This window comes from Silurus aristotelis (genome assembly GCF_946808225.1).
Source record: "Silurus aristotelis genome assembly, chromosome: 13".
NCBI classification, from domain to species: Eukaryota; Metazoa; Chordata; class Actinopteri; order Siluriformes; family Siluridae; genus Silurus; species Silurus aristotelis.
The window spans coordinates 22,738,079-22,810,167 of record NC_139586.1 but is presented as its reverse complement, the minus strand read 5'-3'; the positions used below and the strand labels follow the sequence as shown (position 1 = coordinate 22,810,167).

The 72,089-nt window shown below is 38.5% G+C and overlaps 2 protein-coding genes across 5 annotated transcripts; both read left to right on the top strand.

Annotated features, from left to right (window-relative positions):
• The first annotated feature begins 9,233 nt into the window (after nt 1–9,233).
• nppc (natriuretic peptide C) lies at nt 9,234–11,496 on the top strand. Its single transcript, XM_083558265.1, has 3 exons — nt 9,234–9,452; nt 10,005–10,285; nt 11,036–11,496. Coding segments are annotated over exons 1-3 (375 nt in total). The 5' UTR covers nt 9,234–9,359; the 3' UTR covers nt 11,037–11,496.
• A 6,907-nt stretch (nt 11,497–18,403) lies between these two features.
• On the top strand, nt 18,404–69,973 carry LOC310735889 (arf-GAP with coiled-coil, ANK repeat and PH domain-containing protein 2-like). 4 transcript variants are annotated; one of them, XM_083559151.1, is made up of 23 exons: nt 18,404–18,795; nt 28,409–28,466; nt 32,373–32,492; nt 32,967–33,020; nt 37,409–37,467; nt 37,563–37,746; nt 41,909–41,953; nt 42,061–42,156; nt 44,980–45,054; nt 53,313–53,425; nt 54,048–54,099; nt 54,280–54,380; nt 55,315–55,417; nt 57,050–57,252; nt 58,208–58,277; nt 58,758–58,852; nt 59,705–59,904; nt 61,773–61,850; nt 62,112–62,323; nt 63,068–63,177; nt 64,872–64,982; nt 65,121–65,185; nt 69,762–69,973. In XM_083559151.1, the coding sequence occupies exons 1-23, from the start codon at nt 18,743–18,745 to the stop codon at nt 69,839–69,841; spliced, it is 2,337 nt and encodes a 778-aa protein (XP_083415277.1). In that variant the 5' UTR covers nt 18,404–18,742; the 3' UTR covers nt 69,842–69,973. The 4 variants fall into 4 exon arrangements, with proteins under 4 accessions (XP_083415277.1, XP_083415276.1, XP_083415278.1 ...); XM_083559150.1 differs by lacking the exon at nt 69,762–69,973 and having other exon boundaries at nt 65,121–69,493; XM_083559152.1 differs by lacking the exons at nt 18,404–18,795; nt 28,409–28,466; nt 32,373–32,492; nt 32,967–33,020; nt 69,762–69,973 and adding exons at nt 33,098–35,484; nt 36,322–36,465 and having other exon boundaries at nt 65,121–69,493.
• The last annotated feature ends 2,116 nt before the right edge of the window (nt 69,974–72,089 follow it).

Here is a 72,089-nt window from a genome sequence, read left to right as displayed (position 1 = left end):
TCATTACTGTTATTATGAACTCCTGAACGCAGACCGCCACCAAATTGCATCCAGACTGCACCCCATATCCTCTGAAACTGCGTCCATGTTCATCCTGGAATAGAGGATGACCTAAGAGTGGGTTTTAATCCTGTTCTTGACATAGCTCTCAGACTGAAGTGACACCTCATTAAAACACACACTGAACATTAAGGTTCATAACACCAGGGACAAATTCATCACTGATCATGAAGCAGTTTCAGGCCAGGATTTAAAGATGAATGTCCTGGTTCACTGTGCAGCACCCGTTTACTAAGTAAGTAATAAACACCTTTAGCTCACAGTGATAATGTAGTGTGTCATAACATTGCTCACAGCAACCAATAGCTGATCACAATCATTCAGTTGTAGAAGTTATGGAAAAAGAAAATTGAGGGAGGTCATTATTTTTTTGATACAACACGATTTTTATAAACATAGCCATATTAGCAAATTTAGGAAATGCATGGCACTGTACATTTGTGTGGATTTGGTGGACGCTCTTATCCATAGTGACTTACAATTATATAATTCATACAAATTAGCAGCTATAGGTTCAAAAGCCTTCCTCAGGGGCCCAGAAATGGCAAATAGGTGTGGCTGTGATTTGAACTGAGATTTTACAAATGCCTATCCAAAGTCCAACGCCTTAACCACAATTATACGACCTCATACATTACAGTGATGTTCTTTCACATATCACAGCTTGTTAGGAAGCTTGAGCGTAGGGTCAGCCATAATGCAAAATTCAGGGGGGACCTGAGTGTGAGAAAGACAGGGTGAGAAACATGGATTTACTTAAAAAATGATGTATATGAGGTTTAAGTCGAGCGTGGAGTGTATATCTGCATGGATATTAGCAGACCATAAACAGATAGGCATATAACTGGAAGTGGTTTAGTCTATACAAGACAGGGACAATGTGTTCTGTTTTGGAGGAGAGAATGGAGGGTAGAGGAAATATCGGTGTCCTTGTTGCCCCCATGTGTTTTATGTTATATGCACACACATACACAAAGAGAGAGAGAAGGATGGCATCGGTGCACCATACAGCTCCACATGGGAAAGCTTTTTAGAGCAGAGACGTGTGAAAGGCATTACAATCCCAGGCCTAATAAACCGGTTATTTATAGGACTGTAACGGGTTTGTAGTTTGTCTTGAACTAACCCCCAAAAAAAAAAGAACAGAGACACTCAATCCGTGGTGAAGCACTTAACACAGAGAGAAACTCTCCAGAACACACAACACCTCTCCGGGTGTCTCACGGCACCGCTCACCATCCCCAACATGCCATTCTACAGTCCTCTCCACCACATAAAAGACAGTAGGCTTATTAAAAATTTGACACAAAAAATTAGAGTTTGCGGTCGAAGGCTTAAAAAAGACAAGGAGAAAATTCTCGCAAATATGCTTTCTGATGTCATTGGAAAAAATTGACAGCATCCTCAAATCCGTGACACTCGAGATGGCAGACAAATGTTTCACTTGCTTGTTAAATATTGAAATAAAAAAATAAATAAATAAATGACAAGGGGAAAATGTGAGTCTCACAATGTAACTTTATAGATTTGTAAATATAATTATCTATTACACAGTTTATTTATTGTTTAAATAATAGGATAAGATTTGATATTTCCATTCGACATTCTGTTCCACTAGATTTTGGAGTGTGCTGGTGGAGATTTGTCTTATTCCACCACAAGGCTGTTGGTAAAGTCAGGTGCTGCTGTAGGTGAGGTGAGAAGGCCTGTGGTACAGTCAGCATTCCAATTCATTTCAAAGGTTCTTAACAGGGTTGAGTTTAGAGCTCTGTAGCAGCCACTCAAGATCTTCCTCTGCAACCCATGTAAACTGTATCTTCAGAGTGCTGGCATTGTGCACTGGGGCATTGTCATGCTGGAACAGGTTTGGATCTTCTAGTTCAAATAAAGGGAAAATTAACATCCTGTGTAATTGTCTGTCTCCAACTTTGTGGTAACAGTTGTAATCACATATGGGTGGAAAAGCCAGGTGTCCCTTTTGTCGAGGCAAATTTGGATGCGTCAGTTGCTTCCGAATTAAAATGTTAACATAAACATCCAACTTTAATCAGTCTCATCTTTTCAAAACACCATGTTTTTCATGTTTGTTTGTGCCAACAGTCTGACTGTCTAAGTTTGCTTCATGAAGAACCCTAAACACTTGTCTCTGTCATCATGGCTTGTACACCATTTGCTAAACAGAATTTAATGTGTGGTATCTGTTTAACTATGTAGGGAAGCATCAATAATGATTATGCTATCAAGTATGGGTCTGATGCTGAGCTCATTTACTCATAAACATAGCCAATACAATATCCAGTACCAGATGATATAAGTTTATGCTAGTCTTGCTAACAACACGAAATGACAGCAATCTGGACCGAAAAAAATGTCTACAACGCTAGTGGATGAAAATAACAGCTTTTCTGTTCCAGTGTGTTGTTTTTGGCGATCAGACGGTACAATTCATCAACGGTAAAAGATTCTGCTACAATGGAAGCAAAACGGTAGTTGTAATGTACAGCTGTACAGAAATGCTTTACTGAAATAAAACAAAACCCACTCTTGTACGTAACTACCTAATATTAAGCTAGTGGGTACACTTAATTTTTTTTATTAAAAACATCTCGCTAACTTTATAAAGGGCAAGACAATATAAACCATGGAAACAATACCAGACTCAATGACTCAATGTAACAAAACCGAACTTGTGCTCAGAATGGACTGGAGAGGAATACAAGTGAAATAATTAATACAGAATAAAACTAATACTAAATACCTAAACTAAACTAAAAACAAATTAATAAAGATATTGACTTGCAAGGAAATATCAAATCCTTGTATATTGTTTTATGGAAAAAGGGCAAAATTTGGTGTTTTTTCTAGATAAATGTGCAGTGCATAGGTTTTCGCACTCTTAAATATTTCATGTTTTGTAGGACTTCTTTGGGATTTTGTCATAATACTTCTAAAAAATATTTCAAGATGGTAAACTAATAAGAATTTTAGACCAAATTTGAGCATTTCTGGCTCAACAGGACTTGCCACCCTAAGAAAACCATCTTCACAGTGTGAATTTGGTGGACAGATTGCATAAAAGACTAGCATTGTTTTAGACAATATCACCAAAGCACATATTCATTTTAATTTCACAAACTGTCTAACTGAACAATTCAAGGTTTGTTGGAGGATTTTGTAAAGAAATCCAATACCTGAGCTACAATTTCCCCATTGTAATGAAGCTTAAATAATACAATGTTCCTGTTTTCCTATTATGAAATCGAAATTGCTAAACCCTTCGCTGGATACGCGACAATTCTTACGTATGTACAATCAGTAGTGTGTTCCTCTCGTATAATAGAACACATATCATGATCCGTAGGATTATTCTCATTAAAAATAAATCTGTCAAAAGCATTGTGGAGAATCTTATACTATGTGAAAGTAATGGGTTTTTCCAAAGGATTAATCATTTTATGAAGAGACTTTGTCATAGATTACAGAAAAAAAAAAAAAAACGCTATACTCTTCACATCGACCTCACATCTGCTTGTATAAAAAGATAAGTTTGACCTCTCGTTCACCATGATACGAAAAATAGTCACTTTATGTGTGTGCTGGGGCGCTCATGCTCATTTCAGATGCAAAATGCTAGAGAATGGCTGAAGATGCCGGCTGACAGCTCAGCACAGGCGATGTATTCAGTATGAGCCAAAGCTCCTTCTGCCTGGTGATCATTACGTTTTTTTAACCCACATTTATGCCCACACTGATCAATACCACATTTCAACCTGTCAGGTCTCATTCAGTGCAGGAGAATGTGCTTTATATTAACCTCAAACATCTTCGGGTGCATTAACAAGAACTTTTTACAAACCCTATTGACAAATGACCCCTCACGGGCCAAATCCTGTTTGCTAATCTTTTTTTTTTTTTTGTCTCCGTAATTCGTGCCATTTTCATCTTCTTGTTTGAACCCAACAGCATGTGAAGCTGGAGCTAATTTACCCCCACGTTCCTTCATTTATATGTAGAACTCAAGACCTCAGGCTCTAATCCACAGCTATTTCTTTTTCCCCGTACTGAAAGAACGATGCGTGTCAGAGTCCCTTCATCACTGCAGTTCTGTTCGGAAGAAAACCAAAGCTACGTTCAGCATCATTTGTTTCCATCATCCTGATCTGCTGCTCAGTGCTCATTTTTAATGCAGTTTCCTATAATCCAGAATACAAGTTCGCTTTCCAGCTCAGCTTGTGTAACTAACAGAAGAGAGTGGAATAAAATATAAAATAGATAATGCATCTAAAATAAAAATGTGGACCGAAAATGTAAAAGACTTAAGATGCATTGTATTCTAAAACTAAAGGAAAAAAAATTGCTGGCTCATGATTATTCACCAACTTGAAATTTTCGGTTCGGAACTTAACTGGGAAGTCAAATAGACTGAATTGTTATTTGATGTTTTAAATTCACACAAAAAAATTCTAAATCTTTGCCCAAACATGTATGATTTTACCCTGAAAACAACAGTGTGTGCACAGTGGTGATAGCATACTGTGAGTATTGTCGTTAGTGTATTGATTGTTTTTCGGACTAATTTGACTTAACTTGCACTTAACTGATTTACCTTTTTTAAATAATGGATTTAGTGTTGCTATATCTTATGCGATATATTTTTTTATAAGCCAACCCTAAATTATATTTTTTACTTCATCATCAAGATGTTTATATTAACCCAACCATTAGGGTTGCACAAGCAAGTGTACTCTTAGTGCAGGTCCCAAGCCCGGATAAATGTGGAGGGTTGCGTTAGGAAGGGATCCAGCATAAAACATGTTTCAAATCAAATATTTGGATCACGAATCAGAAATTCATACCGGATCCGATGCCCGGGTTACCAAGGACCGCTATGGGTATTGTTAGCCAACATTGTACTGGTGAAAATTGGACTACTGTTCGCCAAAGGAGAAGTAAAGAAGGAAAACATTTACAGAGACAGCAGGGAAAGAAGATGTGTAGGAGAGTGGAGGTTTGGAGTAAAGGAGTTTTGCAGCGAAAGGAGTTGTGGTATTGGATGAGGAAGTCAGGTGTGTTAGAGAAGTATGTGAAGGTGGTGCATGAGGACTGTGTGACAGCAGTGAAGTGTGCAGTAGGATCAACAAACAGGTTTAAGGTGGAGGTTGGACTGCATAAAGGACTTTTCCTGTTTGCAGTGGTGATAGACAGGTTGACGGATTTGTTGATGATATTGCAGTTTGTGGTGAGAGTAAGGAGCAAGAGCCTGGAGAGGTGGAGGTACAAGCTGAAGAGAAGGGGAATGAAAGTCAGTAGGAGTAAGACAGAGTTCATGTGTGTGAATGAGAGGGAGGGCAGTGGAGTGGTACAGAAGGTGGAGGAGTTCAGGTACAGTACCTGGGGTCAACAGTGCAAAGTAATGAGAGTGCAGGCAGGATGGAGTGGGAGGAGAAGGGTGGTAGGAGTGATTTGTGATAGAAGGGTATCTGCAAGAGTGAAAGGGAAAGTTTATAGGACTGTGGTGAGACCTGCGATGTTGTATGGTTTAGAGACAGTGGCATTGACTAAAATACAGGAGGTGGAGCTGGAGGTGGAAAAGGAAGAAGAAGAAAAATCAAGATGTTTATATATGTTTTTAACAAACTCTTGGTGCTTCAGAAACAGTAGTAATTATAACACTTGAATTGTTCACAGGTTGAGTTAATTTTATGAGTTATATCACTTTTGGTAGAAACTAATTTAGAACTCAAAGTAATCAAAGATTCTCATGCTTTTACCACTACCACCATCTTTTAAGTTTATGTTCTTTATTATACACAACACTGCATAATAGTGCACTCTTAAAAAAACTGTGAACCTTTATACTGCTTCTCTTTTCCCTCTAAGTGTTCCCTCTGAGGGAGGGGTTCAGGGATTTCTATAAAATTAGAAACCTTATTAAATGCCAAGAACCCTTAATTAATAATGGTCTTCTAAAACATAAACCTTCACAGACCCCACCATTGAATTTATTTATGTAGGCACATTATTTAGTAGCCAGATGTTTTCATTTGTTTTTTAAACGTATTTATTCCATTAATTTCTTGTTCACGATTAAAATAGTAGGGTGTAGTTTCCAAATCCATTTTCCAATTTCAACCAAATAACAACAATCCCAGCTGTGCTTTACAGACCCCTCTTTGAGATCCATTGTCATTAGGAATCCTTGGAGAACTGGAGTAGCAGGAAGAAACCCAAGAGATGTTTGCAGAGAAGTTTTAAATTCATGCCTTTCAAAGCTTTCTAGCCCAGGCAGATAACTTTGGAGCAGTAGCAGCAAACTTTCCAGATAGTTTGCAATAGTTCTTTCTTTTATATTTTTTTTTATTCTACACAGAACACGTAGCTGTGCACTTTAGGAGCACGATTGTTGTCCTTTTATCTTTGGCTTTTGATTTGAGCAGAAGTATGTGTGGACTATGAGACAGCGGAAAACTGAGGTTGAGGTGTAGGCCACACTTTCATCAGGATGTCTGTGTCTATGATGCCTGATCATCATCATCATCATCATCATCATCATTTGCACTAATAAAAATTTCTCACTTTCTTATTTTTTTTTGTCTTATTTTGCGTAAAAGTGAATGCATTTTAGCCATAAAACGTGTTTCTTTAGGCACTGTGCTTGGGCATCATTAACAGTGATGGGGATTTTCCCTCCTGAAAGAATTTCGTGAACATTTCGTTGAACTCTTTCAGCGTGGTTGGCTTTAGAGCTACAATTTCATTTTTATCTATAATTTTTTTTCGTGAGTAATGAAACACCTTTAGTAGTCTTTTCTCAGATATTTTTCTTTGGTTGAACTTTGGCAATAATTCAGAAAAAGATAAAGATAAACTGAAAATTCTAACTAACCTACTAACTATTTAACTTCAAGCAAAGACCAGTGCTTTAAATATGATGAAAATATCCAAACTGAAAAAACACCCACTTGATTCTCTTTTCTAACTCATAATATAGTATCTTGTGTAATATAAGAACCTGAAACTGAAATGTAGGATTAACTAGTGGCTTTATGACATAAATCTGCACAAAATAACCCATGATACAAGAACATGGTGGGAAAAAAAAATATGTGGGAAATGATTTACATGTAAAAAGTAAAAATGTATAAATATTTATAGTATATTATTTAAGCTTTAAAAGCATCAGAAGTCACATCGTTTTTTTTGTCCCTAATTTGATTTTCACCCACCCATCATAGGACAGCCATCACCCTGAGATATTTTGAAGTGCTTCCCCTGAGACTCATGAAGCCAGAAATGCTGCTCAAGCTGCATCAGAGGGCACTACAGCGTAAGGCCTAGGATTGGTGAACATTCCTGTAATTGGCACTAGAAAAGAATGTAGAAAGAAAGGGCCACACAGAAAATATGGCAATTTATGTTTTTGCCATCACAGGGGTGTGATAACTATTTTCTTTTGCGACATTATGGAGCCTGGAAGTCACGTAATTAGTTAAAGAGGGTTGAGTAATAAAATTGATATAGTGATGTGAGGTTCAGGATCGGGTCAGATCTGTATACAGACTCATTTAGGTCAAAACTGAGGGCTGACTCACAACCATGAGCTGTTTTCATCCTTTTGTTTTGTAGATGGGGGCAACCTCATTACTCACTCTCTCACACTGAATTTCAGTAAGGGCTTTATTCTGGATAGGGTGGTGCTGGAACTGGAGTCTATCCCGGGAACATTGGGCATCAGGTGGGAATACACTATGGGTGGCACGTCAGTTCATCACATACACGAACACTTCATATTTGGATGATTGCATTTTGGCAGTCCTGCTACTATTGTGTTTGTTGGAGATGTCAAGAAACCAGTAAACCCAGAGGAAACCTACAAATGCTGTAGCACTTGCACAATAAACATGCTTCCAAGGAAACTTAATATTTCCTAAAACAATTTCAGTCATTGTCAAGCAAAGTGGAACAAATCCTGGACAAATACTGGAGTCGTTTTCTGATCCCGTTCTCTGGGAAGAGCCAGTTCAACTAAGTAACTATGTGGCAGTAACCTTTCCGCCTATTTTTCATGAAAGAACTTTAACCTTGTTCTCCTCGATACTCTAACCTGTGGCCTGTGTTACACCTGAGATGACCACCTAAAACATTAGATATAAAGTGAATGCAAACTGCCCCCTAGTGGTTAGAATGTCTGCCATATAAAGTCACCCCACACACACACACACACACACACACACACACACACGCACACACACGCACACACACACACACACACACACACACACACACACACACACACACACACACACACACACACACACTTGTTTAACTATTCTTTTTATTGTAGGTTTTTTTTGTGTGTGTCTAGAAATAAATAAAAATTAATAAATAATTATTTTTGTGGACCATTGACAATATTACTGACAAAATGTTACTGACAAAACGTCCTGTTAATGATGGCTTTTTATTTTTATTTTTATTGTTATTATTATTATTATTATTATTATTATTATTATTTATTAATTTTTATTACATAATTACATTTTTTATTTCAATACCATATATATATATATATATATAAAACTTGGAAAACCAAAAAGTACAACTTATACAACTTTACAAATCCAATCACTTATCCTGTTGTTTCTATATAAAATAATTTAGTATATAAAAATCTTTAAAAAAAACCCTGTATTTTAAGTAATGTATGTAAGGAAAAAAATCACAGCGTGAGCATCTTTTCCAGCAATAAATCTCAGAACTGGTGCATAGACTTAACATTGTACTAAACATTTGCACATAATGTTGAGGATTTTATTTAAAATACTCTGCAGCAATAGGAGCCACTGAATTCTCCTAAAAAGTGAATTGAATTTATTTAAATTAATCTTTAGGATGTTCAGAAATCCATTCTTGGGGTTTTCTTGCATTTTCTTTTTATTAATGGACTTTATTGAAACACTCCACTCACGTTACGTCTCAAGACTCAGCCTTTGATCAGTCAGAGAAGAGGAAATTGGTCAGAGGGAGTGATTGATACGATGGTCTTATGGAAGGAATAGGGGAGGGAGGGAAAGATGGAGGGAAGGAAGCAGGGAGGGAGGAGAGGGAGAGCATTACGCAGGTTGCAATGACATCACCCTCATTAGACTATAAAACTGTGAGGAGAGCAGCAAGGGGGTTTAGAGTAGAGCTGGAGCTCTTTGAGGAACACACAGTGAGATCTTTTCTTGTGTTTGTTTTGGTTTGGTGTGGTTTTTGTTTGTAAAAAAAAAAAAAAAGAGAATCAATTAGAAGTCAGGATGAATGTCTTGCAGCTGGTGGCTTGTGGACTAATGCTGAGTCTTGTGTTGGTCAGATCAGAGGCGAGACCCACAACACCGAGCCAGCACAAGGTGAGACTTTTGGGGTCTGTTTTGTTTTCGAGAAAAGTTCAGTTTAGAAATCTCGAGGGTGTTTCATTCATCCTAGAAATTTTCGTTCATCCGAAGAGTTGTTTTTAGTCCTCCGAATTGGTTTAGATCCTGCAGTACACTTTTTATTTGCAATACTGCAGTAATTTTGTAATGTAATTCTATAAAAATTGCTTCATGTAATATTTCATGCAATGACAAATGAAAGGAAGTGAAGAACCTGCAATGCTGAGAGATGCTCTGGATCTGTGCAGAACATTTCCCCACTTTCAGCACTTTTTATAAATCCTTAGTGAAGAATTGATTCTAATATTCAGACTTGAAAGCGCAGGGAACTCTATCGTTTTGCACTCATTTCTTATTAAACAGCACTTTCACATACAGTAGATCAATCTGCTGGAGAACATTGCAGGACTTACAGTATACGTTTAGCTTTAATCATGATCATGAATTCAGTATCATTGCTTACTTCTGCATTAATAGGACCCTTTACTAAATCCCTTTGGTGCATGTGTGTGTGTTTGTGTGTTTCAGGCTCTGGAAGCTCTGTTTGGAGAAGAGCTGGCGGATATTCTGGCTTCAGGTGAACGCAGGATGCGACTGCTAAGGGAACTCCGCACGGACACTCGCGCCAAGGGCATGTGGGCACGCTTCGTTAATGACCAGAACGGCTCAAGGAGGCAAAAATCTGGAAATAAGAAAGGAGGAAGCACCACCAGAAGCGGCTGCTTCGGACACAAGATGGACAGAATAGGCACCATCAGTGGGATGGGCTGCCAACCAGCATATTACCCGCCCACAAATAACCTCTCCTGGTACGTCTGGATTCAGTCAGTGAACACGAAATTGGGTGTAGGTCAATATTAGGGGACATACTGAGTTACATCCTTTTGATTTTCAATCGTATTTAGAACTTGTTCATGAAAAACAAAAAGAAATGTTTTCTTTTTTCTTCTCCAACAAAATCTTAACAATATTTATTACTTATTTTACATTATTATTATGATTTTGTTCATTAATATTTTATACACAATGTATACATCGTACACATTGGTTTTATATTTATATCACATTTATCATTTTAGTTTTTATTTAATTACGCTTAGAAATCTAAAGTACTAAAAAATAGTGATGCCAAATTTACTGATAAGACCAAGCAGTCATCATGCTGTTATTTTGTGTTTCACAAGTTTGATATCCAACATTTAAAGTTGACAGATCTTCAGTATGTAATCGAAACAGGCAAAAAAATATATAAGTCAATGCAAGACATCATCATAAAAGTAAAAACTCAGCTCTGCTGAGATGTTTCCACTGGTCAGGAAATCCGCACTTCACTCACAGAAATGCTAAACATGAAAGAGTAGAAGGTGAACAATTATGACATCATTGCACAGGCTTGCTATTTTTTCCCCAACGTTCACTGCGTGTTTAAACACAGATTCGAATAAAGACTCACACAAGATGCATCATGTGTAAAAAAAAACGTGACTGACAGCATGTATTACGCAATATTTACATGCCTTAACAATAATCATGCTTGTCTTTTTTTTTCCCTCTTTCAGAGTATTTGCCAAGACGAGGAGTTTTCGGACATTGGTGACTTTACCCTTTTTGAGGAAAAGCCTTTGAAAAAATGAACGAAAAAAAGAGCCGGATTGTCGGTACGGAAAGCTGCAAAGATCGAGCGCTTTGTGGAAAATAATGTAATCGTCATAAATGTAAAAAAAAAAATAAAAATCCCATCATCACAGTGACATCACAAGATGGCGGAGGACGGTGTAAAAAAAATGTGCGAAGCTGTATATTGTCGCTGCTGCTGTACATTCATGTACTTCATTCCTGCATAAAATGTATTTATGTTAAAAAAAAAAAACTATTTATATGTTTATAAAAAAGAGATATTTATAATTGAATTTTATTTATGTAACATTTTCACATGAATGCAAACTGCAGGCCAATTCTGTTTGTAACTTTTGTTTTGTCTTGAATAGTTGAAAATGATTAAAAAATCATGCATAACTCATTCGTCTGAAGGATTTATGACATTTATATATCTTTTTGTATATATTATATTATATTATATTATATTATATTATATTATATTATATTATATTATATTATATTATACACCACACTGGATTTCTTTTTTTGGCTTTTACAGTACAGTAAAAGTCTCTACTGAATGACTGACTTGCTAAAAAAAGCATTTATCAATTAAAGGGTTTTAAAGGACAGTGACAAGTAAAACTAAAAAATTCAAAAACTGACAAGATTTTAGCAACAAAATGCAGAAAATAGTGACTCTGACACTAAATGCTTAACCATATCAAGTAAAGCTTAAATAAAAATACATTCTCAAATACATTCAAACACTATTACTGATGAAATAATGGTGAAATTCATGCTTAATAAGGTTAATGATTTCAGAACATGCTGTTCAAGGAGAAATTTGGTTTCATCTTATACCCCAGAAATTTGACATTAATATATTTCTTATTGTTAATATATCATTTATTTATTATTACATAATAACTGAAGAATGATGTTCAATTTATTTATAAAAATCTTTTTCTTTAGAACACATGATCATTCATGTTCTCGCTTTCATTATAGCAGATGTATAAAGCTATAAAGTTCCCTCACCAGCCTCTCTTAGTTTTGTCTTCTGAAGTGGGATATAAAAAATAAAAACTTTTGGTTAGGTTAATTATACAGAGGTATGAAAGTAGAACTGAAATAGACAATGTTACTTGTGATCTCATGTTCCGGGCTTCAATACTATATTACTTTCTACTAATTATGGCAATTAGCTGGGCAACAGAGCTCATTCTGGTTAGCTAAGTGCTAGGACAGAAGTGATTTTTCTAAGCTTTTTGTTGTCTGAATGCATTGACTAATACTAGCAGGACTGAACCTTTTAGAACCTAAAGTCTCTGAAAGCAAGATCTGGTGCCATTTACAGACAGAAAGTTTCTGACACACGGCTAAATTCAGCTTTGCCTAGCCTTGCTATACCTGGTAGCCCCATTATTCCATCTGCAGAATGATTTAAAAGCACTCTCCAGGATGTAGAGTCTCTCTGGCTGGGCCAAAAGCGACCATAAAGACTAGAAAACATTAGCATGACCTCAGAGGCTTCACCACAAGAGGCTAACCACTGCAAAACCTCAGGAGCAGGAAGAGCAGATTACTGGTGTTCTAGAAAATACATTAGAGATCTGGTGCAAAGTTCTAGAGTGCCTTCACACTTGTTACACCACAGCACTGTTGAATTCTGGATTCTGATTGAACAGAAGGTGTCGATTAACATTCTTTAACAAATAGCTAAATTAATGAAAAAATAGCATTTTTACATTGTTATATCTATAGCTTGAGCTAACTAACACGGAACTGCACATCTGATGCTTCACATAAACGTGTTAGTGTATCTGGTGACATGTGACAGAGAGCTGATCTATTAATGGACAGAGACTCCAGTGTCAGTGTTTGTTTACTAGTTTAGGTTTTCCAAAATCTTTTAGGACAAAAATGAATGAGGTTTATGCTTTTTAACATTGAAAACTATTCATTTTAAAAGAGATAAAAAAAAGTGAGGTATGTGAGTTTATAGCTGCTATAATGTAAGTGAGAACAGGTACTACCTTTTTTATTGGACAAAAATGTCTTTAAAAAAAAAATCAATTATTGTTGACAGCTATTTAAATGATAGTAAAATTAGCAAAATTAGTACTAAGAGATGAGCACAATTTGGGTTACTGGAATTTCCACAGCAAACCAACACCTGTATAACCTCAAACATGTGGAGATCTCAGAACAAAACACTTATACTGCCAGCATAATAGTTAAAAAAAAATGCCCTATGGATCAGTCTGGTTTTTGCCACGAAGTAAATAAGGTGAACTAATGAAGGGGAAGATGATTCATGTTTGGATTTGTGAAAATTGGTAGCATCCTAGTACTGACTGTATCTATAATTCATTTTTTATGAACATCTTTTATGGTGTATATTTTGTGCTGGAAATCTCCATTCAAAACATCTCCAACTCTAATAAAGTAGAGAGTAAATATCCTCACATTAAGGCTGCTCATGTCATGGTTTTATTTCACTTGCATAAAATGTATTTGGTTACTCTTGTATCGTCAATCTGTGGAAATAAAATCCTGCTCACCTTGAAATTCCTACTCAGAAAACTGTAAAGGTCTAATGTCAACAAGGCTCCTCAAACCATTATCAGTAAAAATATCTGTTACTACTACCTTAAAAGTTCATATTCTAATTATTATTTACTTTTGATCAATCAAAACTGTACGATAAACAGTGTTCCTACAGTTTTGTAAAAGAAAATACATCCTCCGAATCACCAATGTAAGCTGACTTGCTTGTTGCTAGGAAAACACCTCCTTTTAAAGTGGCGGCCATGTTTTTTTCCAATCTTGCTGCTTAAAAGTGACATAATTCCATTAGTTCTGTGCTGAACAGTGAATCTTATAATCAGTGTTTATCCTTCCGATATGATGAAAAATGTTTAAAGTTTAGAATAATTTATTAGCTAATTACCGATGTTCAAGTATAAGGCTTTAACTCTCGTACAGAAAAATCTATACCTGTCCATGTAAAAGTTGATCTGTCTTTATTATGTAGCTTTTACAATCAATAATGTTTAACAAGCAAATTGTATTGGAACAAAGAATGTATGATCATTTTATCCAAATAGTCATTTGTTGGGAGTATTTTTTAAATTCATTCATCATTCATCCTTTTTTTTTTTTTTTGAATGAATGAATGAATATTTTTTAAATGTTTTTCATGAATAAACGTTCACAGTATATTTAATGTCATTGCTTATGGAAAAATTGTATATATGTTGCATATTCATTTAGGTTTTTTACATGTCGGTCTGTAAATAATATATGAAACTGTTAATTAAAAAAAATATATAATAAAAATCACTGAAATATTTTATGTAAAAAATTGTGTCTGAGGTTCAGGTGGCTTTTCACATGTAAAATATTGTTAAAGTTGATTCTAATAGATTAAAGGCAAAAAGAAACTCCTAGAAGGCATTATATTGTAAATGTAAAGTGTTAAAGGTGCACTATTTTTCTCAGAAGCCATTTCGAATTAGGTAAAGCTACAAAAACATTTCCTTTCTAGAATAGAATAAAATAAAATAGAATAGACTTTATATGTCACATATACTGTACGTTACAGCATAGTAAAAAACAATCTTCGCATATCCCAGCTTGTTTAGGGTCAGCCACGATACAGCTCCCATGGAGTGTTAAGGGTCTTGCTCAGGGGACCAAGAATGGCAGCTTGGTGGTACCGGCGCTCGACTTTCCGATCGGTAACCCATAGTCTTAATTACTGAGCTACCGGTTCCCTTTATTTAATTATTAAACTATATACTAATACAGGTAACAGGTCCCAGTCTGCTACTACTTTTTTACTTATACTCAGAAAAGATGTCTTTATCATACAAAGAAATATTATGTGATGATTAATGAGCAAAACAAAGCAGATTGTCAACTATGCAATACCAATATAAGGAGCAAAGGCATCCTCCTACAATGCAAGTAACCTGGAAAATTTTAAACATAAAACTCAGAACAAGGAGTTTATTAACAAATGAGATAATGATAAAACTGTGGTTCCTTTTTTCCACTCTGGGGCTTCCTCTGCTCACCCTGGGACTACTTTCCCCCAGCCTAGGGTTTGTTTCACCCATCCTGAGGCTTCTTTTACAAAACCTTGGCTTTCTTTTGCCCAGTCTGTGGATTTTTCTATCTATCCAGGAGCAGCACAAAAAATATATACAATACATTTCCTCAAAATGAATTGTACATTTGTTTTTGTTTTTAAAATGAACATATTGCACATAAATACTGTTAACAGACAGTGTGTGAGCTCATACACATATTTTATATCACAAAACATATTATATCATAAGGATAACTATTCAGCTTCATGCAAAGTGTGTAAAACGTCATCCACACACAAACAGTACATCTATGCTGTAATGCTGTCACCTGGTGGTGAAAGTGATTACAAGTTTTTCATAATATGTGACTGTTTTTTATATGTATAAGAAAGTACAAGAGAAAATGTAATGAAGTAATGAAGTGGTTTGTCATCAGGCTTTCCTGATCAGCCTGGAGATACTTTAACAGAGCCTGGCGTTTCTTTCTTTCAGTCTTCCTTTGTCAAAACCTGTTTTTTTTTCCTTGCCAGTCTTAAGGTTTCTCTTTCTACCCTAGCTAATTTGGGGCTATTTTAGCTCATACTGGGGTATCTGGGGCTTATTCTGCTCAACATACGGCCTATTTTATGGCATCTTTGAGCAATGCTGGGGCCTTTTGTACCCAGTCTGGGTTTTCTTTTTGCTCAGCCTGGGGCTTGTTTGGTATTACCCAGTGTTTCTATTCATCTTGAGGCTTTTTTCAACCTTCCTGGGGATTCCTCACAGGCGTTCTATAAGGCTCCTTTCACCCAACATGGGTTTTCTTTCACCCACTCTGGAGCATCCTATGGCTATCCTGGGGCTTTTGACCCGTCCAGCATTAATAATATCAACTTCTCCAGCAATTGAGCTACAGGAGCTTGTCTGTTGGATCAGACCACACAGGACCACACGGGCCAGTCTTTGCTCCTGACATGTATAAACGTCTGTCTGTCTGTCTGTCTATCTATCTATCTATCTATCTATCTATCTATCTATCTATCTATCTATCTATCTATCTATCTATCTATCTATCTATCTATCTATCTATCTATCTATCTATCTATCTATCTATCTATCTATCTATCTATCTATCTATCTATGAGGAAGTGGTAGATTAGTGGTTAAGATTTGCTGATCACAAGGAGAAGGAGATCCAGGGGTGATGTATCATGGCTGCGCTCTGATATATACACCTCCCAGACAATCTATGTGAACAACCATCTGTGCCGTACTGGTCAGTGCTACAGTGTCGCTGTGTTTATTGTTTCTGACATTTACTATGTCTGCTGTCTCCTTGTCATCTTCTTCTTTTTTTGGCTGCTCCAGTTAGAGGTTGCCACAGCAGATCATCTGTCTCCATAGTACCTGGTTATTTACATTTGACTCTTTCAAACCAACAACCTGCCTGTCTTTCCTTACCACATCCATAAACCTGTGTTCTTCTTTCTCTCCTTTCTGGCAGCTCTATCCTCAGCATTCTTCTACCGATATACCCCATGTCCCTCCCTCAACTTGTTTCCAAAATGTCCCACATGCACTGTTCCTCTAATGAACTAATTTCTAATCCTGTCCATCCTCATCACTCCCAATGAAAATCTCAGCATCTTTAGCTCTGCTACCTCCTGTCTTTTATTCAGTGCCACTGTCTCCAAACCATAAAACATCACAGGTCTCACCACAGTCCTAAAAAATTTCCCTTTTACTCTTCTCCAACCACTCCACCCTGCCTGCACTCTTTACTTTACTTCTCTAACTCCATTACTTTGCACTGTTGACCCCAGGTACCTAAACACCTCCACCTTCTACACCTTTTCTCCCTGCAACTGCACCACTCCACTGCACTCCTTCTCATTCACACACATGTACTCTGTCTTACTCCTACTGATTTTCATACTTTTTCTCTCCAGCATGTACCTCCAGCTCTACAGGCTCTTCTCAACCTGCTTCCTACTCTCACCACAAATCACAATATCATCCACAAACATCATAGTCCACGGAGACTCCTGTCTGACCTCGTCCGTCAACCTTTCCATCACAACTGCAAACAGGAAAGGGCTCAGAGCCGATCCTTGATGCAGTCCAACCTCCACCTTGACCCAGTCTGTCATTCCTACTGCACACCTCACTGCTGTCACACTGTCCTCATACATGTCCTGCACCACCCCTTACATACTTCTCTGCCACACCTGACTTAGTCATACAATACCACATCTCTAATGGCATCCTGTTGTACACTTTCTCTAAATCGACAAACACACAATGCAACTCCTTCTGACCTTCTCTATACTTCCCAGGTCAAATAATGTGTCTGTGGTGCTCTTTCTCACCATGAAACCTTACTGTTGCTCACAGATGGTCACCTCTTCTCTCAGCCTGGCTTCCACTACTCTTTCCCATAACTTCATGGTGTGACTGATCCACTTTATTCCTCTGTAGTTACTGCAGGTCTGCACATCTCCCTTATTCTTAAAAACGGTAGCAGCAAACTCCTTCTCCATTCCTCAGGCATCTACTGTCTCCTTCTCTCATTTTGTCTTTTGTTTTATTTCCACTACTAAATGTTGCACATGTGCACTTTTTTGCTCTTAGTTTAGAGTTTTGTGTAGTTCTGTGTTGCTTTCGTTCATTTATGTTGTTCAATGCACCTTGGTCCTGGGGAAACCTTTTTCGTTTCACTGTGTACTGCACTGTATATGGTTGAAATATACAATAAAGCCAACTTGACTTGATAAAGAATTTCCCTTTGTTTTAATGTTCATGTGACAAAAAAGCCCACTTATTTAGGAACTAATAGATGTATCATTAAAAAAATTAACTCCGTTTGGACCAAATCCAAACCATTAGATTTTTTTAGGTTTTTATTAAAAAAAATTTATAATAAAATATACTATATACTTTTAAAAATAAATGATATACTATTTGAGTTTTTACTTAGATTTTTAATAAATTTTGAACTACAGCAAATAATTCGAAAATTAATCATTTATAACTGAGGTGAAACGTGACTACAAAATGACCCGGATGAAACCTCGCGTGGCCCACGTCACCCCCCCACCACAAACTCCTCCCCCCCAAACTCCTCCCCCTCTCCTACCCTGCCCACTCAACACCCGCCTCCTGATCTACGATTGGTTCAGCCTGACTGTCCAATCAGCAACCAGTTCACGCGGCTGAATTACTCAATCAGAGGCGGGATTTGCCGGAATATGGGTGGGAGAGCAGAATACACAACCCATCTACTTGGCAATACTGACCTGAACCTATCTGAGTTCTTGCGGTGCACCGAGTAGTAAAATATACATCTGTTTTAGATTGCACACAGTTTTCAAGCGTTTTGGATAGTTATATATGTCCCTGGGATTTATTTTCGGTTTTATTTGTCAGCCAGCAGCAGGACGGCTAGCTGGGCTTGTGTTTATCGCTGAGCTGGCTAGGACTCTCCGGGAAAGCTGGACTGCTAACTGGGCTCCTCTTCGCCTTCCCTTATAATCCAGCAAGAGCATATACCACAAATTCCTTTTCCAATTCGCGCTTCACGAGACGAACATGAGGATCACAGTGGACTTTGAGGAATGTCTTAGAGACTCCCCGAGATTCAGGTAAGAATGGTCTGTAGGGTTTTTTTCTTTCTTTTTTTTTGGCTATTTTTGTCCAGGAATGTAAAGTTCCGACTGAGGAAACCAGACCTGAACTCCGCCGAAATACCGTCACGCGCTCCGATTAACCGCGATACAGTTGCGATATTTCTCTTCAAATCACCAAAAACTTTAAGTAGGTTATTGTGTAATAATAACCGATATTTCATAAAGGTGGTCAGATTGTCTGTCTGTCTGTCTGTCAATATCTATCTATCTATCTATCTATCTATCTATCTATCTATCTATCTATCTATCTATCTATCTATCTATCTATCTTAATTTCTAGCTATCTCTCTCTCTCTCTCTATCTATCTATCGATCTATCTATCTTTATTTCTGTATCTTTGAATTATCTATCTATCTTTATTTCTGTATCTTTGAATTATCTATCTATCTATCTATCTATCTATCTATCTATCTATCTATCTATCTATCTTAATTTCTATATCTTTAAATATTCTATCTATCTATCTATCTATCTATCTATCTATCTATCTATCTATCTATCTATCTATCTATCTATCTTAATTTCTATCTATCCATCTATCTCTCTCTCTCTATTGATCTATATTTCTGTATCTTTGAATTATCTATCTATCTATCTATCTATCTATCTATCTATCTATCTATCTATCTATCTATCTATCTATCTATCTATCTATCTATCTCTTTGAATTCTCTCTCTCTCTCTCTCTCTCTCTCTCTCTCTCTCTCTCTCTCTCTATCTATCGATCTATCTTTATTTCTATATCTTTGATCTATCTATCTATCTATCTATCTATCTATCTATCTATCTATCTATCTATCTATCTATCTATCTATCTATTGTAATGTATTCAATTATCTATCTGCCTGCTATTTATCTTTTTTAAATTCTATTTCTCTCTCTCTCTCTCTCTCTCTCTCTCTCTCTCTCTCTCTCTCTCTCTCTCTCTCACAATTTCTTTAGATTTATCTACATATCTTTTCTATCTCTCTGTCTTTCAAATGATTAAATACTGTTTGTTTATTTATTATTTACCTGTATTTGCACCACACTATTACAATGTTCATGTCTGATTGGTCAGATTGTGTTGAACTGTTACAGTGAGAGTCTCCAGTGTCAGTGCTTCGTAACAGTTTGAGGTGCAGCTGTAACTTCTTCACAGTAGCGAGTCACCGTGCAAAAGCCGAGCAATATGTGTGTATTTCTGGGTAAAGCAGTGACAAACCCAAACATTCACCTCTAACGATACCTCCAGACCAATTGTGTGTGCTCATGTTCAGTTCCCGTCATTCGGCTCACAATTTTAGTTCCTATGTATAATTAGTTCCTATCGACTGGTTGACACAAAAAAGGGGGAAGGAATATATAAACTAACCATGGTTTCATCTTGTGCTATATGACACTGGGTATACAGACATTCAGAAGAGAAATGAAACTTTGCATAAAAGTAGCAGAGCTGATCTGTCTATCTTGTAGATTTCACTAGTTAGTGTATGTAGCTTTCACAGTTAGTTTGCTGCTTGGTCTGTTATTCAGGCGTATTATTCCAGTCTGTCCTGTGGTTTAGGACGTAGCCGCTGCGATGCTGCCTTTTTGTTCTGACTTTATTTCTGTTTTTAATTAGTAAACCAGCGTACGGTTTAGAAATGATCATTGTTATGTTTTTTGTATTAGTTTAACAATCAACACCATGGTCTGTGGGTTGGGACGTGGCCGCTACTGTTTTCTTTTTCCATTTATTCTTTTTTTTTTCTTTTTTAAACTTGATGATTGGTGGTGGTGTAGGGTTTGGGATAAAGCCACTGTATCTTTCCTGTATTTCACGCAGGGGAAGTGTTGGTCCGCCCTCAGCTCAGGCTTTCCAGGCTTTGTGAAGTAAAGAATGACCTCCTCCCTCGTTTCCCCTCTCCCTCATTCCCATTTCACTCATTCCCCTCTCCTTGTTCCCTTTCTACTATCTCAGAGCACAGCAGCACAACAAGGAGCAGATGTTTAGAAAGTTGCCCACAGGAAACACTGGACTTGGGGATTTGTTCCCCTTGAGTTTTATCAATAAACAACACAACTTTAATGTGTTTTTGTTTTCCCCCGATTTCTTAACATAACCCTGTTTATGTACAGGAGTGAATAATTGTGGAAGCATTCGAACCACATTTAACGTATTACACGTGTTTGCGTCATCACAGTTACATTAGGGGGAAAAAAAAACCATAATTCAAACCATCTTTCATTGAAATGCAACAAGATCTGAAACAGCATTACAATACAGTGCTGAGGAATCCTGGATTCTGATTGGTCAGAAGTTGCACTTGTATTATAAACGGTTCACTCTAAAATACTATTTGAACAAGTTTGTGGTCACCTGACTAAGATTTGTATGTGCTTTTTGAACGTTGTTTTCCACATTTAGTCTCTATTTGGTGTTCTAATAACCTCCACTCTTCTGGGAACATCCATCCGCCCGCCCGCCTGCCTAGAGCAGGCCTCTCAAGATCTTCCACTGCAACCCATATAAACAATATCTTCATGGAGCTGGCTTTGTGCACATGAGCAGTGTCAATTGCATCTAGTTCAAGTGAGGAGACAAATTCTATCCTATCGCATGAAACATCCTATACAAATGTGTGTCTTCAACTTTGCTGTAGTTTGGGGAAGAACCACATATGGCCGGAGAATTCAGGTGTCTTGACATACAGTCCATACAGTGTATCTTGTCTATTTTAACGCAACAGCTCATTAATAAGGACTTAAAAAATAAATTATATATACACGTGTATATAGAGTAGGGCTGCAGCTACCGATTATTTGAGTAATAGAGTATTTTACCGATTATCCAATCGATTACCGCATTTTCCGGACTATAAAAAAACTGAGCCCCATAACATTAGACCAATGAAATTTATGAACGGGTTCAGGTAAACCAATGAAACTCTTTATATTAAATCAGATGCGCTCCCACTGAATCGGGCCGCACCACATCATAAATATGGACGAGGTTCCTCTGACGTTTGACCTGCCTCTAACTCTAACAAGAAAATCTGAATCATTCGTCACGCTGAAAACAACCGGGCATAAAAAAACGCACTTCACCTGTGTATTGAGCTGCACAGCATCGGGAGAAAAGCTTCGCCGATGGTGATTTAAAAACGTACGACGATGCCAAAAGAGAAACTCTCGAGAAAAATAGTTGTGAAAGGAAGGAGGAAGACAGTAAACAATGACTTTTTTGGTAGGCTACTGTTTAGATACACGCCGTGTAACAGACACTGTTTTTTGTTAAAGCCTGTGTAAAGTTCTGTGTAAAGTTCATTAGTTTCAGTGTAGACTTATAGACTGCGGCTTATAGACAGGTGCGGCTTATTTATGTTCAAAATAAAAACCTTTGTAAAATTCAGTGGGTGCGGCTTATATCTGGGTGCGCTTAATAGTCTGAAAATGACGGTAATCGAGTATTCAATAAGTACTTTTTCCTTTATTAAAGAGCAATTTTAATATACAAGAAAAAATAAGACTGGTATCTTAAAGTGAAGTAGTTTGTGTCCTTTTTAGATAAATGTAAATTTTTATTGCTGAAATTGGATACTTTAACCCATTTAATGCATTTAATTGCTATATTACATCAAAATGCAAATACAAATTTCTAAATAAATAAAAATCAAAAAATGTGTTTCAAATGGGGAAAAAAAGGTACCGTATTTTTCGGACTATAAGCCGCTACTTTTTTCCCACGTTTTGAACCCCACGGCTTATTTATGAATTTTAACTTAGTTTTTCCTGGTTTCACAAACTTCAAGCTAAAAAACTGAGCGAGATAACATTAGACCAATGAAATTTCCGAACAGAGACGAAAAAACGCGTGAGTGTGCGGAGGAGGGAGGGGGGGGGTAAAGGCGATAAGCGGAGGCGGAGGGAAAACTAGTTTTTTACTATAACTCCTGTACACTACGTATCTCTAAACTTTCAAATTTTTACTTTTTCTTCTTTGCCTATCTTAATTTTCGTCACAATCTTCGCTTTCTGGCTTCGCTTCGCCATCTAGCAGCGGCGTCTCGAGCTCGTACCTCAATCTTTTGCTCGCGTAACAAAGCAAAAAAATTGACCGCGTGACCGCTCGTACCTCGGAAAACTCGTAGATTAATGCACTTGTAGGGCAAGGTACCACTGTAGTTGTGAAAGAAAGGGGGAAGACAGTGAACAATGACTTTCTTGGTCGGCTACTGTTTAGATACAAGCTGTTGTAACGCGTTGAGTCTGGGTGAAGGGAGAGCTCACTAACTCCAGTTGCAACAGAAATCATATAAGCACAGACAGTTTCCAAAACTCGTGCTTTTTTTTTTTCTTGGCAACAGCGTTATGGGTTAGTCAAAGAAACTTAGAAATGAGCATCAGAAAATAAAAAGGACATAATCCTCGGTCTCCACACACGCAGTAATACCGGAAGAATGCAGTGGCATGCTATTCCCAAAATACCGCTATGCTCTTAATAGAAGCGCAACATATTGCATTTACTGTCTTTTGTTAAAGCCTGTGTAAAGTTCATTAGTTTCAGTGTAGACACCTGCGGCTTATAGACAGGTGCGGCTTATTTATGTTAAAAAAAAAATAATATTTGTCAAATTCAGTGGGTGCGGCTTATATATGGGTGCGCTTTATAGTCTGGAAATTATGGTAAACATGTACAAGGTTTTCTTTATGTTTTACAGTGGAACCCGGTTAGCTCGATGTCCTAGGGGGTCGCCAAAAAGCATCGCGATAACCGATGATCGAGATAAACGAAAATCAAAATGGCGGCAGTCTATTAACGTGCTTGAAATGTCTTTATGTACATGTGCGTTAATAAATGAGAATGTACATGCAAGTGTTTTTAAAGGGTTTTTTTTTTTACACAACAGCGTTGCCGCGATTTGTTTGATGAAGGCATGTTATAAAAATACATACAGTACATGTTTATCTGTCAGGAATCCACCTGCCACGCCCCCTTCGGCCCCCTTCGGCGTGGCAGGTGTTTTCTCGGCCGCTTTCTCTGAAGCTCCCGGCTTCAATCGCGCACATCTGGTGCTCGTTTATCATCATCACCAGCTCCTATTTAAACTTCCACACTCTCACTGTCCGTTATTGTTGGTATAAGTTGGTTCACGGCGGTTGTTGTTATCGCGCATGCGTATCCCGGTACGTGTCTTCCCACCGGCACTCTCTCAACGGCTGCTCTTTTCTTCCCAAAGCGCACCGCGGATTCCCCCCCGATCCTTCCGGTGTTAAGTCTATGCTTTTGCTGCTCATCCCACGTTCTCCCGTGTGCTGTTCAGCACCGCGCTTCTACTTCCGCCTCCAGTTCATCGCATAACATTTAACAACAAAAGGCATATGTGCACTAACTAACAGCAGAGATTCTCCAGTATACAATACAACACCTGTAGCAGCTGGAAGGTTTGATTTTTCCGCCACTTTCACAAGTTCTTCTGCGGCTGCATCGAGATAACCGACGTTAAATGGCAAATTTTTCCCCCCTTGTGCTCGAGATATCAGGGTTCGGCGACATAAAAAAAGTCGACACAACCGATAAAAGATGCTTAGAAAACTTCAAAAACGTCGACTTAATAGGGTTGTCGAGTTAACCGAGGGCGAGATAAGTGGGTTCCACTGTAGTTTGAAATGATTCCCAACGTTCTGGAAACTTTGTCGATTTTTTTGGCCTGAATCATCTTCTTGCCCCTTATTGTTTTCTCCCCATTTCTCCATTTTTTTTTTATTTTGCAGCATCTTCTGTGTTTGGTTTCTACCAGTGCTCGATTTGAGGGGGGGGCTGGGGGAATCTGGGACCCCCATGACAAGTAAAAAATAGACTTAGTGGTCCCCAAGATTATTTTAATAAAAAATATATAAATTACACAACAACTGGGGACCCCCCAATAAGACTTGACTCAATTCGAGCACTGGTTTCCACCACATTAAAAAAAGTTTGCCTAATTTCGACTTTGTAATTTCTCGCAATTCCGACTTTATTTCTCGCAATTCCGACTTTATTTCTCATAAACATTTAGCATTTTGGTGCATTCACTGGTAACCATGTTGTCTGCCTGTAGTTTGAAGCTGTTGGTGTATTAACGAGGCTCCTCTGAGTTCTTCTCCAGGGATCGGAGGCTTTGTTCCAAAATCGGAATTCCAAACTTGTTTTTTTCCAGAAATAATTTAAATCGATGCATTTTTGTATTTCCAAATACGATCCAGCCCTCATCTAGATAGAGTGTGTGTGTGTGTGTGTGTGTGTGTGTGTGTGTGTGTGTGTGTGTGTGTGTGTGTGTGTGTGTGTGTGTGTGTGTGTGTGTGGTGATAAATATTACAGAATGATTCCCCTGTGCCTGTGCTTTTTGATAGTCGTTTTAACATTACCTCTTACTATCACTTTTATGTTTACTTTTACTTGTTCCTGCACCAACAAACACGCAAAGAACCATTTAGAAATATCTATAACAGAAAAAGTGAGATAACCAAACTGTTATTTTATTTTATTTTTTACTGAAATGACAGAAAATGGTGTATATTTTCTTCGCTCAAAAAAACCCCCAATATAACTTCTAATGACAATATAAATTTTATAATATACATGATTCCATTCCATTAGGATTCGTTCACTCATTTTAAGCATTTTAAATGTACAAAAGAGACTGACCACACACACACACACACACACACACACACACACACACACACACACACACACACACACACACACACACACACACACACACCCCTGTCGGACTGGTCTTTAGGAAAACATTGTAGTAGTTTCTCTCTGATGGTTAATGGACTTGTGTTTTCATTTTGAATTCCGTTTCTTTTCTTTAAAAACGAATCATTGTTTAAGCGCTTTTTGTTCGTGTGTGTGTGTGTGTGTGTGTGTGTGTGTGGAGGGGGGGGGGATTGGTTTGCTTTAGTTGCTTTAGTTTAGTCAGACACGTTCTTAAAATCATGTTGTTGTTTTTATTATTATTTGTTTAGTAGTATAGTTTGTGTTTGTAAACAGAAGTGGCAGCTTGGTGGTGCTGGGATTAGAACTCTAAACCTTTTGATCAGAAGTCCAACATCTTAACCACAGAACCCCACCTTAAACATAAAACCAGAAACGCACTGCATCTCATCATCTAGGATCTCGTCCATGTTGAAAACGTTCAGGTGCGAGTTATTAACTGTTCACTGTTCTGTAAAAAAAATTCAAACATCAAATCTATTATCACTTTACAAAGCAGAAGATCGGAAAACTCGGAGCATATACGCGAGGCCGTGTCTGTTCGCTTCAGAATCCGGACTTAACAGAACTAACAGACATGATTTAGTGTATGTTCTATTTAAGTACTGTGTGTGTGTGTGTTACCACTGTACAGCTGTCATCTGCATGTGTTCTGTTACACGCAGTAGCTAAATTGGTGCATAAAGAAAATTATGTTTAATATATTGCTGATAATTGGATGAAGCGGCAACTGAGCAGCTACGAGTGGGGGGATGACGATTTACTGCATATACACTCATTTGTCTTATCAATTATGTGAAAGCAACTTAAGAAGATGCAACATTCTTTCACTTTCACTCTCATCCACATACATAGCTCACATATGCATATGATTAGCTAATGTTTGTAGAAGGAAGGAGAATGTGCCTCTCCCTCTCAGAGAGCATGCTCAGCTACATTTAAGGCATTTGGCAGACGCCCGTATCCAGAGCGAACTTACATTTATACAACTGAGCAGCTATGAGGTTAAAGGCCATGCTCCAAACTTGTTCCTGGATCTAAAGTCCAATGTCTTAACTAGGAAGCTACCACCTCACTTTCTTGGGCTTCAACATGTTCATTGTGATTCTTTAAAATCTGGACTACCCTGTTGGAGGGATTTGCTCACGTGCAATCAACTGATGAATCAGTCACTTAAAAAAGCATTTTTGTCTATGGTGCAGTTTCTATCATCATACTGACGGCAACACTGTGTTTGAACATGAATCGAAGAATGAAATGGGGTCCATATTAAATGCATTGTACACTGATCAGGCTTAACATTATGGCATTATAACATTAACTCTGATTATCGCTGTTAGTGGGTGGGATTTATTAGGCAGCAAGTTAACATTTTGTCCTAAAAGCTGATGTGTTAGAAGCAGGAAAAATAGGCAAGCGTAAGGATTTGAGTGAGTGTGACAGGAAACAAATTGTGTGCTAGACGACTGGGTCAGAGCATCTCCAAAACTGCAGCTCTTATGGGATGTTCCCAGTCTGCAGTGGTCAGTATCTGGTAAAACAGTGGTGAACCGGCATCAGGGTCATGGCTCATTGATGCATGTAGGGAGCGAAGGCTGGTCCATGTGGTCCGATCCAACAGACGCGCTTCTGTAGCTCAAATTACTGAAGAAGTTAATGCTGTTGATGCTCAACGGGTCGGGTCTGTTTTAACAGTAAAAGGGGGACCAACACAATATTAGGCAGGCGGTCATAATGTTATGCCTGATTCTTGTAAGCTGAACTATAGGGCGTTGAATTATTGATTTTGTTTATGGGCCGAAATGTAGTTACCTGCTATTAATGGGAAATGTTATTGCACAAGTACTCTGCTATCCACACATTAGAGTTTCTGAATCACACATTCTCAAAAACAGGTTGACCGTATGCGAGTGTCCATATGTGTGTGAAGAAGAGAAATTGTATGTAAGTGTGTGTGTGCGCGTGTGTGCTTGTAAACCGATGATTAATCTTCTGTAACAACCAGCTGTGACTCATTCAAATGCATGTGGTTATTCTAATGTGTTATGTTTTAATAGGAACACCTGACACACTGTGTAATCGTTGATGTTTTCTGTACGGGGATGTTCGGAGACTCCCTCTATAAATGTTAAACACAGCACTTCATACCAGTCGATTTTGCTTCACACTTCGTACTGCTTGTTGTTGTGGTTATTATTAGTAGAGCTTAGTTTATACTCAGGCTACGCCTACGCTAAGCCGATCATTTTGAAAATGGCGTTTTCGTCTAAAAAAGCTCCGCACCCACGCTATCGTTTTCAATCTTTTTCCAAAAGTTGCTCATCCACAAAAAATGCTCACATCCCTTTACTGCGCAAAACTTAAAACGATTCGACCTGCGCCATTTTCGCGCGTAACATGACTAAGATTGCGGCGTCTTTTTCGAAAGCCTCCATTTTCAGTCCGTTTTCGAATGTATCCGCTTTGGTGAGCAAGTTCTGTTTTCTTCCACTAAAAACCGCATCTAAGTGTGGATGGAAGGCCAGAACGTAGAGAAAAATGAGTTTTCAAACTCATAAAAGTATGTGATGGTTTGTTTAGATGAGGTCACAGACATCAAAGGCACTATAGCAATTTTTTTATTTGCCTATTCGTTCGTTTATTTTGACACTAATCCATCAGCAAACTTAAACTCCACCCTGCACAAGACATTGCATATTGAAATGTTTGTCATGTGTTTGGTGATTCATGGTCTGATTTCTGCTTCATTATTATTTACATAGGAGGACATTATCACTCATCTGTTACTTTTTCACAAGAAGGAAAATTTTTTGTTTAAAACTGTTTTTTTTCTCCCTCAGGGCCACCATTGAGGAAGTGGAAGGAGATGTGTGTGAGCTGGAGTCTAAATTAGATAAGGTGAGTTTAGGATATCCTACAACAGCAGCACATTTATTATACAAAAGGCATCACTGTTGAATAGGCTCGGGTGGGCGGAGCTCTGTGTGCTGTTTTGCTTTGTCCATTTTTATTGACAATAGAACATAGAAAACATATTGTTTGTTTAAACTGATGAAATGTACCATTTTAAGGGAATATAAAGTTTGATGGTTGCAACACGTGTTGAAAAATTTGGGACGGGGCAACAAACGTGCATATACAGGTTTCAGAGCAACAATTAAATTTGAGCAAAAGCGATTGCATACTGCTTCTATTACAATAGCATGACTTTGTAGTAGAAGAGTCTGAGTGCTGAAGTGGCCTGCCTGCAGTTTAGACCTTTCACCATTTGAAAACATTTGGCACGCCATGAAACGAAAAATACAACAAAGGTCACCCAGAACTGTTGAGCAGCTAAACTCTTGTATCAGGCACACATGGAACAATATTCCTCTTGCAAAACTTCGGTCTCCTCAGTTCCCAGATATATACGGACAGAAGACATAATGCTACACAATGGTAAACATGGACCTGTCCCAACTTTTTTGAGACTTGTTGCAGCCATCAAATTCAAAATAACCTTTTAAACAGCAGATCATTGCATTCTGTTTTAATTACTTTTTGCCCAGTGTTCCATCTTTATAAGAATTAGGGTTGTAGCTCGTATGATCATACACACGAATAAAAAGTGTGCAGGTCTTCATCAGTTCTCAGCAGTGGTGAAATCAGTCGTTCCTTTGTATTTATGAGTGGATAAAAACTTAACTTGTCAGTCACCCAGCAAGCCACCAATCAGGGTCGAGCATGTGCTGTTTTGAACCTGTTTTGATTGGCATTTAGTGGTATCCACTTATTACCAACAAACATTCAGCATCAGTTCACCAGCAAGCATTATTTACACAATTTCTTTTAAATAGCTCAAAAATAGGTTTTGGGCTCATGATAATTTGAATAGATATCAATTAGTGTTTGACTATCAAACACTAATTAATATCATTCTATTAATAAATTGGTGTGTTAAGAGTAACATTAAAGTCCTTTCCCATAAACTGAGTTGATTAAACAAAGAGTCTTGTGACTGTATAAAAACATTCTAGTAATTATATAGTCAAATTTTACCTTGTGTATCTATTTTTACTCAAGTTAATGGTTTGTGCACTTCATCCATCACTGGTTCTCAGTAGCAACAAGCATCGTCGCTGAAAACTAGCATGAAGTGCTGTGGGTTGTGCACAAACAGGTGTTACTGATGTGGAGCACTGGGATCTGGCCACTTCCTTTACCTACCATTAGAACTCCACTGTACATTGTGTAATAAAGCATGTATAACCACACCCATGTTCCTCTACTGGCTCACATACTGCAGCAGGCTTGGCGCTTGGGGTCCACCAGTCACATTTTTAAAATATGACTTATTTCTCGAGTCTGCTTGCACTTATTTTTTTAATCTGACATTTCAGTTTGCTTCAGTTATATTCGAATAAAAGCTGTCGGAGTAAAAATGCTCTTCTCCATAGCTCCAGCCATGTTGACCCCTCCCTTGTCTTTGTATTTTGTAATGAAATAACGAATTATCGATAAATAAAAGGTTTTGAGAGGAAGTGGAGAGAGCATTTCAGCAAGAGATCAAGCAAAGCAGAAGCGAAAGTCGTCGAGTGAGCGCTGAGCTGTTCAGAGCAGCTTATTGTTTAAAAGGTTCGAATGACTCACATTCTCACTTCCCCCTTCATGCCAAGGAAGGATATTCTTTCAGATCTCAAAGAACAGGAAGATGAGGAGGAGGGACACGTTTCTGAAATTAGCCTTTCCATAAACCCTCCTCCATACACCCGGGAACAGTGACAACTGGGATAAGAACCTGTGTAGACTGCCACCAAAATAAATAAATAAATAAATAGTTTTTAAATTAATATAATGCCTTGAATAATTCAACAGCACAATAGTTGAAGTGCACAAAGAGCCAGTGCTAAATAAATGATTGAAAATTATATAAATAACTTGTTAAAAACGTTTTGTTTCCCATCCAGCATTTTTGTAGGTCCAGTTCAGATTTGGTCACAAAGAAAAACTAATTTGGAATATCCTGCATGTTTGAATCACATTACGCAGGGAGGCAATGGACAGCCAAAACACTTTCTTACAGCAATCAAACCAACGATACAGCTTGAACAGAAGTGATTTCAGATTTGCAAAAAAGAGAGCAGTCATGCTCGCAATGGTCTCAAGAGGAAGTCTCCCATTCAAGGAGTATTGAAAAGCAGAAAATGAGACATAACAAAACAAGTTGCATTATATTCTGTTAAAATGAATGGCATTCAGCTGCCTTTATCCAGAGCAACTTAAAATGATGGCATCCAACTGAGCAGTTCAGGATTATGGAACTTTTTTAAGGGCACAACAGTGGTAGTTTGATGGTCCTGGGAATCTCACAACCTTCTGATTAGAAGTTCAAGATCCAATGGTTTAACCACTATAGAATAGCCTTTGTCACATATACGTTACAGCACAGTGAAATTCTTTCTTCGTATATATTCAAGCTTGCTCAGAAGCTGCATCAGGGGTCCGGGTCAGCCATAAAAAGGGTTAAGGGCCTTGCTGAAGGGCCCAAGAGTGGCAGCGTGGCATTACCAGGGCTTAAACCCCCGACCTTCCGATCAGTAACCCAACACCTTAACCGCTGAGCTACCACTCCCCTTTAAGTAAGAAGAGGAAGGATCTAATAGTGAGCGTGTTATTATTGAGTCTGTGTAACGAGACAGTGCCAGGATGAAGCTGCAGACGAAAAAAAAAAGACCAGACGCTTTAAAAGCTGTGTACTGATTCAATTTCCTCTCTCAGGAAATCTTTAAACAGACTTATATCAGACACTGATATATGCTTAATCAGAAATCTTACATTTGGCCAGATATTTAGGCCAATGTCCGATTATATGATGATGATCTAACAATAGATCACTGTGATCATTCATCAACCAGCTCATGCAAAAATCCTTCGTCATTTTCGCAGTCTTTGGAGCTCTCTCTTGTGGTTGCTGTATTCCTATTAAACTTCTCAGTGACCACTTTGTCTTCAGCTTAATCGTCTTTCTGGACAGTGGCACTAAAGCGTGTCATATTCATTCGTCATTTAGCAACTTCTGTAGAAGGGCTAAGTCGCCTGTACTTCCTCCAGAGACTCAGGTCCTTTAACACCTGTAGAACCATGCTGCAGATGTTCTACCACTTGGTGGTAGCCAGTGTCGTCATCTACGCTGTAGTGTGCTGGGGTAGCAGGGTGAAGACCGCTGATGCCAACAGACTCAACAAGCTTATCAGGAAAGCAGGCTCTGTGAGAGCTGGAGCCTCTGGTTGAGGTGTCTGAGAGGAGAATGATGAGGAAACTTCCCAGTATCCATGACAGTACAGCACACCCCCTGCATACAATTGTGGAGTCAAGACACCACCGAAGTCAAGAACGCCACAGGAGATCTTTACTACGAGGGGCTATCAAACCATATAACTCCTCCACCTTCAGTAGAGGGAGCAAAGCTGACACAATAAACACTGACAGTATCATTGTGTTTTCGGCTTTCGACTTTGATCACCGAAACAACACGGCCGAAACGGTTTGTTGTGATGACGCAAACAGAAACCGCTGCCTGCACGTGCATGTCTGAAGCAACATGTCTGCGGCGTGGATGTATTTCAGTCTGAGAATATCTGAGAAAGACCCACGGATAGCGATGTGCAAAACATGTAATGCCGAAATTTCGTCTGCAAAAACTTTCTCCACGTCGGGTTTAATTTATCACCTGAAATCCAAACATCCCGATCGCTATACTGAATATGAGAGAAACGCGGCACAGAAAAGCAAAACCCCTCCGAGCATTTTTTGTTTGTTTTTCAGGTGGTGAAGCTGTGCATTGGGATGATCGACGCTGGAAAAGCGTACGTCACAGCCAACAAGCAGTTTGTCAGTGGCATCCGGGAATTAGCACAGCAGTCAGCTGAAGACGAGGTCATAGAGGTGAGGAGCATTCATTCAAAAAAGTTTAAAACCATTGATTTTTACTCCAAAAACAGACAACAGTTTTGTTTATTAAAGAACGACACATTTTATCTTTCCATGTTTACTTTTAATTCTCAGCAAAACAAGTTTTTGTTCTCACTTACAGTGTAGCGGCTATAAACAGTCTTTCACTTACTAGGATCTCTGTGGAAGATAATAAGACAGAAAGTATGCGTGTTACTTGGAATCAGAAAGTGTAAACTCCCGAAGATGTTGGGAAACCTTAAATGTACAACCTTACTTTTAACTGTTACAAAGCACTAATGCTAGGATTTTTTTATCTGTTTATATGGAGCATCTGGCCTACACTATAGACAATGCATAAAAACAAGCTGAGTTGCTAAACATATTCTGACACAATCCAGAATTCAGTACAATGCTGTCGTGTGTTATAAAGAACAGAGATCAGCTCTAATCTTTTTTCCTCCACAGTCGAGTCTGACAAAGTTTGCTGAGAGCCTACAGGAGATGACCAACTACCACACAGTAAGAGAACCAGAGCAAGATTGAGTGTGTGTGTGTGTGTGTGTGTGTGTGTGTGTGTGTGTGTGTGTGTGTGTGTGTGAGGGGGAGGGAGGGGGAGAGAGAGAGAGAGAGGGACAGACTTTACATTTCTACCTCTGTCCTGGTGTGATTTTATTGATTGATTGATTGATTTATTAGATTGATTTATTTTAACCTCTGAGTTACAGAAGTGATGATAAGCCTAAGAATCAGAGAGGAGAAACCGTGTGCTGCTGGTGAAGTGTGTGATTAGCGTGCATGCAGTGAAATGAGTCAGGCTTTAGACATGCAGTAAAAACAGCTGAGTCCAGTTAGAGTTCTCAATGCATGAAACCAAGAACCTGATGTCAAGAGCACAAGCATTGCGGTTACATACACGCAGGGCTCTAAAATGCGACGGTTTTAGTTACTTTTGCAGCCGAAAATTACAGTGCGAGACTGTGAAATGTTATTTGTGAACGGTGCAAATGACCAGATAGAACTCAACCCCAGCAAAACAGAACTGCTGGTCATCCCAGGTGATTCATCTCCAGGTCAAGATCTCCAAATAACACTTCATGACTCTCTGCTCTCCCCTTTAGCCACTGCTTGTAACCTTGGGGTAACTATGGACAATGAACTGTCCTTCTTCCCACATGTCGCTAATGTTGCTTGTTCTTGTGGATTTCTTCTCTATAACATCCGAAAGATTCGACCATTTCTGTCCAAACAGGCTGCCCAGGTGCTTGTTCAGTCTCTTGTCATTTCAAGACTTGATTACTGCAACTCTCTGCTGGCAGGTCTTCCCCTGAACGCTATTCGTCCACTGCAAATGATCCAAAACGCAGCTGCACGACTTGTGTTCAATCAGTCCAAGTTTTCCCACACCACCCCACTGCTGCGCTCCCTTCACTGGCTTCCAGTAGCTGCACGTATCAGATTCAAAACACTGATGCTTGACTAAAAGGCCAAAAATGAGGTCCAACAAATGAGCTCCTGTAGCTGAAATTATTAAGTTAATGCTCAATGGGTCGGGACTGTTTTGACAGCAAAGGGGAGACCAACACAATATTGGGCAGGTGGCCACAAAGTTACACCTGTGTGTGTGTGTGTGTGTGTGTGTGTGTGTGTGTGTGTGTGTGTGTGTGTGTGTGTGTGTGTGTGTGTGTGTGTGTGTGCGCGCATCCTAATAATCCTAAAACAATTTAGGCAGCCACTAACAGGCAAACAAATAATCCTTGCAAATTTACAAACATTTAAAAATCTACTTGAACATTGCACATTAAATTAAATGTGATCATCAACCAATTTGGACTGGTAAAACTGTGAACATCAACCCTACATATGACAACAGATATGCAAAAATGGTACTTTGCTGAAGACATCAGGGGTAAGCTTGCTGAGAGCACAGGGTTTACATTGCCGGAGACACAGGCCTCTCCAAAACGGCGTGTAAAATAGTTCATTTAGTAGAAGACGGCAAGGATCTCATCTAGTCGACCAACAGATACTACAAGCCTACAATAAGGGTAAGTACAACTGTTGTTATTTATTTAATTGTCTAGTTTGTAGCTCTAAGAGCATGTATTATACAGGTCGCTTGCAAATGCATAATTTTTATTTTAAATTAGGGGGTAGAAGATCAATTAGTTAAAAGTTTGTGCTCCAAAGTAAATCACAAGTAATTGGTGGTGTTCAGGAAAATGGTATATTTATTATAGCCGGTTTGTTTAAACTATCAATGTCACCAAGATGATAATCGTTATAATCGCCCTTGATTTTTGTTGTGCCTTTTAACAAAGGTCACAGAAATGTTCAATGTGTTATAGTAAGAGTATAACACTTTTTGCGTGGGTATTCCATGGCACCCCTGACTGGATAGAAACATACCTTGCATTTGGTGCAGATGATGTATCTGTAAATATAAGCTTTTTAGAAAGAGCATGTTTAATTCACTTTAGTCCACATTAATTAGTGTTTTTGTTTATAATTTTTTTATATTTTGTATTATTTATTTTTTGTGTTAAAAACACGTAACTTTACTTCTGTTTGCAATATAAAAAAAAAGAAATGAATTCTATAAATATCTGGTAAAAATGTTGTTTTTTTTGTACTTTTAAGCTTAATTTGCAGGATCATAATGAAAAATGTGTGTTTTCGTTGCCTAGGTAAGTGTTGGTGTTTCTCAGCCTGCAGTAAAAAAATAAATGGGGAAAAAAACAATTGAAGCCAATGGTATCCAAAGCGTAAAGATCTCCTTCATCTAGTTTGAGAAGACACATTTCAGCCAAGTCAAGCCAAGATTTGGATCTGCTTGCAGAACAGCTTGCTGTGTTTGCACTCCTTCTAGTGTGGAGGGCACAAGATGGATTTCACACATCCACAGAGCATTCGGTACAGTTCTTGTATCTGATAAAAAATAAAATAAAAAATCAATTGAGAACTGGCTTAAGAAGGTCCAAAGAAGGTATGTTTCATAATAAAGTATATTCTTCTTTACAAAAAAAAATAAATAATAATGTTGTTAGATAAAGAAGATAATGTAAAAAAAAAAAAAGAAAAAAAAGAAACGAATACTCTGTGCTTGTTATTTCCTGGTCATCCTTCAAGAGCTGCATACATTTAGTCGTGTCCTTCCATAGTATGACCTCATTCATCCCCAGGGAGTAGAAGACAGTTACAGTTTTGAGGAAATGCATGAAAGACCTAAGCATGGTGGTATGCTTTCCCAGTTTTGTTTTTGCTTATCATTAAGGGCAGGAAATGAATGAGGTCACATTTCAGGTTTGTTAAGATTACAGTAGTGAGATACAAGACTAGTAATAAGATAAAGAACCGTAACTGCAATGCGTGCGGATTTTTCTTATTTTACAAAGTGTTATTTTTATATGAAACAAATATGATGCATTGTATTTCTAATCTAGTCTAAGAAACGCAGTTGGCCGGTGGCCATATTAGCCTTCAGATGATTTGTTACAAAATATTTTACCATGGCACATGGTCAGAAAATAGACTCCTACTAGACGATGGCAGTGCGCAAGTTAAGGTTATCAGAAAAAAATGCAAATTGTTACTATTATATTCAAAATAGATGTTATTAGGTGTTGTTAACTGCGTTCTTTCATTGGGTTCGATTTTCCGATAGACAAAGTTCAAGTCTGAGAACACTTGTATGACATTTCAAGATGTTTTACAGCAGCTTTCGGCAAACATCATCCATCAGTGTAATCTAGTACAAAAGGTAATGTGCATGTTGACCATTTTTAATTAAAAAGAAAAACTACAGTTTTTGCTGTTTTTCCAGAACATGCTGCATCTTGTCATGATGATGCCGATCGCGCCTTCATCTTCTGCACTGTGCGGGATTCCGGGTGCCCGCCGCATCAGAAACCCCACCAGAAGCAGTCTGCACATCTCGACCAAAGAAGATCTATTGAGAATCAGCACAGTGGGGGTTTCTCTGGAAAGTGTTGATCTCGGCAGATGTGTAGCGAACTGAACGTATACAAGCGAACAGTCAAAGCCTGGTCAACTGAAATATGTGTCTGTTGTACATTGTGTGAAACATTCCGTCTGTTCAGCAGTAAAGAAGTCTAATTAAAGTTCGTAAATATTTTAGGACTACACTGCAAAGTCGGAAAGGTTGCGGTTTTCAAAGCAGAACCGATTAACATGGCTGCTGCGTTTTATTTATTTATTTATTTAAAATATCACTCTTTCGTTCGCCATGACTCTCAGTATGTTCCTGAATTCTGTCACAATTGATTAGCTGAGTTTTCTTGTGTATGTTTAAATTGAGACCATCTATAAAATTAAATTGTGCTTATAAATGTTTTGTCCTGTGATCATTTCTTTTGTTTTGTTTATGAATTTAACAAAATTGTATGCACAGAGCTTTGACACACACATTGAATTTGTAAGGACATTTCTTTTTTTTTTTACACAGAAAAAAAAAAAAAGTATTGTAAGGACAGTGTCCCAGTCCTCACTGCAGAACCAAATGTCCAGGGTTAACTCCTAATCCACATATCATTGTACACCAAACAATTTACTTAACCAGCCTGAAAAAGACCGTTGTCACCACTTCCTGGACATTTGACTCTGGATTGGAAGGTCATAGGTTTAAATCCCAGCACCACCAAGCTGCTACTGCTGGGCTCTTGAGCAAGGCCCTTAATCTTCACCTGCTCAGTTGTAAGTCGCTCTGGATAAGGGCGTCTGCTAAATGCCATAAATGTAAATTTGACTTCAATCAAGTCTGACTCCAATCTGTGGACTTTTTGTTGTGCAGTAAGAGATACTGGTTCCAGGGTTAAGCCTGTTTGGTTGTTTATTGTAAACAAAAACCCATCTTGACCCATCTTGACTGACCCATCTCTCTCTGTTTACAGATTTTATTTGACCAGGCCCAGCGCTCAATCAAATCACAGCTTCAGATGTTTGTTAAAGAGTAAGAATTGAAACTCTGCACTCACCATTGATGATTAAATTGAATAAATATTATTGATCACTAATGTATTTCCATTCGTTTGTATGTTTTTTAAGGGACCTGCGCAGGTTTAAGGAGTCGAAGAAGCAGTTTGATAAAGTGAGCGAGGAGAACGAGGCGGCACTGATCAAGAACTCGCAGGCACCCAGAAATAAACCCCACGAGGTGGATGAAGCCAATGGCATCCTGAGTGCTACACGCAAGTGCTTCCGCCATATTGTCTTGGATTACGTCCTCCAGGTAAAACGCCACCCTGCCGCATGCCAGGATTCAGATGAGCAGTTTATTAGAGTTGTTAGTGTCTCTCTCTCTTTCTCTTTCTCTTTCTCTTCTCTCTCTCTCTCTCTCTCTCTCTCTCTCTCTCTCTCTCTCTCTCTCTCTCTCTCTCTCTCTCTCTATATATATATATATAAAATATACATACAGTGAGGAAAATAAGTATTTGAACACCCTGCTATTCTGCAAGTTCTCCCACTTAGAAATCATGAAGGGGTCTGAAATTGTCATCGTAGGTGCATGTCCACTGTGAGAGACATAATCTAAAAAAAAAATCCAGAAATCACAATGTATGATTTTTTAACTATTTATTTGTATGATACAGCTGCAAATAAGTATTTGAACACCTGAGAAAGTCAATGTTAATATTTGGTACAGAAGCCTTTGTTTGCAATTACAGAGGTCAAACGTTTTCTGTAGTTTTTCACCAGGTTTGCACACACTGCAGGAGGGATTTTGGCCCACTCCTCCACACAGATTTTCTCTTGATCAGTCAGGTTTCTGGCCTGTCGCTGAGAAACACGGAGTTTGAGCTCCCTCCAAAGATTCTCTATTGGGTTTAGGTCTGGAGACTGGCTAGGCCATGCCAGAACCTTGATATGCTTCTTACAGAGCCACTCCTTGGTTATCCTGGCTGTGTGCTTCGGGTCATTGTCATGTTGGAAGACCCAGCCTCGACCCATCTTCAATGCTTTAACTGAGGGAAGGAGGTTGTTCCCCAAAATCTCGCAATACATGGCCCTGGTCATACTCTCCTTAATACAGTGCAGTCGCGCTGTCCCATGTGCAGAAAAACACCCCCAAAGCATGATGCTACCACCCCCATGCTTCACAGTAGGGATGGTGTTCTTGGGATGGTAGTCATCATTCTTCTTCCTCCAAACACGTTTAGTGGAATTTTTACCCAAAAGTTCTACTTTGGTCTCATCTGACCACATGATTTTCTCCCATGACTCCTCTGGATCATCCAAATGGTCATTGGCAAACTTAAGACGTGCCTGGACATGTGCTGGTTTAAGCAGGGGAACCTTCCGTGCCATGCATGAGTTCAAACCATGACATCTTAGTGTATTACCAACAGTAACCTTGGAAACGGTGGTCCCAGCTCTTTTCAGGTCATTGACCAGCTCCTCCTGTGTAGTTTTGGGCTGATTTCTCACCTTCCTTAGGATCATTGAGACCCCACGAGGTGATATCTTGCATGGAGCCCCAGTCTGAGGGAGATTGAGAGTCATGTTTAGCTTCTTCCATTTTCTAATAATTGCTCCAAAAGTGGACCTTTTTTCACCAAGCTGCTTGGCAATTTCCCCCGTAGCCCTTTCCAGCCTTGTGGAGGTGTACAATTTTGTCTCTAGTGTCTTTGGACAGCTCTTTGATCTTGGCCATGTTAGTAGTTGGATTCTTACTGATTGTATGGGGTGGACAGGTGTCTTTATGCAGCTAACAACCTCAAACAGGTGCATCTAATTTAGGATAATAAATGTAGTGGAGGTGGACATTTTAAAGGCAGACTAACAGGTCTTTGAGGGTCAGAATTCTAGCTGAAAGACAGGTGTTCAAATACTTATTTGCAGCTGTATCATACAAATAAATAGTTTAAAAATCATATATTGGAATTACTGGATTTTTTTTTTAGATTATGTCTCTCACAGTGGACATGCACCTGCGATGACAATTTCAGACCCCTCCATGATTTCTAAGTGGGAGAACTTGCAAAATAGCAGGGTGTTCAAATACTTATTTTCCTCACTGTATACACACATTCAATCTTTGTTATATTGCAGCCATTTGCTAAAATCATTTAAGTTCATTTTTCTTCCTCATGAATGTACACATAGCACCCCATATTGACAGAAAAACACAGAATTGTTGACATTGTTGCAGATTTAAAAAAAAAAAGAAAAACTTAAATATCACATGGTCCTAAGTATTCAGACCCTTTGCTCAGTATTAAGTAGAAGCCCCCTATTGATCTAATACAGCCATGAGTCTTTTTGGGAAAGATGCAACAACCTTTTTTTTACACCTGGATTTGGGGATCCTCTGCCATTCCTCCTTGCAGGTCCTCTCCAGTTCTGTCAGGTTCGATGGTAAACATTGGTGGACAGCCATTTTTAGGTCTCTCCAGAGATGCTCAATTGGGTTTAAGTCAGGGCTCTGGCTGGGCCATTCAAGAACAGTCACGGAGTTGTTGTAAAGCCACTCTTTCTTTATTTTAGGGTCATTGTCTTGTTAGAAGGTAAACCTTCGGCCCGGTCTGAGGTCCAGAGCACTCTGGAGAAGGTTTTCGTCCAGGATAACCCTGTACTTGGCTGCATTCATCTTTCCCTCGATTGCAACCAGTCGTCCTGTCCCTGCAGCTGAAAAACACCCCCACGGCATGATGCTGCCACCACCATGCTTCACTGTTGGGACTGTATTGGACAGATGATGAGCAGTGCCTGGTTTTCTCCACACATACCGCTTAGAATTAAGGCCAAAAAGTTTTATCTTGGTCTCATCAGACCAGAGAATCGTATTTCTCACCATCTTGGAGTCCTTCGGGTGTTTTTTAGTGTCTTGCACTGAGGAGAGGCTTTCGTCGGGCCACTCTGCCATAAAGCCCCGACTGGTGAAGGGCTGCAGTGACAATAGAGCGTTTGCTTCTGCAAAAACACCTGCAAAGCTTCTTCTAGTAAGCTGGAGCTTTGCAGGTGTTTTTGCAGAAGCAAAAGCTCTATTGTTCGCATTGAAGTTTATTATTTATACTTTGCAAGCGGGATTTAATATATTTATATGTATAAAATTTCTTTTTTAAATCCCACTCTCATAAATTACTTAAAATCGTGTCTTGAAGCACTGGAATGTATAAAAACTGACCACCCAACAATTGTGAATATTTTAATCAAATTATCATCTCTTGGATCAAAATTTTTGTATAATTTTTTCCTGCTCGGTACGTGGACACACAGGAACCTCTGGTAGCAGACAAAACCCCCAAAAAATAATTATCTACAGACCCAGTGAAATGCTTTATACCTTTCACAGATCTGAGATCAACATTAAATGCATTCACCAAAAATAAATGCCAGTCAGAATGGGATCAGTGCCTAAACAAAGAATTGCATGAACAAAATTTTGATGTTTGGTGGAAAAGCATAAGGTACATCGGTTGGAATCTCGCGCCCCCGACTTATCGCGGAATTGCATTTGCAAGATAACTCATTTGTTTGGCTGATTTTCCCGGGTTCTCTCAGATAACACCATAAACCAAAAAACTTTATAGGGAATTGTTTTGATTGAGTTTCATGTTGAAATAATGAACTTTATTAATTAAAATATAATTTATAATATAATTAATTAAGTAAAATGATAATACAGTACAGAAAGTAAAGAATGCAGCAATATGTATCTGTTACTCAGCCCCTTTTTTTCGTCATGGGACACGTCAACCCGTAAGCAAGCAGAGAAACTACTGCTGTATACTGTAGAGTACATGTCCTCCCAAAAAAAATGTACTGTATTTCTACTAATTTACACTAAATTTAACTCTCTAAATTCTGGAAAATTTTCTGTGTGTGTTTAAAGGGTGTGGGAGGAGGATTTACAGCTAAAACAATAAAAAAAAAATGCAAAATAAAAAAAAAAAATTTAGGTGGGGGGGCTCCGTTTATGGCGGTTTTTCCGTTATCGCGGGCGGTTTTGGAACGGAACCGTAATTCGCCATGGTAAACAGTGATCCATTGTAAATATGGACCCTTTATATTTAGAATTAAAGTCATGGAACAATTGAGAGGCAAATTAGATATAATTCTCACTTTCACCCTTCATCCCTCATCCGCCTCTCTCTATCTATTTATCTTTAAAACACACACGCGCACACACACACACGCACAAAAGAAAGAAAAAAGACACCATAACCATGAGGGGGCTTAGAAATCAATCTTGTTTGGACTGTTGAATAAATTTCAAGCTAAAACCTTTATAGTTTATTGAAGGAGTCCCTGTAAGCACTTTCAGTTTCTATCTGTTTTCTCTGTAAAATGACAGGGTTTTTGTTGTTGTTGTTTTATTTTTAATTTATTTTGTGCGCATGTTTGTACGTCATATTGAGGATGTAACAGTCACATATTTTCTCTCTTTATAGATTAATCTTCTGCAGTCCAAGAGACAATCAGAAATCCTTAAATCGGCAAGTATATTTACTCTTTAATAACGAATATAAGATTAAGAAAGTACCTTTATGCAAACGCATGCATGTGTTTGTGTTTTTTATAACGTCTATTTTTTATTATTTAGATGTTGTCCTTCATGTACGCCCACCTGACCTTCTTTCACCAAGGTTACGACCTGTTCAGTGAACTTCACCCTATAATGAGGCACCTCGGGGGGCAGGTACGGTGGAGCTTCTTCTCTCTGTCTTCAAATCCGCTTCATTTAAACATATTTAAGATACAGAGCTGAAAAATACTGTGTGAATGGGGACGTATTTTAATTGCTTTAGGCAGGTTGTTGGATTCCTCCAGTAGGATCTGAACTCCCTGAACATTTCAATATGTTTCACATATGACCATAGTGTGATTTTGGACAAATGTACTCTAATTGGCTGTTTCCCAAAACAATCAAAAAAAATCTTTTATGTGAGTAATATTGTTGAAAATTATAATTACATTTTTGTCAAGTCTCTTTAAACTTTTTCTGTACGAAAAAGATTACAACTCTATTTCTTGGTGTTTTTGTTTTTAATGGTATATTGGTTTGTACTGGGTATTGGCTAACAACTAACGTAATTTTCGGGACTATTAAGCGCACCCAAATATAAGCCGCACCCACTGAATTTGACAAAGATTTTTATTTTGAACATAAATAAGCCGCACCTGTCTATAAGCCGCAGGTGTCTACACTGAAACTAATAAACTTTACACAGGCTTTAACAAAAGACACTGTCTGTTACACGGCTTGTATCTAAACAGTAGCCTACCAAGAAAGTCATTGTTTACTGTCTTCCTCCTTCCTTTCACAACTATTTCTCTTTAGAGAGTTTTTTTTTTGGCATCATTGTGCGTTTACAAATCACCATCGGTGAAGTTTTTCTCCTGATGCCGTGCAGCTCAGAACACAGGTGAAGTGCGGTTTTTCATGCCCGGTTGTTTTCAGCGTGACGAATGATTCGCATTTCCTGTTGACAGTCCGAGTGAGCGGCAGGTCAAACGTCAGAGGAGCCTCATCCATATTTATGATGTGGTGCGGCCCAATTTAGTGGGAGCGCATCTGATTTAATATAAAGAGTTTCATTGGTTCACCTGAACCCATTTTGGTAATTTCATTAATGTTATGGGGCTCAGTTTTTTGGCTTGAAGTTTGTGAAACTGGAAAAAACCCAGGAAAAATCCATAAATTAGCCGCTTCGTTGTTTAAGCCGCGGGGTTCAAAGCGTGGGAAAAAAGTAGCGGCTTATAGTCAGGAAAATACGGTACCTCTTTCACTAGGTTTGGCACATAAAAATGTCCAATTACTATCCGGTTTGGTGCCGCTAATTTGGCCGTAGGTGTATGTGTGTATACCGGCATCCCATCCAGGATCCCAGGATTCCCCTGGTGTTTGTGGTATAGACACTTTTACGTCATCGTGTCGCATGCAGTAGCACGTGAAAAGAAATGGATTCTTGTTTAGATGCGGAAAGTTTTTTAAAAAGTTTAAAAGCCTTTTCACACCTGAAAATGGGGAACTTCAGAAAACAGTTTAACCACCGGATGATGTCACGTTGCACATGACCTCACAAACCTACTGGTCTTTTTTTTTTTACTGCCACAAGTATCTCCATTAACTCCTAACTATAACAAGGGGCATTAATATCAGTGCCATTGGGTACATTTCCAGATTCTACTAAACTGATTAAAGAGACTATGAACTTGTGTTAAGTAAAAGCCCTGAAATAAATCTGTCTATAAGACTAGATAAGTTTTTTTATGTCTGTGTGATTTGTTGTGTATAAGCCGTGGTTTGAAGTCATTTAACAGCTTTGTGAGTATAAAGAATGGATTTGTGGCTTAATATTATTTTTTGCTTCAACTCTATGATCGTGCACAATAACCTGCCACTGGAAAGAGGAAGTAAAGGCTAAAGGAATGACTGGTTCTTCCCAGTCTGGGTATTCCCAGACTGAGTGTGTGTGTGTGAGGGAGAGCGAGAAAGAGTTTAATGTTAGTGTATGCTGTAGTAGAGTCCCAAGTGTGGAGAAGTTAACATCACATCTGGGGTTTGAGGCCATCAGAAGTGTGTTTGATCAGAGTTGAGCTGTGAGTAAGTGAGTACATTATGAAGCTGAAGAATGTACAGGGGTTGTGTAGACTGCCATGGAGAAGCTGTCCACAGGTAAGTGTGTGTGTGTGTGTGTGTGTGTGTGTGTGTATACACATTACACACCATTTTTTAGCTAATCGTATTTTTGTGGTTTCCTTTCACTGATTGATGTACTAAGTTTTTTACTTTATTATTATTATACTGTGGTTTTTTTTGGCCCATGATGCGCTCCTTTTTTTTGTTTACCCAGCAAGAGTTCTTTATGTTCTAAAGGAGGCATCTCGCTCATGGATTCTCCTGCCTAAGTTGAGCTCTCACCTTGCAGGAAAATAATAGTTTTTTATAGAATAGTATTTTCTATTATAGAAAATAAATTGGGCTCAAGTGGTGGCTTCTTTATACACTGGGACATAGTCTTACCCAAGCAGGCTCTTCTTTATGCTCATGCTGAGGACTGTCCCCTGTGTCCAAGAATGTCCTTGTATTGAAAGAGGGTCTAAGCTGTGTGCCTGAGATTGGGCCATCTTTATGCCCATGCTGAGACTTTGCCTTACCCAAGCAGGAGTTTCTTTTTTTCTAAAGGGAAGAATCTTGATCATTTATGCTCGCACCTAAATTAAGACCTCGCCAAAGCAAGAGAAAAGATTTTAACCGTTTCTATAAGTGGCATGAGAGATAAATTTCTCATATTAATCTAATTTATATAAAGCAGAAAAATGGTCTTAACACAATTTCACTCAGACACTAAAGAAGTTTCCAAGGAAATGTTTGTTGATTATTTTCTCTCTATCTCTCTTTCTTTCTCTCTCTCTCTCTCTCTCTCTCTCTCTCTCTCTCTCTCTCTCTCTCTCTCTCTCTCGCTCTCGCTCTCTCTCTCTGATTTACTCACACACTTTAATATATTGTGTGTTTTAGTTGGAGCAGTTGATGAACGATGCAGCGAAGAATAAGAGGGACATGGAAACAAAACACTCCACTATTCAGCAAAAGGTAAACGTTCACCCGTCCTCTTATTTCTCACTGCCTCTTTCTCTCACTCGAAAACTTTCTTCCCATCTGTCCAGTGCAACAACCATCACAAAAACCAGGAAAACAATAATAAAAACATTATGGGAGTGTGTAGATGTAGGTGCACTATATTCTATATTCTATATACTGTATATATTATAGTATATATTATATACTAATATTTTTTTATCTGTTCTTTTCTGGTATTGGTGGGTTGTTCAGTTAAAGTAGAGATCATGCATATAGTTTTATTCCTTCCCTTTTCTCTGGAAGTAGGATCTTTTTTTTTTCATTTTGACGGCAAATGTCAGAAGTCCAGGTATTTTCTTCAATGTGAAACCAAGCAAAATCCTTCAACATTCTGTGGAAGTTTAAAACCGCAACATAACTGGGGAAGTTGTAGCTCAGTGGGTAAGATTAGTGGACTTCTAATCAAAAGGTCATGAGTTCAAATTACACCACCACTAAGCTGCCACTGCTAGGCTCTTGAGCAAGGCTCTTAACCCTCAACTGCTTAGTTGTATGAAAAAGATCACGTTAAGTCACTCTGAATAGGAGCACCTGCCAAATTTTCTCTCTCTCTCACTCTCTCTCTCTCTCTCTCTCACTCTCTCTCTCTCTCTCTCTCTCTCTCTCTCTCTCTCTCTCTCTCTCTCTCTCTCTCCTATATATATACAGTGAGGAAAATAAGTATTTGAACACCCTGCTATTTTGCAAGTTCTCCCACTTAAAAATCATGGAGGGGTCTGAAATTGTCATCGTAGGTGCATGTCCACTGTGAGAGACATAATCTAAAAAAAAAATCCAGAAATCACAATGTATGATTTTTTTAAATAATTTATTTGTATGATACAGCTGCAAATAAGTATTTGAACACCTGAGAAAGTCAATGTTAATATTTGGTACAGTCGCCTTTGTTTGCAATTACAGAGGTCAAACGTTTCCTGTAGTTTTTCACCAGGTTTGCACACACTGCAGGAGGGATTTTGGCCCACTCCTCCACACAGATCTTCTCTAGATCAGTCAGGTTTCTGGCCTGTCGCTGAGAAACACGGAGTTTGAGCTCCCTCCAAAGATTCTCTATTGGGTGTAGGTCTGGAGACTGGCTAGGCCACGCCAGAACCTTGATATGCTTCTTACAGAGCCACTCCTTGGTTATCCTGGCTGTGTGCTTCGGGTCATTGTCATGTTGGAAGACCCAGCCTCGACCCATCTTCAATGCTCTAACTGAGGGAAGAAGGTTGTTCCCAAAAATCTCGCAATACATGGCCCCGGTCATCCTCTCCTTAATACAGTGCAGTCGCCCTGTCCCATGTGCAGAAAAACACCCCCAAAGCATGATGCTACCACCCCCATGCTTCACAGTAGGGATGGTGTTCTTGGGATGGTACTCATCAATCTTCTTCCTCCAAACACGTTTAGTGGAATTATGACCCAAAAGTTCTATTTTGGTCTCATCTGACCACATGACTTTCTCCCATGAGTCCTCTGGATCATCCAAATTGTCATTGGCAAACTTAAGACGTGCCTGGACATGTGCTGGTTTAAGCAGGGAAACCTTCCGTGCCATGCATGATTTCAAACCATGACGTCTTAGTGTATTACCAACAGTAACCTTGGAAACGGTGGTCCCAGCTCTTTTCAGGTCATTGACCAGCTCCTCCCGTGTAGTTCTGGGCTGATTTCTCACCTTCCTTAGGATCATTGAGACCCCACGAGGTGAGATCTTGCATGGAGCCCCAGTCCGAGGGAGATTGACAAGTCATGTTTAGCTACTTCCATTTTCTAATGATTGCTCCAACAGTGGACCTTTTTTCACCAAGCTGCTTGGCAATTTCCCCGTAGCCCTTTCCAGCCTTGTGGAGGTGTACAATTTTGTCTCTAGTGTCTTTGGACAGCTCTTTGGTCTTGGCCATGTTAGTAGTTGGATTCTTACTGATTGTATGGGGTGGACAGGTGTCTTTATGCAGCTAACGACCTCAAACAGGTGCATCTAATTTAGGATAATAAATGTAGTGGAGGTGGACATTTTAAAGGCAGACTAACAGGTCTTTGAGGGTCAGAATTCTAGCCAAAAGACAGGTGTTCAAATACTTATTTGCAGCTGTATCATACAAATAAATAGTTTAAATATCATATATTGTGATTTCTGGATTTTTTTTTTTAGATTATGTCTCTCACAGTGGACATGCACCTACGATGAGAATTTCAGACCCCTCCATGATTTCTATGTGGGAGAACTTGCAAAATAGCAGGGTGTTCAAATACTTATTTTCCTCACTGTATATATATATACAGTGAGGAAAATAAGTATTTGAACACCCTGCTATTTTGCAAGTTCTCCCACATAGAAATCATGGAGGGGTCTGAAATTCTCATCGTAGGTGCATGTCCACTGTGAGAGACATAATCTAAAAAAAAAAATCCAGAAATCACAATATATGATATTTAAACTATTTATTTGTATGATACAGCTGCAAATAAGTATATATATATATATATATATGGTGTGTAACGCTACACAATATTACGTTACCTCAATGTTTAAGTCAAGAAATGAAAAATAAAAAAAATTGCATGTTAATTTAATTACCACAGTTTGTTTGTTTTTTATGTTTCTGATCATCAGCATTTACACAGTTTAAATTTGTAAAACAATTGTAAAATGCCTGCTTTGTTAAAGTAATATGTAAAATAATATTTTGTAATATTTTATAAAAATGTAATAACTCAAATTAATATACTTTTTTTTATTATATTGAATAAATTGAGTAATCAATTAAATCGAATTTGAATTGAATATTAAATAAATACAATTAAATGGGGGAAAATAATTATTGAATAGTTTGCATTTGTTAGACCCTATTTGGGAAATGCAGATGTGTATGTAAGTGCATGTTTTACATTGTCAGGATTTTCTCCTTTTAAGAGAAATTCTTGAAGCTGGACTTAAAACGCTAAAGGATCAAGAGCGCTAGCATTAGCCGCTAACCAGGAAGTGGCTTCAACTTTTCTTTTCACTTCAAGTTGTATCCTGCATGCAACTGTTTGTGACAAATAAAAAAAATATTGAATTTAGAATCAATAGCACTAAAGAATAATAAAAAAAACCCTAAAGAATCAATGGTGCTAGCTTTAGCCGCTAACCAGGAAGTGAACCATTGATTCTTTAGCGTTTTAAAGGATGCACAAAACAAATCTTATATCCGGTACCGAGCGAGTAGCCACAGTGACACTGTGCTAATTGTTTTTTATTTATTTTTTGTTTTTTTTTTTATACCCCTGGAATTGTTGTGTAGGTTTTCAAGTGTAAAAATAATGAAAATGCACTCAAAGTGCGAGACAGAGACTAAACAGACTTGCAATCTGCCACTTTATATGTTCCTGAGAAAACTCTGATTTTAACGTTTATGTTCTGCATGTAAAAAGGATTGCGTTTGGTACTTGGGCTGTAATGATTTCTTGAGTAACTCCAGTAATTCAAATACAAAATTTCATTAAGGCCAATTAATTTGCCTAAATGCTCCGTTTAGTCTATTTAACTAAACACGGAGCACCATGATTCCCACTGACATTATTACATTATATATTTATATACAGTGTGTTCGAAAAGTGTAGAGGATGTAGTAAAGCACGTTTTTAAAGCTGCCAATAAATACACGGATTTTGTGTGTGGAAAATATCAGGCAGTTTTTCCAGGGACAAGGAAAATCACATCACGATATAATCACGTATAATAGAGTTTTATTAAACGAAAAGTTTCCCATAACCTGCGCTACATGACCACTGCGTTTATATTATATATATATATATCTCACACACACACACACACACACACACACACACACACACACACACACACACACACACACACATCCCCCGCTTTACCGCAGTTATATATGTGTAGTTATGAATATTTTAAATGTTCATGTTGATTATGGCCTGGAGAAAAATCTGTTTTTGTGCCTAGCTGTTCTGGTGGACGGAGCTCTGTAGCGCCGACCAGAAGGCAACAGTTCGAGGAGTGAGTGGCCTGGGTGTGTGGGGGGATTTTCTTAGGCCTTTCTCCACTCTGGATAAGTGAAGATCTTGGAGGTCGGGCAGTGGATCACTTTTAATCCTCTCAGCAGTCCTGACCATCCGCTGTAGCCTTTTGATGTCTGATTTGGGCGCTGAACCAAACCAGATGGTTATAGATGTATTCTTTTTTTTAATCGATTGTTATAGCAGCTATAAAGAGTTGTTCCGTCATTGGAGAGTGTTAGATAGGAGGATAGATTGAGGTGTAAGGTGATCTGTGATGAGTGTGTTCTGCAGGCATGGCCATGTTTTATTCAGTTGCAGCAGTAACAGTGCAGTTCCTCCATACACCGTTGTAGGGAGTGTTGATGTCTCCATTGGCCTCTTGGCACAGCTAATAAAATTCCATGCTGCTCCGGAATGAGCTTTTCCTTTCGCCTGTTTCGTTGAAACGATCACGCTAATGGAAAAAATCCTGTTGTGAGGACCAGATGTCACCTAAATCAGAAGTGTGTCCCTTCCACTATTACTGTGCTAGTTGAAATCATTACTATTAGTAATAAATCATTAGTTTATATTTTACACATTTTTTTCCAATATAACACTCTGCTAATGATTACTACACACAGACAAACATTGTATAGCTTTGAAATGTTTATGAAAGCAAAATGAAACCATGGCTGGTACTGACACACACAAACAATGTGTTAACGGATAAAATGTTCATGCTGCATACACATGGATTTGATCAAAATCTGAAGTTGAGTTGAATTTTTTTTCTCAAAAGAGCTAATCATTTTCTTGCGCTGTATGTACACTTTGAGCATAGTGTAGGCTTGTGCAGTATTACGCTGCCCCAATATCCAGTTTCTCACACATTATATTACCTGACCTACCAACCATTACACATTTTATATTGGCTGCACTACATTACAGATGCTGTAGACTGTGGTGGGGATTGTGAATGCTGAGATTGTTTGGTGTGTGTGGTCTACAGAGAGGTTAGTAATGTAAACTGTTGTAAATTGAATGGAAGGGGTCGACCTGCTGTGTACTGTCTGGGAGTGGCTTTGCTACTGTATTGTGATTGGGCGGGGCTGACCTGCTGTACAGTGACTGGGCGGGGCTGACCTGCTGTGCACTGTCTGGGAGTGGCTAAGATGCTCTATTGTGATTGGGCGGGGCTGACCTGCTGTGCACTGTCTGGGAGCGGCTAAGCTGCTCTATTGTGTAAGATGCTCTATTGTGATTGGGCGGCGCTGACCTACTGTACAGTGACTGTACGGGGCTGACCTGCTGTGCACTGTCTGGGAGTGGCTAAGCTGCTCTATTGTGTAAGCTGCTCTATTGTGATTGGGCGGCGCTGACCTACTGTACAGTGACTGTACGGGGCTGACCTGCTGTGCACTGTCTGGGAGTGGCTAAGCTGCTCTATTGTGTAAGCTGCTCTATTGTGATTGGGCGGTGCTGACCTACTGTACAGTGACTGTACGGGGCTGACCTGCTGTGCACTGTCTGGGAGTGGCTAAGCTGCTCTATTGTGATTGGGCGGCGCTGACCTACTGTACAGTGACTGTACGGGGCTGACCTGCTGTGCACTGTCTGGGAGTGGCTAAGCTGCTCTATTGTGATTGGGCGGGGCTGACCTGCTGTACAGTGACTGGATGGGGCTGACCTGCTGTGCACTGTCTGGGAGTGGCTAAGCTGCTCTATTGTGATTGGGCGGGGCTGACCTGCTGTACAGTGACTGGACGGGGCTGACCTGCCGCATATAAGCAGAGATAAACTGAGGGAATAAACTGATAGGGAGAGCCAGAGAGAAGGAGAAATGGGGGAGAGTGAGGGAGGGGTGAAGGGCGATGTGTGTATCAGCATTTCTAATGCTTCTCTTCTCTTTCTCTCTGCAATTTATCCAAGGCGACTCAGCAGGTGAGTCTGTCTGTCTCTCCCTTTCTTCATTCTGTTTTCTTCTTCACCCCATTTTAAAGTCTACTGACTCTCGGTGACTGCAATTACAAGGTCAACACCCTTGTTATTAACTAACACACACACACACACACACACACACACACACACACACACACACACACACACACACACGGAGCATAAATGTTTAATGCAGGGGAGCTCTTCCTGGTTATTCTAGCCTGTGTCTGAAGCTAGTACAGATGCTACCACACACTTGCAGACAGAAGGATGGGCACTGCAATGCTTAAAGGTTGTGTCCATAGTCAGTGCAGACACATACACACGCTTATCTATCAGGCATGAAGATCTTCAGCCGCTTTTACTATGTGTGGTATCTGGTGAGTATAAAATTGGTGTGGAAAGTATTTTTTAAAGCAACAACTTTATTAAACATCAATTAATGAGCATCAATTTAGCACAGGAATGTTCATAAAGAGGCTATAAATTTTTGTATTGTTTATATTTAAACATAATGTTGTGTAAGTGTGAGAGGCTAGTTGAAATACTATGTGATTACTCTTGTTTTACATAAAAAACAGGATTTATAATGAAATGGTGGAGTAGAAAGCCAGTAATTAGAATGAAGGCTAATATAAGTGTTATAAAATGCGTGACTTTGTTGTAAACGTGGAGAAGGAACAGCCCTAAACTATGACATCAGGAGCTTTAACACGACGTAGTTGCTGTTAATTTAGTTCACAGTCTTCACTCTGAAGTCCCTGTAGTTCCTCTTCCTCTCTCTGCATCATGACCGGCTCAGTCCTCGACACCGTCTGACTCGTGAATCACAGCATGTCAGTTTTAAAATCATTCCATTGCATTTGTAGCATGTATTGTGTAGCGTGCGTCAGGGGACTGCGGATTGCGTCTGGGGATTGTTCCACTGATGAGTCTGATGTCTAATTTGAAAATGAACAGATTGAAATGTAAGGATCAGCTATGTATACAGTAGAAGGAGAACAAATTTCTACTACTAAACTAAACATCATATGAAAATATTACGACACATTCCCACGAAGCATATAATGGGTATTAGTGTGTATGTACAATGCATATGTAATAATAACAATATGAATAATGTTATATATACATAATAATAATGAAAAGTTGTTTTCTCCAGCCACAGGCATATTGATGAAGCAAGATTTGAAAGTTGTATGATTTCATGTTTATATTCTTACGCACAGCCGGTCAATGAGCTTAATTACAGTTCTATAAAGTAATTCATGGCAATACTGTAGATCACTGAACCTAGAACAGCACACCCTTTCATATCATTATTATTATTATTGTAACAGCAAATGGGGATTAAATGTGGAATGGGATGATCAAAAAACACACGAATCTTATGGTCGGGTGCCCACAAACGTTTGTTCATATAGTGTGTGTATATCACATATAATATATATACACTTTATGATACTCTATGAGATGATATTTATGGACAAAAGGTTGTGGGCACCTGACTATAAGATTCGTGTGTTTTTTGAACATCCCATTCCACATTTGCTGTTAAAATAACCTCCACTCTTCTGGGAAGATGTTCCACTAGAATTTGTAGTGTGCTTGTGGAGATTTGTGTTCATTCGATCAGGGTGAGGAGGCCTGAGGTGCAGTCAGCGTGACATCATCTTTAAAGGTGTTCAGTAGGGTTGAGGTCAGAGCTCTATAGCAGGCCACCCAAGATCTTCCACTCCAGCCCATGTACACCATATCTTCATGAATCTCAATTTGTTCACAGGGGCATCACTCTAAGAAAAACTCTGATACCAGAAAGCAAGCGATTACTACCTTTGCAGTTTAATAGCATGTCCTAATGGTGGTTCAGTTTGGTCTGAACTGTAATAGATGGAATGTTTTCTGAAGGTATTCGGGTAGAACTCTGGTCTTCTGTTCACTGCTTTCCACTGTAACATAATCAGCAACATGAGATCCACTTCCTTTTTTTTTCTTTCTCCTCCACAGGAGTTCATTTACAGTACGCTGAGTTCAGTTACTCATCCTCATCCAGTGTGCAGCCTACGCAACACCACACCACAAACACACATTAAGATCGTGGATATGTTGTTGTTGTTTACTTGACACAAATCTTTTCTGATTTGGTTTTCGTTTGTGTCGTTATTTTATTATTTACAAACATCATTTCAGTTTGATAAAAGATGTAATGTTTGCATACTTTGTTCGGTTTATATATTTTTTTTCTTCTGTTTTTTTTTTTTTTTTTTTATTATTATTATAAAAAATTTTTTTAGGATTATTCGAATGACGACACCAGGCTGGAGTACAATGTGGACACAGAGAACGGGATTATTATGGAGGGTTATCTGTTCAAGAGGGCTAGTAATGCCTTTAAGACCTGGAACAGGTTGGTTTTTCGAGCTACAAACCAAACAGTCTCTCACAAAGATTTTTGCAGATTTTTGTGAGCATTTTTTATTTTACAATTCAGAAAGTGTTTAATGTCTATTGAAGGCTCACTGTGTGTTTCAGTAGCAGCAGCCGTTTTTTTTTTTGTTTGTTTGTTTGTTTGGGTCCCCCATCCCCCCCCCAAAAGTGAGGTGATCTCTGCATATAAAATTACAGAAATGTGTATCCGGACCCGATTAGAATTGTCAGGTTACTAATATTGTCAGCGCCAAGTTGGGTTTAAAACCAGTAGATAGTTCAGCCGGTGAATTGAGAAAACAGGAATCGGAAATCACCTCTGGGTCTCGGGTGCAATAGAATATTGTCTAGATAAAGTTTTTTGTTTGTTTTTGTGGGGATAGAAATGGCAACATTTGAAGATTAATTGTTTGCTTTGATGATCTTTAAGTGCCAATGCATTAAAAAAAACTTATACATTTTTTTATTACAAATCTAAACAATTTCTCTTCTTCCTAGACCATTAAACTAATTCTATTATACAGAAAGTTAATAAGAGTATCTCAATATTTGAATATTTTCATCCTTTATAATGTTTTTTTTCTCTTCCTCTCTTTTCACAGGCGTTGGTTTTCTATCCAGAACAATCAGTTAGTGTACCAGAAGAAGTTTAGGGTGAGTCACATGACATCATGTTCTCTCATTATTTTTCAAGAGTGTGCAGATTTAGCTTCAATGATTAAGTGATTATAATGAACAATGCATTTGCCAGTTAGAACTGCTTTTTTTTTTTCTTATTAAATATTAAAACCTACTTATCAGTGTAAAAGTGCAAGTTGTATGTTTCTGACCCAGGATAACCCCACTGTGGTGGTGGAAGATCTGAGGTTGTGTACAGTTAAACAATGCGAGGACATCGAGCGGCGCTTCTGCTTTGAGGTGGTTTCACCCACAAAGTGAGTCCAGCAAAACAATCACACATTAAACCAAACGTTACGACGAGGCTGTACAGTGGAACCCCGGCATTCGAGATTAATCCCTCCCTGAAAACCTTTCGTGTTCACAAATGTTCATACTCGCATGTTTCCTATAAGAATTAATGTAAAAGCTATTAATCCGTTCCCAGACCTCAGGCGATCGCTCATTTCAGCCCTTATAAAATGTTTTATGATTCATTTAACATGCAAATATACTTGTAACAAAGTAAAAGCATAAAAAGTAATCAATTATAAACATAAAGAAATAAGTAACTTTATAAATAAATAATAAAATGTAATGATAAATTAACTTTAGTATTGTACTGAACCTACATGGTGGTTTAGTTGTTGATGGTGGGGTGAGATGATGTGGAAGAGGTGGAGATACATTTTTGTTAGTGGAGTCCCCGTCTATGAAGACAGAGGGCAACTCGGAACAATGCACGCAGAACGGCACGACTGGAACCAAACGCGTCGAAAGAAATGTTTGTCTTCCCGAAATATGCTCGTACTCCTACAAAGGTTTTTACAAGTAAAACCGCTTGTACACCATATTCTCGTACTACAAGGCACTCGTACACTGGGGTTCCACTGTATACCCATTATTTATCCGCTTGCTAGAATATGCTGTACTATAGTATTATGGACACGTTTGTCGATTTTTTTGTTAGTTTTTTTGTGTTAAACATACAATTGGTTTGTAACAGTAAATGTTTTAAAGAATTTAACCCAAACGTATCTGCTCATTTTTAAATGCAATAATAACGTTTGCTGATGGTTTCTAAATAAACACTTGATGTATGCATTTTATAAATACTTTGAAGTGTTTGAAGCTCTAATGTAAAGGTTTTTCAAGCATGTTATTTTTACTGTAAGCATCTCTGTGTACGTGTGTGTTTGTGTGTCTGTACAGGAGCTGTATGATGCAGGCTGATTCGGAAAAGCTGAAGCAGTCGTGGATCAGAGCCATGCAGAACAGCATCGCTACAGCCTTCAGAGACAGATCAGACTCAGAGGTGACTATTACAGATTCATTCAATTTGGATCATTAGGCTTTTTAAGTTCCTATTAAACAAAAAGTTCAAGGTAGAAACTTGAAGGTTGTAGGTTGAAGGCTCAGCGTACAATTTCCGCAGCACTGGCTTTGGACGGACGGCATTAGCTGTCGGCGGAGCTCGTTGGCGAGAAAGACAATCCGATTGGATGATTAGCTTAGTGAATGAGCACACGGGAAAAAAAAACGGAACCAGAATGTATACTTGCTCTTGTTTTTGCAATTTATCAGACATAATTGAAAAAAGCCACACAAATATGTTAGTAATGATCGTGGCAGGTCTTCCGGTTTCCTTGTTTAGATGCCGAATGCAGACTACTGCCAACTGCTGATATAAGACATGTATGTTTCATTAAGTTTGGTGTCTCAGTTGCACCTGCCTAATTTGGTGTCTAATAATCTGCCCAATTTGCATCACAATCTGCTGATGCCGGCAAAAAAATGTGACAAAAAATCGCCCGCTAATCGCTATCCCACACACGGTCAATTTGTGCTTTTGAAATTTTGTTTCACTTTGTGCTTTTTGATTGTAATTATAATTTAAACTATAGTTTGCATCTGGAAATTCTGAAAGCATGCGCCGTCATACTGACAATGACTAAACATTTTGACGATCTTGTTTGTGACCAATGACAAAAGAACTTGTTATTCTGAAGGCAATGAGATGTCCATTGACACAAATACCTACTTTTCAGAGATGAACTAAATATTCTAAGAAAAGTACAAGCTTTTGTGTGTACAAGCTTTTTTTTTTTTTTTTTTTTGCTGTTTGTACTTATTGTTTTGATAAATCAACTTACAGGTTTGCAAAATATTAAATGATTGGAGAAATGCTACAAAACAACGAAAAAAAAACCCTGTGTAGCTGTTTTGTAGGTGAACATCTTACCATTTAAATTTGGGAATTACAACAGGAAGCTAACGGTGAAAACAGCAGTCATGTGTGGGAAAATGTGCAACAATCGCTTGTAATTTCCAAATAAAAAATGATAAGAGGAACAGCATTTGGTTGTCATATTTAGCTTCAGGCAAATTTTATGATAAATATTTTACAGAATCTTTTGAATTTTAAAAGGAAATTTTTAGAATTTAAATGTAGACATAATATTTAATGTTATACACATTTTCTCCAGCATTGATGTTTTGCTGGCAGCTGGTTTGCAAACTTGTATATTAGTGATTGAGGTTAGAATACATTTTTTTGTCATTGTGCAAAGAACATGTACAGAGACAATTTAGTTACAGTAGCATCTAAGCAGAAGCGCAGAAGTGGCCGATTTACAATAAAAAGCGCTTTGTTAAATGCGAATATGGGTCCATATGTACATGAGTGAGAGTGATTAATGTACAAAAGGTGCAGTATGTAATAAGATATGGTGTATGTAGTAATATAGAGTTTAACTGTGCAAAGGTTATGCAGAGGATGAAATCTTAAGAAGATAACATACTGAAATAACAAAATATAGTATATCATATTAATATTTGAACATTTTTAGTGTCAGTGCCGAAAAAAATCTAAAAAATAAATGGCTGTACAAAACATGTACCATTGCAGTATAGGATTTGTGTGATTACAGTACAATGTGTTTGACAGAAGTTAGACAGGAAGTCCTCGCCTTCCACCGCAAGTTTGGAGTCTGATACAAGAGAGAGGAGTCTAAAAGGAGAAGGTGCCTTACAGAAGGTCATGGCCATCGCAGGAAACAATACATGCTGCGATTGTGGACAGCCAGACCCCAAATGGGCCAGCATTAACCTGGGGATCACGCTGTGTATCCAGTGTTCTGGCATTCACAGGTACGCAATCTGTAAAACACACATCCCATCAGCATACACACCTCTGTGCATTTGCCAATTAAATACTCTGCATAATTGTGGATAAGGAAAAAGAGGTTGGCGAAACAGAATTAGATTTGTACAGATTGGCCAGGCAGAGGGAACGAGCTGGGAAGAATGTGCTGCAAGTTAGAGCAATAAAGGAAGTTTCATGCCGAGGAAGTGTGACAGCAGTGAAGTGTGCAGTAGGAACGACAGACTGGTTCAAAGTGGAGGTTGGACTGCATCAAGGATCGGCTCTGAGCCCTTTCCTGTTTGCAGTGGTGATGGACAGGTTGACGGACGAGGCCAGACAGGAGTCTCCATGGACTATGATGTTTCCGGATGATATTGTGATTTGTGTTGAGAGTAGGGAGCAGGTTGAGAAGAGCCTGGAGAGATGGAGGTATGTGGTGGAGAGAAGAGAAAAGAAAGTCGGTAGGAGTAAGACAGAGTACATGTGTGTGAATGAGATGGAGGTTAGTGTAGTCGTGTGGTTGCAGGTAGAAGAGGTGGAGAAGGTGGAGGAGGTGGATACTTTACCTGGGATCAACAGTGCAAAGTAATGGACAGTGTGTTGGAGAAGTGAAGAAAAGAGTGCAGGCAGGGTGTAGTGCGTGGAGAAGAGTGATAGCAGGAGTGATTTTTTGATAGGAGTGATTTGTGAGTATCTGCAAAAGTAAAAGGGAAAGTTTATAGGACTGTGGTAAGACCTGCGATGTTGTATGGTTTAGAGACAGTGGCATTGACTAAAGCTGGAGTTAGCAGAGCTGAAGATGTTGAGATTTTTATTGAGAGTGACGAGGATGGACAGGATTAGAAACTTATGTAAGACGTTTTGGAGACAAGTTGAGGGAGGTGCGATTGAGATGGTTTGGACATGTGCAGAGGAGGGATATTAAACTGTAACCTGCATTTGTGTTTTTTTTCTTTATAGGAGTTTAGGAGTTCATTTCTCCAAAGTGAGATCTCTGACTCTGGACACATGGGAGCCTGAACTGCTGAAGGTGAGAAGAAAGAGATGAAGGGATCACAAGCAGTGCTGACAGATGGGTGCAGGAAACAGTCACATTAGATCAGCCCATATTACTCAGACTCACACTGTGTCCACGTCACTGCTCCTTTCTCTCCCACATACACACACAACAACAACCATATGAAAGGGAAAGTTACAGTAAATGTATATAATGTACTTTATCTATACTTTGATACTCAAAATTGCACTATTATAACCATTGAGTCACAGTTCCTGGGTGCATTGGGTCGCTATTTATAGTTTACTATTATACAGCATTATATTTAATAATAATTAAGCCTGTCAGACTATTATTACTGTCATTTAAATGTCTTTAGCTGCTATTTTGTTTACTTTTAACTCACTATCACTACCCTTTTTTTTTTTCTCTAGACACACTGTAGAAAGTAAAAAATAAACCCTTTTTTTTTTTTTTTTTGCGAAATATATGTACCTTGTGTATGTTCTTCAGTTAATGTGTGAGCTTGGAAACGGCGTCATAAACCGGATTTATGAAGCACGCACCGAGGAGCTCAGGGCACAGAAACCTCAGCCAGGAGACTCCAGGTATAAACTGTGTGGGGGGGGATAATATATACCGTATTTTTCGGACTATAAGCCGCTACTTTTTTCCTACGCTTTGAACCCCGCAGCTTAAACAACGAAGCGGCTAATTTATGGATTTTTCCTGGGTTTTTCCCGGTTTCACAAATTTCAAGCCAAAAAACTGAGCGACATAACATTAGACCTATGAAATTTCCGAACGGAAACGAAAAAACGCACTTTACCTGTGTTCTGAGCTGCACGGCTTTGAGAGAAATTTTTTTTTTTTCAAATGCACGACGATGCCAAAAGATAAACTCCCGAGAGAAATAGTTGTGAAAGGAAGGAGGAAGACAGTGAATAATGACTTACTTGGTAGGCTACTGTTTAGATACAAGCCGTTGTAACGCGTTGAGTCTGGGTGAAGGGAGAGCTCGCTAACTCCAGTTGCAACAGAAATCATATAAGCACAGACAGGTTTCCAAAACTCGTGCTTTTTTATGTTTTTTGGCAACAGTGTTAAGGGTTAGTCAAAGAAACTTAGAAATGAGCATCAGAAAATAATAAGGACATAATCCTCAGTCTTACACACACGCAGTAATACTGGAAAAATGCTGTGCCAGGCTATTCCCAAAATACCGCTATGCTCCTAAAGGAAGCGCCACATATTTCACCCGTTACACCGTGTGTAACGTGTCTTTCGTTAAAGCCTGTGTAAAGTACATTAGTGTAGACAGGTTTATAGACAGGTGCGGCTTATAGACAGGTGTATATATATATAGATAATAGATATAGATATGTATATATGTATATGTAATATACACACACACACACACGCATGAAGAATTCTTCTCATCAGCGTCTTTCTGTATTCAGGCAGGACATGGAGTCATACATCAGAGCGAAGTACGTCAATCGGAGGTTCATCAAAATGCCATCGGATGAAGAACTGAAGCTGAAGATCACGGCTTTGAGTGTAGAGCAGAAACAACCCAGCGACTCCTCTGAACTACAAACACGACAAGCAGCACAACATAAACACACACAGAGAACAGGACCTGCATTAGCGGTTCCAGGTCAGTGTGATACTGCGCTCTCTGAGAATTATATTTATATTCAATTTATTGCCGTACCAGTTAGCAATGCAAATAGCATTTTTTTGTGTTATTTGGCAAACAAATAAGTGGCATAAAATGTTTTTCAAGCTCAAAGCAATTCATTTATGAATTTGAATTGTATATTTGTCATCTATTTCTGTAAGGCTTTAATGGGACAGTGCTCATTTGTTAATACTTAATAAAAATAATCAAATTAAATAAAAAAACTCCTGAAAGACGGTCAGAAAATGTTTCATTTGATGTGTATGTTTAAAATTAACTACATGGCAGTGTGGCCTTAATGCTGCAAGTGCTGTATGCTCTCACTTGTTCGCTCTCTATCTATCTATCTATCTATCTATCTATCTATCTATCTATCTATCTATCTATCTATCTATCTATCTGTCTGTCTGTCTGTCTGTCTGTCTGTCTGTCTGTCTGTCTGTCTGTCTGTCTGTCTGTCTGTCTGTCTGTCTGTCTGTCTGATGTATGTGTGTGTGTGTGTGTGTGTGTGTATATGTATGTATGTATACAAAAAATGCTGGAGTGAAAGCTGGTTATCAGTAGACTGCTTTTATTTCAAATTTGCATATATTGATGACTGCTTTTATGTAGAGGTCGACCGATTTTTACAGATACTGTTAGATAGGTTGGAACATACTTGCCAATAACCCATTAATCAACCGATTAAATGGATTTAAAATGGATACTGGATCAAAAAAAAAATCCTGACACTCCATGTAAAGTAGTACAGAATTTTCTTACAAAAATATATTAATATAGAATAAGAATATATTAATTATATAGTAACAAATATTGAGGAAATTAAGAATGAAAAAACTAAACAAAAAGTAACACTCCAAATAGATAAAAACAGTTACAAAAAATATAAAGAATGTTAAGTAATTTAATTATATTGATTTAATAAATTATAATAAAACCCGGGAAAAAAAATCGGTATGGATTTTTTGTTGATACCTGCTACTTCCCGCGTTCACCTATCAGTGCTGTTTATTCGGCAACACTGATGAACTTAAATATTAGTAAAAGATAACACAAGTGAACACAACATGCAGTTATTAAATGCGATTTTTATGATTGGGGGAATACTAAATCCAAAACTACATGGCTCTGTGTAAAAGTGTTTATCTTTTACTAATATTTAAATTAGTTTGATGATCTGAAGTTTAGAAGCCTTAAATTATAATGTAGGAATGAGAGCCGTTTTGCCTGGTGTTCAGCGAGTTGACTCAACAAAGAACATGGTGTCAGTGATTGACCTCTAGAGGCCGCTCTCGTATTGTATGTCAGTGGACTTACTCAGGTGCAAAAAAGAAAATCGATCGGTAGAGGTCGAGCCAATGAATCGGTCGACCTCTTATTGTGATGATCTCGTTAATGTCTCCACATTCTTTTTGACTTCTCTTCCTGCAGCTATATCTTAACAGCTTCTTCACTATCTTTTCTGCTTCTTGACTTAACCTCCCCATCTTCTGACCTTTTTACCCTTGCCCTGTGACGTGGCCTTTGCATAGCTGTGAGTGGCCTTCAAGTTTCCAGCGAATCTCTCTTCTGTCCTGATGAGTTAGATTCTCTGTTCTCCTACTTTGACGCGTCTGGCCAGCGCAGTAGTAAGTACAGATCAACTCGCGCTAGGAGCTGAGCTTCATCACCCAGCACTGCTCTGTCTTTTCCCTCATATTCTGACCTGTCTTTTGCATTTTTTAAATCCTTGTGGCTGTGGTGTTCCTTCTTTGGGGTTCATGTCTCATAATCCTGGTGAAAAACCTGGCTGCGGGTTTCTGTCTCGCGTAAGTTAAATGACTGTGTGTTTGTGCGTTCCTCAGTTAAAAGTGCCGAAGGTGGCGTCACAAACAAAACCGAAGAAAGCCCCGGGGGTTTAAACACCAGCCAGAATCATACAGGTGAGATGCTTTTATGTGTATTTATAATAACTTTGACTCTGATTGGTCAAAATGTTACAATCTCTGAAAATGGAGCAGATACAAGTTGCTGGTTATTATTAATGCACTTTTTCCATGTTTGCGTTATATGCTGTTGTTTCTATAGTAATAGCGCAGTATATTATTTGCTAAAATGCAGATTATTAAAATCAGAAGATTTTAGTGCATGTCGGCTTCTTTAAATGATCTATGCTATTTGTGTAATTTCCCTTTTGTGTGCAGCTGTAGATGAGTCGTGTTCCTCCACATGTAGCAATAAGGTGAAGCTGGTCTTCTCCGAACCAAAGCAGTTCTCTCCCAGCTTGCAGCTGTACTGGGCCTCATTCACACGCAGCCTACCGGACATGGCCGAGGCTTTGGCACACGGGGCAAAGGTCAACTTTATAAATACGGAGGAGGAGAAAAGATCACCGCTGATCATGGCCGTACACGGAGTGAGTTATTTAGTTAGACACTCCACAGAATAATCCAAAAAGACTCATGATGAGTGCAGGTCCTGTAAACTCTGTACCAGCATTAGTCCACTGTATAGCACCGATCGAAGTGTATTTAGATCACATAGCACCATCTGTAAAAGTAGGCAGGTTGTGACTACTGTTAGAGACAATATGTAAATTATAGGTAGTCCCTGAGTTACGATGGAGATGCGATGCAATGAACCCGTCGTAACTTGAAAATATCATAAGTCGAGACAGCAGTCTTCAAGAATGATCAGATTGGGGTAGTAAACGGTAAATTTTTAAGCATTTAACATATATTATGTAATAAACTTTATATAATGTATAAACTTTACAGTGTATATATGTATGTGGTAGGAGGCGTGTGCATGAGCGCAAGTTTTCAAAACGCTCTCTATTTCAGTATCTGGCAACCTCGATAAAAAGGAGAGAGGCAAGAGCTAAAATTGGATTTTTAAAACACCAACAAAAACCCCCCCGAGACAACCAAACTCAACCGCTAGCGAGAGTAAGGCATCTCACAAGGAGGGAAATGCGTACATTCTGGCAGCCACCCAAAGTATTTTAAGGATATTTAAACTTGAAAACAGTGATGTCACATAATAGATTGCTGCAGATTAATGCTGTGTGTGTGTGTGTGTGTGTGTGTGTGTGTGTGTGTGTGTGTGTGTGTGTGTGTGTGTGTGTGCGTGTGCGTGTGTGTGTGTGTGACTTTTTCAGGGCTCTCTGGTTGCGTGTGAGTTTCTGCTGCAAAATTCAGCCAGTGTGAATCAGTGTGACAGTCAGGGTAGAGGACCATTACACCATGCCACCATCCTGGGACACACCGGGTCAGTACACACACTTATTTTTACTAAGAGGATGGAAATAACAAAATGGAAGTGGATTTGAATAAGATACCATTTACAATATATATACAGATTTCACATCAACAGCCTAAAGATCCATGAAATTACTGAGAACTTCGAGGATGGATTTGGACTGTAATTAATTTCTATTCATTACCATTGAAGTGCCGATTACTGTACACCTTAGTGATGATTCACTGTAATGAATGGAAAGTCGGAATTATAACAATATAAAAACCAAATTCAGATTATTTATGTATAAAAGTGTACTTTGCAAAAATGCAAAAGCTGCATATTGAGTTGAACTATCTTTAAATTCGACATTATAAAGCTTATAGTGCTGCTTATTGAGGAGCACATGGGGGGTTTCTCATTTGAACAAATTCACTCATGCTGGATTGTTTCTTTCTGTAAGAAAAAGAAAAGCATTTCAGTATGCAATTTTTGTAAATCAACATTTGTATTGTTTTTAATGATAATTGCAGATGGCAAGATGACAACCATGCTTTAAAAAAATCTACCGTATAAGCCGCTATTTTTTTCCTACGTTTTATACCCCGTGGCTTAAACAACGAAGCGGCTTATTTATTAGTTTTTTGCGGTTTCACAAACTTCAAGCCAAAAAACTGAGCGACATAACATTAGACCAATGAAATTTCCGAACGGAAACTCAAAAACGCACCTCATCTGTGTTCTGAGCTGCACGGCATCAGGAGAAAAAACTTTTTTTTTTACGCACGACGATGCCAAAATATAAACTCCCGAGAGAAATAGTTGTGAAAGGAAGGAGGAAGACAGAGAACAATGACTTTCTTGGTCGGCTACTGTTTAGATACAAGCCGTTGTAGCGCGTTGAGTCTGGGTGAAGGGAGAGCTCGCTAACTCCAGTTGCAACAGAAATCATATAAGCACAGACAGGTTTCCAAAACTCGTGCTTTTTTTTTTTTTTTGCCAACAGCGTTATGGGTTAGTCAAAGAAACTTAGAAATGAGCATCATAAAATAATAAGGACATAATCCTCAGTCTTACACACACGCAGTAATAGTGGAAAAAGGCTCTGCCAGTCTTTTCCCAAAATACCGCTATGCTCCTAAAGGAAGCGCACCGTGTGTAACGTGTCTTTCGTTAAAGCCTGTGTAAAGTTCATTAGTGTGCGGCTTATAGACAGGTGCGGCTTATTTATGTTCAAAATAAAAATATTTGGGTGCGCTTTATAGTCTGGAAATTACGGTATATAAAATATAATAACTTTTTGTTTTGACAATTTTTGTTTAAAAATAGACAGACATTTTGTTCAGTTGTGAAAATATAAGCTTCTGGAATATATAATCAGTTTAATTTTATATAATAATTAAATGAGATATGCGTAAATTAAATACAAACATACGGCGCTATAGAAAGAGAATGAAACGAAGAAGCATCGCACGTTAGTGTGCGATGCTTCTTCGTTTCATTCTCTTTTTATAGCGCCGTATGTTTGTAAGGCTTGATTTATATAAAGGAAAAAAATATGCATTCGCGTCATTGTTTAAGCCACGAGGATCAAACGTGGGGGGAAAAAGTAGCGGCTTATAGCCCAGAAAATACGGTATATTCTAAACATCTCTACACAGTGTATCTTGTTTGAAAACACTGTGTGATGAATGTGTTTTAAAGTTTCTTATCTTCTTCCACAGACAAGTGTGTTTATTCCTGAAGCGTGGAGCCAATCAGAACGCAACAGACATCGAAGACAAAACGCCGCTGTCTATTGCAGTAGACGCCGCTAATGCAGACATCGTAACACTGTGAGGGACACTTACAACTTATTTATTTAATCATTTCATTTAGATTCCAGTCTCCTTTAAGTCGTGTCAGTTGATTTCCTGATTATCCTTCAATTTAAATTACAATAAACATGACTCTGTCTCGTTTTTTCTCTTTAGGCTGCGATTGGCCAAGATGAATGAAGAGATGCGAGAGTCAGAGGGACCGTACACGGGTCATCCAGGTCAATATTCCTCTAACAGTCTCACTGAGGTCCAGTACAGGAAGTGTATAGAAGAGTTTATTTTTTTACAGCTCAGAGACTCGTAATAGTCTGGAGATTTATCATAAGATCGGGGTCCTTTTCTTACAGTAATGTAGCCACCAGTTTCTATTCATGCATTCGTTCCAGTCCTTTATTGTCTCTATAGTAACAGCTCATTCATAGGGGTCTTTTGTATGAACGCATTATTTCAGATTCGTAAAAGGTGTGTCCTGGTGTCCTAGCTTTTGAGGACGTTTGTTTTAAGGACATTTGTGCTCGAGTACACCGGGAATATTCACTAGACAACACGTCACCTGGTTTCCAAGTAGAACTGTCCAATATTTTGTGATTTTACGCACAATAATGTCAAACAAACTAGTGAGCTGTTTCTCTTTAAATATTCTGCAGTTGTCGTCTTGAGCCGCGTCGCAAATCGATAACAGATTGATTGGCGTTCACGTTCAGAAAATCTACTCGAGGATCCAGAAGTATGGGTCAGAAACAGCCCTTCTTTTAATTTTTTTTTTTTGCAACCTGATAGATTTTTAAGATTATAAGTAAAGGTTAACCGACAGTGGATTTTACTAAAATCTATAACTAGGTTTTGGATCGTACCTGCCGAAAACCGATTAAGCAATCGATAGTTTTTAAAATGGATACTGGATTTAAAAAAAAAAAAAAAAGAAAGAAATCACGTCTAAAATAGTGCTGAACTTTACTACGGATTTATTTATTTATTTATTTTTTAAAGTACTGAATAAGTACAGAAGAAATATGAATTATATTAATAAATATTTAGGAAACTGAAAGGCATGCATTCAAACTAAAACAGCAAACATTGTTTCCTTGTAAGCAGAACGTATGTATACTTATATACCTTTTACGTAAATGAAAGAATGTTCTAGATGCAGCATCAAGGATAAGAGCCATAACCATTTGTGGCAGTGGGCACGTAGACACGCACTGCCAAGCACCTGCTGCCACAAGGGGTTAGGGTTCTTATCCTTGATGCTGCATCCATAACATTCTTTTATGCTGAATACACAGAAAAATTGTACTGATCGAGAGGAAACCATGATTATGTCAAGATCATGAGAAAATTAAGTCTGGAAAAGCAAAAACAACTTTTCTAATGTCGAGATCACGAGAAAACAAGGAAAAAAAAATATTATTGTAATGCATGGCCTCTTAGGACTTTAGTTAATAATAGTGACATCCTTTTTCTTTTTCTTCTTCTTTTGGCTGCTCCCGTTAGGGGTTGCCACAGCGGATCATCCGTCTCCATACCCCCCTGTACACTACATCTGCCTCTTTCACACCAACTACCTGCATGTCTTCCTTCACCACATCCATAAACCTCCTCCTTGGCCTTCCTTTTTTCCTCCTTCCTGGGGGCTCCATTCTCAGCATTCTCCTACTGATATACCCCATGTCCCTCTTCTGCACATGTCCAAACCATCTCAATCGAGCCTCCCTCACCTTGTCTCCAAAACGTCCTACATGCGCTGTCCCTCTAATAAACTCATTTCTAATCCAGTTCATCCTCAACATCTTCAGCTCTGCTACCTCCAGCTCCACTTCCTGTCTTTTACTCAATGCCCCTGTCTCTAAACCATACATCACTTTCCCTTTCACTCTCACAGATACTCTTCTATCACAAATCACTCCTGCTATCACTCTTCTCCACCCACTCCACCCTGCCTGCACTCTTTTTTTCACTTCTCTAACACACTCCATTAGTTTGCTCTGTTGATCCCAGGTACTTAAACTCCTCCACCTTCACCACCTCTTTTCCCTGCAACCGTCTTACTCCTACTGACTTTCATTCCCCTTCTCTCCAGCATATACCTTCACCTCTCCAGGTTCTTCTCCATCTGCTCCCTACTCTCACCACAAATCACAATATCATCCGCAAACATCATAGTCCATGGAAACTCCTGTCTGACCTCATCCATCGACCTGTCCATCACCACTGCAAACAGGAAAGGGCTCAGAGCCGATCCTTGATGCAGTCCAACCTCCACCTTAAACCAGTCTGTCGTTCCTACTACATACTTCTCTGACACACCTGACTTCCTCATACAATACCACAACTCCTCTCTCAGCACCCTGTCGTACATTTTCTCTAAATTCACAAACACACAATGCAACTCCTTCTGACCATCTCTATACTTCATCAACATTCTCAAAGCAAATAATGCACCTGTAGTGCTCTTTCTCTGCATGAAACCATACTGTTGCTCACAGATGGTCATCTCTTCTCTCAGCCTGGCTTCCACTACTCTTTCCCATAACTTTATAACTACTCTTTCCTGCACATCTTCCTTATTCTTAAAAATTGGTACCAGCACACTCCTCCTTGGACGTTCCTGGCCTTACTCCCTTTCCACTTGGGCTCCTGAACACACAACATATCTTCCATTCTTCTCTCTATCATATCAGCTACCTCTCTCCCTTTACCAGTCATAATACCAACATTTAAAGTACCAACCCGAACCTCCACTCTCCTCCACTTCTCAATTTTCTGCTGTCTCTGTAGACGCCTTCCTCCTCTCATTCTCCTCCTTCGGCCAACAGTAGCCCAATTTCCCTGTTGGCAAACAATACCTGTGGCGGTCGTTGGTAACCCGGGCCTCGGGCAATCTGCCATTAAAGTCTGATTTGTTATCCGCATATTTGAATTGCCATTCCTAACACGACCCCCCTACCCCCCAATTTATCCAGGCTTGTGACCGGCACTAAGAGTGCATTGACTTGTGCAACCCTATTGGCTGAGTTAATATCAGTGGAATCCAAAATGAATAAAAAAATAAACAGGCATCGGATTCGCCTCTAGAAGTCACACTCTAGAGGTGCGTACTGTATAACGCAACCTGGAAAAACTATTAGTATGGATTTTTGCCCATAGTTCCAGCAGTCAACGACGGTGCCTATTAATTGATTAAACTGATGAATCAGTCGACCTCTAATTATGAGAGGATGATATGATAATTGGACAGCTTCAGTATTGCACACTAACAAGCCGATATGTTGATATGATATCGATTCACAATTTTCTGACCTACAGCAGGAGCTTTTTCTTTTTTTTCTTTTTCTTTTTCCCCCTATAATTTTTAATTTCTGGGGGAAAAAAACAGCTGAGCTGATGTTTTTTTATTGCCCTTCCCCAATAAGTCCTTAGTGTCTAGAGCAGTGGATAAGCATGTGATTTGAGATACAACTTTTTGTCACTTGCGGTTACAGGGTGCTCTACTGCCCCTGTTGTGTACAGTGGTGTTCCAGCATACAATATAATATATATAATAATATAATATCAAAATAAACTAAAGTACATGTCCTTCTCAATCGGTGTCACATCGCTGTCACACACTTGGGGACTCACAGTAGTACAAGTTACTCCGCTTCATTTCCCCACACTGATGGTCAATTACACACAGTTTGTGTTCCCGATGCTCCATTAAAGCACCACAGACATACGAATGCATATAGAGGTTATGAAGTGGCACAACATGTTAACATCAAGTGCATTAATGCAGTTATTAGTTCTGACAAAACATTCCTGAGTTGTTTCATTTAGAGCTGCAACTTTGCAAGTCTATTTAGATGTCTATTATATACAGTAAAAGTTTTTTTTTTTTTTTTTATGAAAGACATGATCACTATTTGGCATTAAATGTGCTGTAGTTTGTAAATTCTGTTGTTTATCCAGAGCAGCATAAAACACAGCACACCCAGTGTCTTAATACCTGAAATCATTTTTAGATTTAATTTATATATTTATTGAATTATTTATTTTTAAAGCCGGTCATTTTTGCATACTTTTTTTGTGAAATATTAATGTATATATGCATATTATATTTATTTATATCAGAGTCTCTATATGAAAGTGGAATGTACATTGTGTGTATGTAATATTTGCCAAAAGACGGTGTTAGTTTTATGGAACAAATGAATTATAATGCAGGTTATAGACAGTAGAGGATTATGTGTGTGTGTGTAAGAGAGAAAGAGAGAGGTTTAATCATTTATTTTTAAATCAAGAATAGATGTAAATGGTACTTGTGTATATAGATATGATTTGTATATTCATTGCATTTATTTATTTATAATTTGTTTTTTAATATGCACATTTATTTTGTGACACTGCCGCTAACATTCTGTGTTTCTGAAATTCCTGTACTAATATTTCCTCCCTGCTGAACTTTATTTTCTGATTAATAAATAATAAAAACAAATCCTTTAATATTTCTACAATTAAAAAATACAATAAAGATTTCTGTTTCTCTACATTCGTCCTCTACTTCCTGTTTTTCTTTCCTCTGACTTCCTCCCACCCCCCCCCCGCTGATTGTCTGATAAGCTCTGAGAGCTCAGGTATGACTTCTCCATTTTCCATCTTTCATTTCGTATTTCCAACTTTTGCTTTTGCAGAGTGCATCTGTAACACTCCTTTTTTTTTTTTTTTTTTTTTTTCAAATCGGATGCTTATACTTCAATTCTTTGTGTGTGTATTCATTCATGCATGTACTCATGTCTTTGTTTTTGCGTTTCCCAGGTGATGAAACGTACCAAGACATTTTCCAGGATTTCTCTCAGATGGCATCAAATAATCCAGAGAAACTCCATCGCTTCTGATATTGAGATTGTTCCTGCGTTTAGCGTAGGACATGGTGGGTGGGTTTTTTGTTTTTGTTTTTTCATCTGAAACAAAATGTAGAAATGGCTTTACACCAAAGAAAATTATAATTTTTTTAATTTTAATTTTTTTTTTAAGAACAAAGTAAGCAGAATAACGGATGACATTTAATAATATCTATTTATTTCTCTACATTATAACTGCATGAGCTAAGTTTATTTACTCTAATTTTAAACTTTGCATATTTCGTTTTTTCTTTTCACGTTCTTGGAAGTTCGGTGTCATTTTTGGGAGAATCACTCAGCATGTGTGGGCTTTAATTAGTTCTGACTTATAGATTGTAATGTATCATTTTATTAATGGGAATGTTTATTTAACATATTTGATTGTTCATTTTTTTTGTCCTTTTTTTTTATTTTTTTTTTATTTTTTATTTTTTGACTTTTTGGTGCAAATTCAGTTAATCACCATGGTCTGATGGCCTGTTTTTATTTTAAGAAATGTATTTGTTTGTTTTTTCCCCACCATACCGATATATTCTAGGTTTTGATTGTTTGATCATTTTTTTTTAACAATTTTATAATTAAACACTAAAGTGATCAGTATGGAGCAAAATAAACACTTTTATGCCCCCCCCTCCCACCACCACCACAACCCATTGTATAAACATGGGGTAATATAAGTAGGATATAAATATTTCTGATATGATTTTTATCCTTTTTTTTTTATATATATTTGTTATTATCTGGTGCCTTCTTCGAAGTCAAATCTATTCTGAAAAAATTGTAAATAAACTTGTTTGATCAGATATAATTCCACGGCAAACTGCAGGAGTCTGCGTGCGAAACATTTATGCTAAAGCGATTTATTAGCAGCGCTCAATATAGTAAGATATCCTGTGGGTTTACATTGCAATATTATCAAAGGCGCAAAATATGCTTGCTGAATACAGTAAATTTTTTTTAAACTAACATTAATTTCTTTACATATATTCCCTTTTTTATTCCATCTCACTCTCTCTCTCTCCCTCTCTCGCTCTCTCTCTCTCTCTCTCTCCCTCTCTCGCTCTCTCTCTCTCTCTCTCTCCCTCTCTCGCTCTTTTTCTCTCTCGCTCTCTCTCTCTCCCTCTCTCTCTCTCTCTCTCTCTCCCTCTCTCGCTCTTTTTCTCTCTCCCTCTCTCTCTCTCTCTCTCTCTCTCTCTCTCTCTCTCTCTCTCTCTCTTTCTCTTTCTCTCCCTCCCTCTCTCTCTCTCTCTCTCTCCCTCTCTCGCTCTTTTTCTCTCTCGCTCTCTCTCTCCCTCTCTCTCTCTCTCTCTCTCTCCCTCTCTCGCTCTTTTTCTCTCTCCCTCTCTCTCTCTCTCTCTCTCTCTCTCTCTCTCTCTCTCTCTCTCTCTCTTTCTCTTTCTCTCCCTCCCTCTCTCTCTCTCTCTCTCTCTCTCTCTCTCTCTTTCTCCCCCCCCCCTCTCTCTCTCTCTCTCTCTCTCTCTCTCTCTCTCCTTCACCTGGATTAGATCATTAAACTGAATTGTATAATGCCCAGTGTAAACGTGTGCATGTGAATCTGCAGGCTGCTTTTTTTTATGTAAATTTGTAAATATATACACGCTTTTTTGTGCTCGAATATGAAATGGTGGTACTTTCATATGCTGGGGTTCAGGTGTTGAAGCTGTATAATTGCTGTATGAATTTTATATAAAGCATTTTATTCTCCTGGAAATAATGGTGCACTGCTTTATTATTATTGTTGTTGTTGTTATTGTTGTTTTTATTGATGGTGTTGTAATAATTATAGTAGAAGAGCATTAGAATAGGGAGGTCTCTGTGGTGTTGACCATTGCATGGATGTTGATTTGAATATTTCAGAAATTGCAGGTCTTCTGAAATCATCAGTGTCTTGAGTTTTCAGTTCACACAGGACGGTGTGTGTGTCATCCAGAGAGCAGACATCAGTTCCACTTTTTCAGCCTAAAACAGGAATGTGAGGCTGCGCTCGATTCACTGAAGATTAGAAAATGACCAGGAGGTGGTTTTATACCCACAGGTAGTCCTAATATAAAAGAAGGTGAGTGTATACAATATTACTGGTACTGTTCCATTTTTCTTATTGTCACTTGCACTCCTTTATCTTTTCCCCTATTTCTTGCTTTGTTTCCTTTCTCATAACTATTCACAACCCAGCCATCCATCCATCCATCCATCCATCCATCCTTCCTTCCACCCACTACAAAAGCATGCTATTATAATAGAT

What these genes read in the sequence shown, in the direction of transcription:
- nppc (XM_083558265.1), top strand. Translation starts at nt 9,360, where the DNA reads ATGAATGTCTTGCAGCTGGTGGCTTGTGGACTAATGCTGAGTCTTGTG. An exon ending in CAACACCGAGCCAGCACAAG is followed by an intron (nt 9,453 to 10,004) that starts GTGAGACTTTTG and finishes TGTGTGTTTCAG; the next exon opens with GCTCTGGAAGCTCTGTTTGG.
- LOC310735889 (XM_083559150.1), top strand. Translation starts at nt 18,743, where the DNA reads ATGAGGATCACAGTGGACTTTGAGGAATGTCTTAGAGACTCCCCGAGA. An exon ending in CTGAAGACGAGGTCATAGAG is followed by an intron (nt 32,493 to 32,966) that starts GTGAGGAGCATT and finishes TTTCCTCCACAG; the next exon opens with TCGAGTCTGACAAAGTTTGC. An exon ending in AATCAGAAATCCTTAAATCG is followed by an intron (nt 41,954 to 42,060) that starts GCAAGTATATTT and finishes TTTATTATTTAG; the next exon opens with ATGTTGTCCTTCATGTACGC.